This window comes from Vipera berus (assembly GCF_964194415.1).
Source record: "Vipera berus genome assembly, chromosome: 7".
Classification (NCBI taxonomy): Eukaryota; Metazoa; Chordata; class Lepidosauria; order Squamata; family Viperidae; genus Vipera; species Vipera berus.
The window spans coordinates 2421396-2493484 of NC_138209.1; the positions used below are offsets into that span (position 1 = coordinate 2421396).

The 72089-nt window shown below is 46.3% G+C and overlaps 1 protein-coding gene across 1 annotated transcript; it reads right to left on the reverse strand.

Annotated features, from left to right (window-relative positions):
- Positions 1–6258: 6258 nt before the first annotated feature.
- On the reverse strand, positions 6259–55482 carry FBXO41 (F-box protein 41; the record flags this gene model as incomplete). The annotated part of the gene is made up of 12 exons (XM_081332417.1): positions 6259–6321; positions 8343–8458; positions 12393–12551; positions 13563–13681; positions 14461–14556; positions 25906–26058; positions 28640–28755; positions 35783–36018; positions 39289–39644; positions 42993–43072; positions 47085–47328; positions 54734–55482. 12 exons carry the CDS (start codon positions 55480–55482, stop codon positions 6259–6261), a joined length of 2487 nt encoding a protein of 828 aa, XP_081188543.1.
- Positions 55483–72089: the final 16607 nt, after the last annotated feature.

Here is a 72089-nt window from a genome sequence, read left to right on the forward strand (position 1 = left end):
TTAGACACATGCTTGAATACATCAGCTTTCAAAACCTCTCCTGGGTTTGGTCTGCTGCTTTGAAATGCCTTCGGGGTGGGGTGGGGTGGGGTGGGGTGGGGTGGGTGGGGTGAAAGAAGGAACTAGTTTTCACGTGCGGAAGGAAAGTTTCTGCTTTGGGGAGTTTCGGACGGTCCGGCTGCGTCGAAACGTTCGGCACGCGGTGATTGGGTCCTCGTGATCCGAAACGAGGCGGTTTGCAAATATCAAAACGTGAAACTCAGGAAGATGGCTTTCCCCGTCTCCCTGGGCCTGGTTAATATATATATATATATATATATATATTATATATATTTTTGCACTCTGAATTAACTTTTTTTTTTTTTGCTGGTTTTGAGGCATCCTTGACTCTTCAGCCGTGCAGCCTGCGTGTCGGCTGAGGTCGCCACTCTTTCTGCAGGAAACGAGAGTCTGATCCAAACGAGAGTCTGATCCTTTTGTGCAAAGCGGAAGGTGGCTTGTTTTGGGAGAGTTCTCATTCCTCACCCCGTCCGCATCTCGGTCCACGGTGAATTCTGGAGCCTTCTTCTTAATCCGTCTCTCTCTCTCTCTCTCCCCACCTCTGCCGGAAGCTTCGGAGAACGTCGCCGTTGTGCTCCCCGCCAACAGAACAAGGTCGAAGCGTGTGCAAGTTTGCAAAAAGAAGGTACAAAAATATTTCTTTCCCGCAACTAATTTTTTAAAGAGTTTGACGCCGGCGAGGGCTCCGGTTTGATGAAGAGGGAGGGGGAAAAAAAAAGGATTTTGGCAGCTCTGCAGCAAATTTTCACATCGCCTTTGGGGCTAATTCTGCTGGTTCTGCAAAGGAAGCTTGCTTACACCCACTGACTCCCATCTGGACTTCAACTCCCAGAATCCACCAGGCAGCACAGCCAAAGGAGAGCCAGGGGATTATGGGAGATGAATCCCAACTGGTTTGAGGAAGGCTGAATAATGCACCGAAAAACAATATTATTCATATTACTGTATTTGGCACCAAGAGTGGGCTTGCTGTCAAGTACAGGTAGTCCTCGACTTAGGACCGCAACCGAGGCTGTCGTTAAGCGAGTATTGCTCCACTTTACGACCTTTCTTGCCACAGTTGTTGTTAAGTTCATCGCTGCAGTCGTCAAGTTAGCGAATCTGGCTTCCCCATTGACTTTGCTTGTCAGAAAGTAAAAAAAAAAAGAAAAAAAAGGAATCACGTGACTCCGGGATGCTGCGACCGTCGTAAATTTGAGTCAGCTGCCAAGCTTCCCAATTTTGATCACATGACCAATGATTGTTAAGGCTGAAAAACAGTCACTTTCCCCAGTCCCGTTGTAACTTTGAATTGAACTATTGTAAATCGAGGACTACCTGCATGGACTCGAGAGGACATGTCAGCCAGATAAATATGCCCCAATCTCTGCTTGTACAATCCAGGGACTCCAAAATTGTGCCTGGAGTATGGACCTCTATATCCTGGCTTAGCGTGAGCAAAGAAGCTCACGGGATGCTCGACTTTACTCAAACCTCTCATTCCAGAGTTAAAAACCCTGGCCTCTTTTAAAAGCTGGTTGTTAGGATTGTGAAAGCAACTGGTGAAGGTTGCAGAACAGTATTTCTTTCAACTTTGGTCACTTTAAGATGGGTGGGCTTCAACTCCCAGCTGGCTGGGGAATTCTGGGACTTGAAGCCCACGCATCTTAAAGTGACTAAAGTTGGGGGGGAAAAATTACCGTTCCAGAGTTAATGCTAAGGATCAATCTATAAATCTGCAAAGCGACAAATCAATACATTTTGATACGGGATTTGTAACAAGTTTTTTGGGGGGTGGGCTAGGCTTTCTCACTAAAAACCTCCATTCCCCTCTATTGAGCCAGTCCTAAAATTAAAAACCAACCTCCAAAGCTTCCCAGTCTTATCTCCAACTATCTTTCCAAAGGAAAACCTGCCACGGGCCGAATCAATGACGCACTTGGGAATAGCGTTAGAAAGCGGGCCATTTTGAAGATGCATGGACTTCAATTCCCAGAATTCCTGGCTGGCTGGGGAATTCTGGGAGTTGAAGTCCACAGATCTTAAAATGGCCAAGCTTGGGAAATAGTCAGCTAACCCACTCTTGGCTCCTACACTTAAATTTTTGTTGGAGGGGGGAAGGAAATCCTTCTAAAATAGGAGATCTCGAGGGAGACTGATCCAAGTGCAAAGCGGGTTTTTTTTTTCTCTTCCCGTGCAGATGTAGTATGAATTTTCAAATTGCCCCTTTAAAAAAATAATAATAATCAAAAGAACTTCCTCCTTGCAGTCTGAAGTGGCCAATTTCCCCTCCCCCCCCAGCTATTTGTACAAACTAAGTTCTTTCAATCTCATTTCCAGGGGTGTAGTCAAGACTCTGCCTCTCCTAGGAGACTGTACTCTCTTAAAAAAAACAAAACACCAAAGCCAAAAAAACCCAGTCCAGTTGTGGCCAGCTGCAGGGCCCACCCACCCTTAATGTGGAGCAGGGGGTCTTCAAACCTGGCCCTTGTATGACTTGTGGACTTCAACTCCCAGAATTCCTCAGATAGGCACGCCGGCTGAGGGATTCTGGGAGTTGAAGCCCACAAGTCATCAAAGGGCCAAGTTTGAAGACAACCCCCCCCAATTGGTAAAGGAACCTCAGAAGCTGTGCGGATCCAGGCTGCGAGAGGCAGACAGTCCTAGGCACATGCTAACTCGAGTTGCCACTAGAGGGCAGCAAAAGGGTGCAGAATGATTGCATCCTTTGCTGACCTCCCCCTTGTGGGCACTTGAAGACTTGCAGCTCAGATTTGGCAGCTGTGGTGAGACTGATTGGTCCCGCTCCGTCTTCAGGAAAATATTCCGAGGTGCCTTTTCCGCTTCAATCTTCTGAGGGTGGCTCATGCATGCCAGCCTGGCCTGCTCCGAGCAACACGTTTAAACTGCTGACCAATTGGGCAGCCCTCCCTGTCCTGGGGTCCAGAAGAGGTGACCTGCAGCTGGACTCTCGCAGCTGGGTGGGGTGGGGTGGGGTGGGGGGTCTCAAGGAAAAATACCTCTCTTGCGTGTCCGAGGCTCCTCTGAAACCCTACAAGGGGAGGGCCGTCTCCCCTCCAAACGGACCTTAAGTTTCATGCCAGCCATCACATCCTCGCAAAGACTCCTGAGAATTTTTGTTTGGCCAGGATGCTGAGCTTCTGGTCCAAACCAACCCTGTATCCCGCGGTCCTTTGAGAAGGGGGAATGACCGCCAACCAACTTGAGGTTTGTGCTCCAAAGAAGCCTGAACTTTGGCGTCGATCATGTCGCCTACGATGCCTTTTATCCCTTTGGATGCTAACCGGTCTCGCCTATTTAATGGAACAAGAAAAAACCACTTTCTCTCTTTCTTTCTCTCTCTCTGAAAGGGGAGATTATTGATAGGATAACCAGTAAAAATGAGATTTCTACGCCAATTTAGTGCTGGCTCTGGGAAGTGGGCCTCAGGAGAGGTCAAAAAAGTCAAGATGGCAGCTGCACCAGCAAAGCCATGTCTTTTTGTGTGGGGGGGGGCTGGGGAGAAGGCTTTGATGGGGGCAACTAGAGTCACCATCTTGACTTTTTCAGGCCCTTACTGGATGCCCTTGGCATGGGGCATCTCTCCTTCCATTCTCTGACCTCGGCCTGGGCAACAATCCAGATTCAACGGGTCCCAAATGTGGCTCGGAGCATTTGTGGGCACAGCTGTGTCTTTTTTTTTGGCATCTTTTTTTCGTGTTGCTCCCGAAAGACAAGATGCAACGAAGGCTACGGCTGCTCCTCTCAGCTCCCGGTAATGAGAATCCAATTTACTTTGCCTCGTTTATTCTCGTCGCAGACGGATTAGAGACCGCACCAACTCCGGGTTTGAAAAAGAGAGGGTTTGGCATCACTGGCACCAGTTGTTTCTTGGAAGTTGTGTGTCACACAAGGAGCGCTTCAAAAAGGCAGCCAACTCTCCTTTTGGCAAGGCCTTGGGTGTAATGAGTAGACATCCCACAGATCAGACGCTCTCCTTTGTCTCCAGATCCTGAGGCATCTGGACACAGCTTGACTTCCAGAGTTTAGTTGGGAAAGAGTTCCTCTAGGTTCTTTGGAGACCAGACTGGATGCCCTCAACTCTCTCCCCGAAAATGGTTCTTAATAAAAGGATGGATTTAGAGCGAAAGCTTCCGTTTGAAACTTCTAAACCGGGCAAGGTCTGCTACTCCTGAGTAGTAGCTATCACCTTCCAGAAGTTAGCTTTGCCATCCCTGATAACCGGCTGGGTTTTTTTGGAAGCTTCTCCCGGTGAGACCGAACCAGCGTCTGAGTTTCAAACTCACGTTCCTCAAGAAATGACGACAAAGTTGTAAAAACAAACGGGAAAGGAGCTGTTCCACCCTCCTGATCACTGATATCTCCAAAGGTTTGGACTAGAAGACCTCTAAGGGACCCTTCCAACTCAGTTATTCCGTTGGCAGAAACCAGCAGATCCAGCAACCTGCTAAGCTTTGTCCAGAGGACATTTGCAGAGCTAAGGGAAGGAAGGAAGGAAGGAAGGAAGGAAGGAAGAGGGAAGGAAGGAAGGAAGGAAGGAAGGAAGGAAGGAAGGAAGGAAGGAAGGAAGGAAGGAAGAAAGAGGGAAGGAAGGAAGGAAGGAAGGAAGGAAGGAAGGAAGGAAGAAAGAAAGAAAGAAAGAAAGAAAGAAAGAAAGAAAGAAAGAAAGAAAGAGGGAAGGAAGGAAGGAAGGAAGAAAGAAAGAAGAAAGAAAGAAAGAAAGAAAGAAAGAAAGAAAGAGAGAGAGAGAGAGAGAGAGAGAGAGAGAGAGAGAGAGAGAGAGAGGGAGGGAGGGAGGGAGGAAGGAAGGAAAAAAGAAACCAAGAAAAGAAAGAAAGGAAATAAAGAAAAAAGGAAAGGAAGGAAGGAAGGAAAGAAAGAAAGAGGAAGGGAGGAAGGAAGGAACAAAGAAAAAGAAAGAAAGAAAGAAAGAAAGAAAGAAAGAAAGAAAGAAAGGGAGGAAGGAACAAAGAAAAAGAAAGAAAGAAAGTAAAGGAAGGAGGGAAGGAAGGAAGGAAGGAAGAAGGAGGGAGGGAGGGAGGAAGGAACAAAGAGAAAGAAAGAAAGAAAGGAAAGAAAGGATGGAAGAAAGTAAGAAAGAAAGAAAGAAAGAAAGTTGGTGGATCTTGTGTCTCTTTACAAAGCCAGCCTTACTCAAGAGAGATGTCTACATCCAAGTAGACCATTTTTCTAAACCCCCCCCCCCAGCTCTTGTCTCAAATTTCAGGGGTTCCATGCTGGAGCTGCCATCCAGGAGCGGAACCAATTTATTACAGTCTATCAGAAAAGATGAGAGGCTGATAGCAAAGACAGCCGAAGGCTGACAAAATGCTTTTTTTTTTTTAAAACACCCTGGACAGGATGAGGGTTAAGCATCCTGGCTCAAAAGAGGAGAAGAGCATGTGTGAATGCTCACTTTGGAGTTGGAAAAATATGGATTCCGTTAAGCCATAGTCTGTTACATTTCCAGGCTGCGGAGAACAATATTCTACCTGTCCGGGTGTTTGAGTGGACAAATTCTGCTTAATGCTGCTTTTAGCCTTTCCAAAAAAAAAAAAAAATATTAGTGACAGTGTTAGATCTGGGTTCCTTTACACGGTAGAAACTCACCCATCCTTAATTTTTTTTTAAAAAAAAATAATAATCCAAAATAAACGCCGGTTTGAAAAAAAAAAAAAGCAAGCAAGCAGACAGAGGCCTGCAGTGGCTGAGTTTTGCATTCTTGGGCAGCAGGAAACCACGGCCCCGTCCAACGCAGGAGGGCCCAGCGAGGGACTACAAAACCTCTTTTTTCGGCACGAATCCTTGCCTCTGCTGAGCTGCTGGCCTTCCTGCAGAAAATGGCCCCAGGTTTAGGCGCGCGAGAGGACGACGAAAACGACGCAGCCCTCGAAAGCGGAGGTTGGCACAGCTGCCTCTGCCAGAAAAGCGAGCGAGAAAAAGAAGGGAGACGGTTGACGATGTTTCTCCTGCACAGTCTTGGTGTAGCACCATCGTCTCTGATGTTCCTCAGGTCCTCCGCCCGTCTCTTCCAGAACTCGAGACCTGCTCCAAAATGAGGAGGCCTCAGCTGGGCCTGGCGGCCTCCCCAACTGAAGAGGGTGAGGCTGTCGGTGGGAATCCCGGACAGTCTTTGAAAACTGAAGATGTCGGAAGATGTCAGAAGCGACGGCTGGTCGGGCTTGTCCCTCGCCAAGGTTAGCAACCGGATTCCACCTTAATGTGTAAAATCTTTGCGAAGCCCGGCCTCTTCTTCAACGCCTGGAGGAGGAAGAGGAAGGAGGAAGAAGTAAGGGAATTGTCTACGGAGCTTCTCAGCCAATCCAGGTTGTCCCAAAGCTGCTTTTTTCCAAGAGGCAACTGGAAATCTTCCTTGGTTTTCCCTTGAAGACGTTTCGCTTCTCATCCGAGAAGCTTCTTCCATTCTGGCTGAAGGATTCCCCAACCGGCTGTCAGAGCGCCAATGAGCAGAGGACTGCAAAGAATATAAATCCTTCCATTCCCCACCATTCAGTCAGAACGGAAGAAGCTTCTGGGATGAGAAGCGAAACGTCTTCAAGGAAAAAAACAAGACTTCCAGTTGCCTCTTGAAAAAAATGCACCTTTGGGTTAAGGGAAGAATTGTCCATCCACAATCAAGGAGGACTTTAGGAAGACCTCAAGGCCAGAACATCTGCGACCTTCAAATTATTCTCCAAAGCAACAGAGGGCAGGATGAGAAGCAACGGATGGAAACTAATCGAGGAGAGAAGCAACCTGGAATTAAGGAGAAACTTCCTGACAGTGAGGACGATTAACCAGTGGAACTGCTTGCCACCAGAAATCGTGGGTGCTCCATCACTGGAGGGTTTTAAGAAGAGGCTAGACAGTCACTTGTCTGAGATGGTACAGGTTCTCCTGCTTGAGCAGGGGGCTGGACTAGAAGACCTTCAAAGTCCCTTCCTATACTCCACTCCACTCCACTCCACTCCACTCCACTCCATTTTCTATTCTATTCTATTCTATTCTATTCTATTCTATTCTATTCTATTCTATTCTATTCTATTCTATTCTATTCTATTCTATTCTATTCTATTCTATTCTATTCTATTCCAATCTAATCTAATCTAATCTAATCATTCTATTCTATTCTATTCTATTCTATTCTATTCTATTCTATTCTATTCTATTCTATTCTATTCTATTCTATTCTATTATTCTATTCTATTCTATTCTATTCTATTCTATTCTATTCTATTCTATTCTATTCTATTCTATTCTATTCTATTCTATTCTATTCTATTCTAATCTAATCTTTCTATTCTATTCTATTCTATTCTATTCTATTCTATTCTATTCTATTCTATTCTATTCTATTCTATTCTATTCTATTCTATTCTATTCTATTCTATTCTATTCTATGCTATTCTATTCCAATCTAATCTAATCTTTCTATTCTATTCTATTCTATTCTATTCTATTCTATTCTATTCTATTCTATTCTATTCTATTCTATTCTATTCTATTCTATTCTATTCTATTCTATTCTATTCTATGCTATGCTATGCTATGCTATGCTATTCTATTTCATATATTCTATTCTATTCTATTCTATTATTATCATTCCATTCCATTCCATTATCTGGACCAAAACCATCTCACCTCTAAGCTGACTTGAGTAGTTGGGGGCATCCATGGTGGGGTCAAGGAGGTGAAGATGGTCTCCATGCCCCAGAGAGACACTTGTGTAGGATGAGTGGAAATGTGGGGTGTGAACTATGGGGTCCTTGATGCTCTCTGAGCTTGGTGGTTTTCTTGCAGACTTTTCATCACCCAATTAGGCAACATTATCAGTGCTGCAAAGGGTTGGGGTTTGCGGAGAGGAGGAGGAGGAGGAGGAGGAGGAGGAGGAGGAGGAGGAGGATGACAACGACGACGACTGTGGGGTCCTTGATGCTCTGTGAGCTTGGTGGTTTTCTTGCAGATATTTCATTACTAAACTAGGTAACATCACCAATGCACAGAGCACTGATGCTATTACCTAGGTGGGTAATGAAACGTTTGCAAGAAAACTGCCAAGCTCAGTGATCTGGTGAACCCTCCTTTGGAATGCAGCAGCTGGAAGTACAACATCTGTCTTCAGTCTCTGCACTCAAGTGTTTCTCTTCTCAGCCTCTTCTGACCTCTTTCCCAATCCATTGCACTACCCAAGTTTCTAGTCCCTGCCCCTCAAGGGCTGCAGGCCTGCTAAGAATACACCCGCCATTCCCATCAATCATCCACAAATGGAGGAATCCTTTTACCTGGAGCTTGTTGATCATTTCATCAAACATTTTCTTGGCCTCCGAACTATTTGGTTCCTTAAAGTAATCGGCAATCCCAACTTGGACCACAATGGATTTCAGGTTCCGGCAGACACCTGGAAAGAGAGAGGGAACTTGGTTTGATATTGGGGACACCCAGGACAAAAAAGTCAAGATGGCGTCCGTCAAGACAAGGCACATAAAAGCCTGTGGGTCTTTGATTACATGATTGTGTGGGAGCCATCTTGACTTTTTTGACATACACACATCTTGCAACAGAGTGCCTCGGGGTGTAGGTGGAGTAGGAAGCAAGAGTTTCTCCAAACAATTTATATCTATCTATCTATCTATCTATCTATCTATCTATCTATCTATCTATCTATCTATCTATCTATCTTAGACAATTGTTAAGTAAGTTGTGCCCAATTGTACGACCTTTTTGCCACCATTGTTAAAGAAGCGCGGTCGTTAAATGAATCATGAGGTTGTTAAGTGAACCTGGCTTCCCCTATTGCCTTTGCTTGTTGGGAGCTGGCTGGGAAGGTTATAGATGATGATCACATGATCCCAGGACAGCGCAACTGTCATAAATATGGGCCAGTTGCCAAGCACAGGAATTTTGATTATGAGACCATTGGGATGCTGCAATGGTCGTAAGTCTGAAAACTAGTCATAAATCTTTTTTTCAGTACTGTTGTAACTTCGAATGGCCACTAAACAAATGATTATAAGAAGAGGACTACCTATATGTCTATGTCTGTCTGTCTGTCTGTCTGTCTGTCTGTCTATCTATCATTTATCCATCTCTATCTATCTATCTATCTATCTATCTATCTATCTATCTATCTATCTATCTATCTATCTATCTATCATCTATCTATCTATCATTTATCCATCTCTCTCTCTCTCTCTCTCTCTCTCTCTCTAATTTATCTCTATCTATCTATCTATCTATCTATCTATCTATCTATCTATCTATCTATCTATCTATCATCTATCTATCTATCATTTATCCATCTCTCTCTCTCTCTCTCTCTCTCTCTATCTATCTATCTATCTATCTATCTATCTATCTATCTATCTATCATTTATCCATATCTATCTATCTATCTATCTATCTATCTATCTATCTATCTATCTATCTATCTATCTATCTATCTATCTATCATCTATCTATCTATCTATCATTTATCCATCTCTCTCTCTCTCTCTCTCTCTAATTTATCTCTATCTATCTATCTATCTATCTATCTATCTATCTATCTATCTATCTATCTATCTATCTATCTATCATTTATCCATCTCTCTCTCTCTCTCTCTCTATCATTTATCCATCTCTATCTATCTATCATCTATCTATCTATCTATCATTTATCCATCTCTCTCTCTCTCTCTAATTTATTTATATCTATCTATCATCTATCTATCTATCTATCTATCTATCTATCTATCTATCTATCATTTATCCATCTCTCTCTCTCTCTCTCTCTCTCTCTCTCTCTCTCTCTCTCTCTATCTATATCTATCTATCATTTATCCATCTCTATCTATCTATCTATCTATCTATCTATCTATCTATCTATCTATCTATCTATCTATCTATCTATCTATCTAATGTCTATCTCTTCTATCTCACATCTTTCTCATCTATGTATCTATCTATGTCATCTCTCTCTTCTATCTATCTATCATCTCTCTCTTCTATCTTTCTCCTATCTCTCATCTCTCATCTATGTATCTCATCTCTCTTCTGTCTCATCTATCTATCTATTTATCTATCTATCATCTCTATTTCTTCTATCTCTCTTTTCTATGTCATCTATGTAGCTATGTAGCTATCTCATCTCTCTCTTTTCTCTCATCTATCTATCTCTCATCTCTATCTCTTCTGTCATCTATCTATCTATCTATCTATCTATCTATCTATCTATCTATCTATCTATCTATCTATCTATCTATCTATCTATCTCATAGTGAGCCGCTTAAGGACCACAGGCAAAAGATTGTAAAATTGGGCACGACTCACTTAACGACTGCATTGCTTAAGGACAGAACTTTCAGTGCCAATTATGGTCGTAACGCCAACCATTCATTCTTTGTGCCGACAAGAACTGCTATTTCTGGTTTTGGCTGCTTCATTCCCAGCAGGTCAGTTTCTCTGGGGTCTCTCAAAATGGAAAATAAAGGATGTTCTTTTATTTAATTAATAGGGCTGCCGTTTTTTTAATTACTCCATTAATCAACACTGTGTATCCATCTGTAGACAGAAGATTTCATTGCAGATTTTATCAGCACCCAGCATCTTTGGATTGAAGGGCAGATTCCTCTGGTTTTAAGGAGGATGGGCTGCTGGGCACTTTTACACGAGTAATTTAATTTAATTAGCTTTGTTATCCTTTCAACAGGAGTTTAGCCGCCTTACAAAAATCCCCCAAACCATGAAACAATTAAAAAAAAAACCCATATAAACCGCCAGCCCAGATAAAAACAGCAAGAACAATAAAAGGCAACACAGCAGAAGATAAAATAAAATGCTGAAAGCACCAACTTCTTATATAAACGTTTCTTGACTTACAACAGTTCATTTAATGACTGCTCAAAGTTGCAAGGGCATTGAAAAAAGTGACTTACAACTGATTTTTCACACTTAACAGCCGTTGCAGCATCCCCATGATCAAAATTCAGACGCTTGGCAACTGGCTCCTATTTATTTATTTATTTATTTATTTATTTATTTATTTATTTATTTATTTATTTATTTATTTATTTATTTATTTATTTTATTTTATTTTTATTTTAATTCCATTTATATCCCGCCCTTCTCCGAAGACTCAGGGCGGCTTACAAGCTTAGCAGTAGCCTTCATTCTATGTATATGCCTGCTTGTTAGGGCTTTCACACACACCCCAAGCGGCATTATTACAAAGTCAGCTTAATTGCCCCCAACAATCTGGGTCCTCATTTTACCTACCTGGGAAGGATGGAAGGCTGAGTCAACCTTGAGCCTGGTGGGACTCGAACCTGCACTAATTTGCAGGCAGCTGGAGTTACTTAAGGAGGCATTAGCCCACTGCTCCACCAAGGCTGCCGTGTCCCGGGGTCATGTAATCCCCCTTTTGTGACCTTCTGACAAGCGAAGTCAGTGGGGGGGAAGCCAGATAAACAACCGTGGCAAGAAAGGTCGTAAAACGGGGCGGGGGGGGGAAACCTCACTTAGCAACCTCTTGCTGAGCAAGATAAATTTTGGACTCAGTTGTGGGTATAAGTTGAGATTTGCCTCTAGTCCTTGACGTACGTCTGTAACGGAGCCTGCTTGTTACAGACGTACGTCGTGAGGGTCATAAAATGAGTCAGTCACATGACCGACTCTTTTTTTTTTTTTGCATCAGTCATTAAGCAAATGCAGGGGTCATAAATGGGAACCGGTCACTCGCTAGAGACGTAATTTTTGCCCCCAAATGGAAGCAAGTGCTGCTTTTCTGCAAAAAAAAAAAACCAGTCCCACGACTGTGGGCTGCCGCCAACAATTGTTAATGTGGCCATGTTGTGAAGCATCACATGAGCAGTGTGTGTGTGTGCGTGTGTGTGTGTGTGTGTGCGTGTGTGTGTAATGGAGGGCTGACCATCCTCATTTTGGATCTGGCTGATAAATGCGGTTTTTCAGATAGGTTGTAATTTTGAATGGTCACTAAACGGCCAGTCGTAAATCAAGGACTGCCTGTATCTGGGCTTCCCTATCCAGGTGACCTCTACAGTAGATGTCAGTGAAAGGACACACAAAACTCTAACCCGGGGTCCACCCTTGACCACTTTAAGACCTGCGGACTTCGACAGCATGGCTGGCTGGGGAATTCTGGGAGTTGAAGTCCGCAGGTCTTAAAGTCGCCCAAGTTGGACATCCCTGGGCTGGCTGTTTGCTGCCACCTAGTGGCCTGGCCCAGATTTACGTACTCCACTTTTCGCAGCCAATACCGTTTCCGTCCCCTCAGGCAGAAATGAAAGATGCCCCCCCACTTCCAGCCCCCCCCTCCTTCCTGAGCTGCCACTCACTGTTGAAATGCAGTAAGGCTTTTGGGGTGACCGGGGTGGACGTGAGAACCAGCATCTCCAGGCCTTTCAAGCCTTCCCGACACACCTCGGCCGCCACCTCCTGGTTGACCTCCGTCACGTGGTCCAGCTCCAGCACCTGAAGACGCATGCAGTTCCGGGCTGATGGGAGAGAAAAACCATTGGAGAGTCAGGCCGGCCGTGGTCCTTGCACACCAGGGGGGTCCAGAGGGGGACGGCCCTTGCGCACTAGGGCATCAAGAGGGGGATGGTCCTTGCACACCAGGGGGGTCCAGAGGAGACGGTCATTGCACACCAGGGGGGTCCAGAGGGGGACGGTCGTTGCACACCAGGGGGGTCCAGAGGCCACGGTCCTTGCACACTAGGGGGTCAAGAGGACACAGTCCTTGCACACCAGGGGGATCAAGAGGACACGGTCCTTGCACACCAGGGGGATCAAGAGGACACAGTCCTTGCACACTAGGGGGGTCAAGAGGACACAGTCCTTGCACACTAGGGGGGTCCACAGGCCACGGTCCTTGCACACTAGGGGGGTCAAGAGGACACAGTCCTTGCACACCAGGGGGATCAAGAGGACACGGTCCTTGCACACTAGGGGGGTCAAGAGGACACAGTCCTTGCACACTAGGGGGATCAAGAGGCCACGGTCCTTGCACACTAGGGGGGTCCACAGGCCACGGTCCTTGCACACTACGGATCAAGAGGCCACGGTCCTTGCACACTAGGGGGTCCACAGGCCACGGTCCTTGCACACTACGGATCAAGAGGCCACGGTCCTTGCACACTAGGGGGTCCACAGGCCACGGTCCTTGCACACTACGGATCAAGAGGCCACGGTCCTTGCACACTAGGGGGGTCCAGAGGCCACGGTCCTTGCACACTAGGGGGGTCCAGAGGCCACGGTCCTTGCACACCAGGGGGATCAAGAGGACACGGTCCTTGCACACCAGGGGGGTCCAGAGGACACGGTCTTGCACACCAGGGGGGTCAAGAGGAGACGGTCCTTGCACACCAGGGTAGTCACAGGTCTTAAAATGGCCAAGTTTGGACATCCCTGCCTTCAACCACGTTCAGTCTGAAGACATGAGAAAAGCTCCTGTCTCTTTTCCTTCCTTCTTCCTGGGCCAGAAACGGCCCCAAATCTGGACTCACCTAAGGAAGCCAGTCCTTGCAGGCCGCAGCCAGCTCCTCCGACACCCAGCGCTCTCAAGTGTGGCCAGCAACGCCCAATCATCTGCAGACAACGGTTGCTAAACCTGGTGGGTTGTTGGCTGGAAAGCATTTTTGAAAGAAGAGAGACAAGAAGCTAATCGTGAATATCACGTCATGGAGATACCCATTAGGACAGGGTAGGCAACCATGGCTCTTTTATGACTCGTGGACTTCAACTCCCAGAGTTCCCGAGCCAGCATGGCTCAGCTTGGAAACCTCTCCCTTTCCCTTCAGCATGGCTGGCTCAGGAATTCTGGGAGTTGAAGTCCACCAGTCATAAAGCAGCCTAGGCCTAGGCCAGGGGTAGGCAACCTTGGCTCTTTGATGATTCGTGGACTTCAACTCCCAGAATTCCTGAGCCAGCATGGGGGAAACTATGGCCCCTTCACGACTTGTGGACTTCAACTCCCAGAATTCCTGAGCCAGCATGGCTCAGCTTGGAAACCTCTCCCTTTTCCCTTAGGATGTTTGGCTCAGGAATTCTGGGAGTTGAAGTCCACAAGTCATAAAGCAGCCTAGGCCTAGGCCAGGGATAGGCCACCTTGGCTCTTTTATGACTGGTGGGCTTCAACTCCCAGAATTCCTGAGCCAGCCATGGCTCAGCTTGGAAACTTCTCTCTTTTCCCTCACCGTGGCTGGCTGAGGAATTCTGGGAGTTGAAGTCCACCAGTCATAAAAGAGCCAAGGTCGCTTATCCCTGCATTAGGAAGAGAACTTGTCAACGGAGCTGTTTGGAGCATCTTTATAGCTTGAGCTCCAGCGAGCAGGGGGTGGGGTGGGGTGGGGGGGTGTCGAAAAAGAGAAAGCAGACATGTGAATGTCCGGGGGTGCCTCTTACCACGGATGAAGGGGTGCCACCTGAAGCGAGATGATGTCTCGGCAACCTGCTCCCAAGGCCCAGATGACTTCGTGGCCCACAGGATCGGTGGAGCTCCTGGACCGGGAAAATAGAAGGAAGCAAAAGATGAATTTTTCTGGGAAAATTGGCACAGATTAGGGAAAGAGATCCACAGATGGGTCTGGTAGAGGAGCTGCGTGTGGAAACAAATGCTCATATTTGTCTATTTTTCCCCCAAAATATATATATATATATATATATATATCACAAAACGAGAGCAGAGTTGGAGAGAATTGATTTGCAACTTAATTTTGTGGGTCAGCAGTTGCCTGATCTGTATATTCCCAGAGGTCGGCTGTGCTTGTTTCTCAATAAGCCAGACTTACTAGAAGTTGGAAGACAGGATGGAAACTCCTTAATTGCCACAAAATATGGACAGACTTCACCACAGTGTCAGCTGAGAAACGAGGAGTATCCTGGACCAAGCTAAATCCCACCCCCGAAAAAAATGCTAGAGAATTCCTGGATGCCTGATACTCAGACAAATCAGCCATCAACTGGCATGTAGAGATAAATAACATTTGCACGCTATTCGAAAGTGAACAGGGAAAACCTACAAAGGAAACAAAAAGATGACACCACCTTCTTGACAGCAATCAACACCCAGACTAGACCAACAACCAAGCCATTAACAAACACCCCCCCCCCAAAAAAAATCAAGGAACTTCCAATTCAGACCAACAACCCAGCAGTAAACAACAGCCTAATTGAAGAATCACCAAGATTTCTCCCACCAATATTGACAAGGCAAGCCACGCAAGCACACCCCAGCATTTCTAGCACTGATGACGTTACCTAGTTGGGTAATGAAACGTCTGCAAGGAAACAACCAAGCTTAGAAAGTATCATGAACCTCACAGTCCTCCTCCTCCTCCTCCTCCTCCTCCTCCTCCTCCTCTTTGCAAACCCCACTCCTTTTTAGCATTGATAATGTTACTTAGTCGGGTAATGAAACATCTGCAACAAAACTACCAATCTCAGAGAGCACCAAGGACCGCACAGTCCTCCTCCTCCTCCTCCTCCTCCTCCTCCTCCTGCTCCTCTTCCTCCTCCTCCTCCTCCTCTTCCTCCTCCTCCTCCCTCCCCTCCCCTCTGCAAAACCCCCTTCCTTCTAGCACTGATGATGTTACCTAGCTGGGTAATGCAACATCTGCAAGAAAATAATCAAGCTCAGAGAGTACCTAGGACCCCATTTCCAGTTGACCGCCATCCCATGATAGGGCAAAACAAAGGGGTGCTCTCCGTGATAGATTTGGGGGTATCCAAATCAGTACACCCCCGTCCGATAGGAAGTGCCTTGCATCTTCCTGCATGATGAAAGGGGCCACACAGATGACAACCAGCTTAAATGAAAACTGAATTAAAACTTTCTGGGAAGTTGCCGGCTCCTGTTATGAGATTGGGAACGCCTCATGCATCTCCGGCCCCTTTCTCTCCCTAAAACGGTAAGCGTTATAAATTCCCACCCATCCCCATGAGTCTTAGAGGTGGCAAATCAATCAATTAATAAAAATAACCTTTATAAAACGAGCTTGGCTTTTTGCATGACCCAGTTCCAGGCTAGAGAAGAGCCTAAAAATAAACAGGCGTGAATTATCTAGAAAAATGCCTCTCCCGGAGATGCCTGCCAAGGCTCCTGGATTGTTTGGTGTGGCCTTAATTAAAGGGATGAGTCATCCGGGCAGATTAGAAGGCTGCCAAGCTGTGTAGGTACACCTGTCTGTCCAGAGTGAAAAAAAGAGGGAGGAAAGGGAGGAAGTGGAGGATGGGAGGTTTGCACCCAGAAGGACCACTGATCTAATGCAAGGCCTTGCTCCAAGCCAGATCGTTCAGCCTGACACCATTCAGCAGTGGTCTTCAAATATGGCCCTTTGATGATTTGTGGACTTCAACTCCCAGAATTCCTCAGCCAGCGTGCCTGGCTGAGGAATTCTGGGAGTCGAACTCCACAAGTCCTCAAAGGGCCAAGTTTGAAGGCCCCTCATGTAAACTTTAAGAGGAGTGGACTTCAACTCCCAGAATTCCTCAGCCAGCGTGCCTGGCTGAGGGATTCTGGGAGTCGAACTCCACAAGTCCTCAAAGGGCCAAGTTTGAAGGCCCCTCATGTAAACTTTAAGAGGAGTGGACTTCAACTCCCAGAATTCCTCAGCCAGCGTGCCTGGCTGAGGAATTCTGGGAGTCGAAGTCCACAAGTCCTCAAAGGGCCAAGTTTGAAGACCCCTGATGTAAACTTTAAGAGGAGTGGACTTCAACTCCCAGAATTCCTCAGCCAGCGTGCCTGGCTGAGGAATTCTGGGAGTCGAACTCCACAAGTCCTCAAAGGGCCAAGTTTGAAGACCCCCTGATGTAGACTTTAAGAGGAGTGGACTTCAACTCCCAGAATTCCTCAGCCAGCGTGCCTGGCTGAGGAATTCTGGGAGTCGAAGTCCACAAGTCCTAAAAGGGCCAAGTTTGAAGACCCCCTGATGTAGACTTTAAGAGGAGTGGACTTCAACTCCCAGAATTCCTCAGCCAGCGTGCCTGGCTGAGGAATTCTGGGAGTCGAAGTCCACAAGTCCTAAAAGGGCCAAGTTTGAAGACCCCTGACATAGACCTTTAAGAGGAGTGGACTTCAACTCCCAGAATTCCTCAGCCAGCGTGCCTGGCTGAGGAATTCTGGGAGTCGAAGTCCACAAGTCCTAAAAGGGCCAAGTTTGAAGACCCCTGATGTAGACTTTAAGAGGAGTGGACTTCAACTCCCAGAATTCCTCAGCCAGCATGCCTGGCTGAGGAATTCTGGGAGTTGAAGTCCACAAGTCATAAAAGGGCCACGTTTGACCATTGAGTCTAGCATTTAGCAACAGTTGTTAAATGAGTTTTGTCCCATTTTATGACCGTCCTTCCCGCCTTGGCTTTGTGAAACACTGCAGTTCTTAAGTTAGCCTCACGGTCGTTAAGTGAATCTGGCTTCCCCCGTTGACTTTGCTTGCCAGACGGTCGCCAAAGCGGATCACTTGACACTAAATAGGAGTCAGTTGCCAAGCGTCCGAATTTTGATCACGTGGTTGTAAGTGTGAAAAATGGTTATAGGTCCCTTTTTTTCCAGTGCCTTTGTAACTTCAAATGGTCACTAAATGAATTGTTGTAAGTTGAGGACCATCTGTGTAATCCAGTACTAGCATCTATCCAGAGTGGCTGTGATATTCCGGCGTTCCAGGTACATTCCCATGCTCTGATCTCTGATCTGGGATCATCTCCAGAACTTCTAAGCTGCAGCTCTCTTGATTCACCAACGTTACCTTGGTCTTGCATAATTGGGGGGGGGGGACCACATCCTGTACAGCAAAAAAGGTTGTAGAAGTCAAGTGATCTAGCATATACTTTTTGTCCTGCACATGGTCCTACCTTTAACATCTCCAGACAAGGCTGGAGATGTACCTCACTAGAGCACTAAGAAGAATAGAATAGAATAGAATAGAATAGAATAGAATAGAATAGAATAGAATAGAATAGAATAGAATAGAATAGAATAGAATAGAATAGAATAGAATAGAATAGAATAGAATAGAATAGAATAGAATAGAATAGAATAGAATTAACAATAGGAAAGAATTAGAATAGAATAGAATAGAATAAAATAGATATTGGAATGGAATAGAATAGAATAGAATAGAATAGAATAGAATAGAATAGAATAGAATAGAATAGAATAGAATAGAATAGAATAGAATAGAATAGAATAGAATAGAATAGAATATGTGAAATGGAATGGAATGGAATGGAATGGAATGGAATAGAATAGAATAGAATAGAATAGAATAGAATAGAATAGAATAGAATAGAATAGAATAGAATAGAATAGAATAGAATAGAATAGAATTAACAATAGGAAAGAATTAGAATAGAATAGAATAGAATAAAATAGATATTGGAATGGAATAGAATAGAATAGAATAGAATAGAATAGAATAGAATAGAATAGAATAGAATAGAATAGAATAGAATAGAATAGAATAGAATTAACAATAGGAAAGAATTAGAATAGAATAGAATAGAATAAAATAGATATTGGAATAGAATAGAATAGAATAGAATAGAATAGAATAGAATAGAATAGAATAGAATAGAATAGAATAGAATAGAATAGAATAGAATAGAATAGAATAGATATTGGAAAAGAATAGAATAGAATAGAATAGAATAGAATAGAATAGAATAGAATAGAATAGAATAGAATAGAATAGAATAGATATTGGAAAAGAATAGAATAGAATAGAATAGAATAGAATAGAATAGAATAGAATAGAATAGAATAGAATAGAATAGAATAGAATAGAATAGAATAAACAATAGGAAAGAATGAATAGAATAGAATAGAATAGAATAGAATAGAATAGAATAGAATAGAATAGAATAGAATAGAATAGAATAGAATAGAATAGAATAGATATTGGAAAAGAATAGAATAGAATAGAATAGAATAGAATAGAATAGAATAGAATAGAATAGAATAGAATAGAATAGAATAGAATAGAATAGAATAGAATAGAATAGAATTAACAATAGGAAAGAAATAGAATAGAATAGAATAGAATAGAATAGAATAGAATAGAATAGAATAGAATAGAAAAGAATAGAATAGAATAGAATAGAATAGAATAGAATAGAATAGAATAGAATAGAATAGAATAGATATTGGAAAAGAATAGAATAGAATAGAATAGAATAGAATAGAATAGAATAGAATAGAATAGAATAGAATAGAATAGAATAGAATAGAATAGACAATAGGAAAGAATGAATAGAATAGAATAGAATAGAATAGAATAGAATGGAATGGAATAGAATAGAATAGAATAGAATAGAATAGAATAGAATAGAATAGAATAGAATAGAATAGAATAGAATAGAATAGAATAGAATAGAATAGAATAGAATAGAATAGAATTAACAATAGGAAAGAATTAGAATAGAATAGAATAGAATAGAATAGAATAGAATAGAATAGAATAGAATAGAATAGAATAGAATTAACAATAGGAAAGAATTAGAATAGAATAGAATAAAATAGAATAGAATAGAATAGAATTAACAATAGGAAAGAATTAGAATAGAATAGAATAGAATAGAATAGAATAGAATAGAATAGAATAGAATAGAATAGAATAGAATTAACAATAGGAAAGAATTAGAATAGAATAGAATAGAATAGAATAGAATAGAATAGAATAGAATAGAATAGAATAGAATAGAATAGAATTAACAATAGGAAAGAATTAGAATAGAATAGAATAGAATAGAATAGAATAGAATAGAATAGAATAGAATAGAATTAACAATAGGAAAGAATTAGAATAGAATAGAATAGAATAGAATAGAATAGAATAGAATAGAATAGAATAGAATAGAATAGAATAGAATGGAATGGAATGGAATGGATAGAATCTTTTAAAAAACATCCAGTGTTGAAGCATTCACAACATCTGGAGGCAGGTTGTTCCACTGGTTAATTGTTCCACTGGTTAATTGTTCTAACTGTCAGGAAGTTTCTCCTTAGTTCTAGGTTGCTTCCATCTTTGGTTAGTTTATAGAAAGAGTGCAGAGAAGAGCAACAAAGATGATCAGGGGACTGGAGGCTAAAACATACGAGGAACGGTTGCTGGAATTGGGTATGTCTAGTAGTTTAATGAAGAGAAGGACGAGGGGTGACAGGATAGCAGTCTTCCAGTATCTCAGGGGCTTCCCCAAAGAAGAGGGACTCAAGCTATCCTCCAAAGCGCCCAAAGGCAGGACAAGAAGCAACGGATGGAAACGAACCAAAGAGAGGAGCAACCTAGAACTAAGGAGAAACTTCCTGAACAACCTGTTCTGTTCCAGCCTATGACCGGCCCTGTTTGAATGTCAGGGACAACCCCTTTTTATAATCAACAGGCTGGAAAAAACCCAACCAAATTTATTTACAAAGAGTTCAAACAAAAGTTAAACCAAAAGGTTAAACAAGAGTTAAACAAGAATAACAGACCAGGACTCTAGCAGAAGATCTTCTAACGGTTGCCTTCAGCAACCAGCACCTCCCCCACCTTCCCCTTTTATCAGCAGTCCCAAGGGGTGGGTTCTCATTGCCTTCTCCCGAGTTGCCTCATTGCTTTCCTCTGTTCTGCTCTGCTAGATTGCCTCCTGCTCCTAGCGTCCCTGAACGGAGCCAGCTGTGGATCGTCTTCTTCCAATCCCTCGTGCTCACACAGCTGGGTCTGAGGAGGAACAAGACGGGAGGGGCCAGGCTGAGAGTCCTGCAGTGCATCAGAACCTTCCTCTGACACCAAAGGCTCTCCAAACCCCTCCTCCTCCTCCTCCTCTTCAGAATCATCCGACTCAGCTGCCGGAACCACAGGCTGACTGCTGAATCACAACACAACCTGCCTCTAGAAGCTGTGAATGCTCCAACAGTGGAGGTTTTAAAGAAGAGACTGGACAGCCCTTTGTCTGAAATGGTATAAGCTTCCCTGCCTGAGCAGGGGGTTGGACTAGATGACCTCCAAGGTCCCTTCCAACTGGATTACTATTATTATCTGTGTCTTCATTGAATAATGGTTGTATAAGATCATTTTTTACGAGATGAGATGAGATGATAGAAACCAACTTTCTGTAGCACCCTCGTGACTCTCCATCTTGGTTGTCCAGGACGACCAAAACATCAAGAACACGGACATATCCACCTGGGTAAGACTACAAAAACAGGAGACCTAAAGTCCTTCAGACGTTGGGAGATCTTTGCTTCTTCAGATGTTGCTCAAGTAGAATGGATGGAGTGGCCTAATTCAGCAACATCTGCGTCTTCGGCAGATGTTCTAGAGTCCCAGAGGTGACCTTTGAAAAAAGCTAGGTTTCTTCATGTCCCAAGCTTAAAGAATGTTTTCACAGTTCTTCAACCTCATCTCTGGATTCTTCTCACCTGTGGAGATGCTTCCCGACTTGCAAGCGGGGAACACGGCTCTTCCTACTCAGAGGTCACCTACACGAAGTCACCTCCTCCACCTTTAACTGGAGAGCAACTTCCGAGGACCTGACCATGTTCTGGTCCAGGTTCTACCTCACCAAAAGCTCGAGGTGGGCAAAAAAGGACCAGGAAAGGGCTAGATTGAAGGTCTCTAGAGCAGGTTGCCCACACATGATGCCCTCATAGATGCCAACCATGAATTAATCTCCAGGCTGGCTGAGTAAGGATGGCAGGAACTGAGATGCCAACCCAGCAGATGTCTCGTATGTATGTGTGTGTGTGTGTGTGTGTGTGTGTTGTGTGCTGTCTGTTTGCTTTTGCACAATCTGCTCTGGAAGATTCGGCAGTGGAGAAATTGTTCCAGCCTCTCCTCCCTTCTGCCAGCTCTGTGTCCCCGGCACTCTCTATTCTTAGAAGCAGTGTCATGTCTGAATGCCACCTCAAGCCCTTGACAAGCGCCTTGTTGTCTCTGCCACAAATTTCCTCCGGCAGAAACACAACGGCACAGCAAATGACTCAGAGGCTTCGCAAACAGGCAACGATGCAATTAATATAATCTCCCACGCCTGAATCACGGAGGGAAAAGGAAGTCCTGAATCGGATCGAACCTCGGTATTGAGAACGACTACCGTACAGGTAGTCCTCAGTTTACGACCGTAATTCAGCCCAAAGTTTCTGTTGCTAAGAGAGACAGCTTAGTGAATTTTGGCCCGTTTTACAACCAGTTGTTAACTGAAGCACTGCGGTTGTTAAGTTAGTAACACAGTCGTTAAGAGAATCTGGATTTCCCTCTTGACTTTGCTTGCAGAAGGGGATCATGTGACCACAGGACACTGCGACCGTCATAAATATGAGTCCCTTGCCGAGTGCCTGAATTTTGACAGTGTGATTGTGGAGACGGTCGTAAGTGTGAGGACCTCTCCTAAAAACGGGCGGAAACTACGGCAACACTGTTGTGGCTGCCATCTTAATTTTTTTTCACTGTGTCCTATAGATGCTCCTGCCTAACAACAACAACAACAACAACAACAACAATCATAAAGTTGGAAGGGACCTTGGAGGTCATCCAGTCCAACCCCCTGCTCAGGCCGGAAACCCTGTACCATTTCAGACAAATGGCATACTCTGACATACTCTGGATCTTCGCACGCCAGCCATTAAAACCAAGTACAGGTAAGTCCTTGACTTACGACAACAATTGAACCCAAAATTTCTGTCAAGTGAGACATTTGTCAAGTGAGTTTTGCCCCATTGCACCACCTTTCTTGCCACGGTCGTTAAGTGAATCACTGCAGTTGATAAGTTAGGAACAGTGTGCCCAGCCTCCCCCTTTGACTTTGTTTGTCCGAAGGTCGCAAAAGGGGATCACGTGACCCTGGGAGACACTGCGACCGTCATAAATGTGAACCGGTTGCCAAGCATCCAAATTCTGATCACGTGACCACGGGAATGCTGCAACGGTCGTTAAGTGTGAGAACCGGTCCTAAGTCACTCTTTTCACTGCCGCTGTAACTTTGAACGGTCACGAAATGAACTGTCGTAAAGTTGAGGACTGCCTTTATAAATGATTAAATATACAATGTATAAATATCACTTTTCTGCCCAAAGCTCAAACACCCCAAAGCAAAAAAACTGGAGCAGTTTTTTTTTCCAAACGTGGTCACTTGAAGAGGGGCGTAACTTCAATTCCCAGAATTCCTCAGCCAGCTTTGCTTGGCTGGCTGAGGAATTCTGGGAGTTGAAGTCCACCCATTTTAAAGGGACCACGTTTGAAAAACACTGCTCTAAAAGTTTCTCTCTCAAGAAAGGCCCCGAGTTCTCATATCATAGGAGATAAATAAAACCTTTTCTCATTTTCCCCTCCTTCCTATACTTGCTCCTTTACCCACAAGGCATTGCCATGCACGCTTTAAAAAGACCCCTCTTTTCCTCCCCAGCCTCCTAGCCCCTTATCCTGCCCCACCCAGCCGTTCATTTCAAAGTCATTGGGAGCCCTTTTCTTTTTTCCAAAAATGCAAAACTGTCCAGGATGGGTGTGTGTGTGTGTGTGTGTGTGTGTGTAATGGTCCAGAGCAGATTCCAAAACGCTGACGTGATTTATTTATTTATTTTTTGCAAAGTTCAGCCTCCAGCCCCATAAAGGACCCCCAAAACAGACAAATCTCAAAAATCTGAAAAAAAAAAAATTACAGGCCAGTCCTTGACTTATAACGATTCCTTTAGTGCCGTTACAACAGCAATGAAGAAGGAAAAAAAAAAAAGACTTAGGACCATTTTTCACACTTATGACCGTTGCGGCATCCCCAAGGTCACGTGATGAAAATTCAGATGTCTGACGACTGATTCCTATTTGCGACGGTTGCCGTGCCCCAGGATCACGTGATCCCCTTTTGCGACCTTCTGAACCACAGCCGCGCGGAAGCCAGACTCAACTCAACCACCGTGTTAACTAATTTAACCGCTGCGGCAATAAAGGCCGTTAAGATGGGGGCAAAATTCACTTCACACATGTCTTGCTTAGCAACAGAAATGTTGGTCTCTTTGGGGTCGTAGGTTCGAGGACTTTACCTGCAGACATAACGTTGCAGGGCAACGTTTTCAAGAAGAGGTTGGATAGCCGTTTGCCTGAAAATGGCATAGGGTTTCCTGCCTGAGCAGCGGGTTGGACTAGATGACCTCCACGCTCCCTTCCCACTCTGTTATTCTTTGATTCTATATTTTAAGAAAGGGACGTGGTGGCTCAGTGGGTTAGGACGCTGAGCTTGTCGATCAGAAGGTCGGCAGTTTGGCGGGTCGAATCCCGAGTGCCGCGTAACAGAGTTGAGCGCCTGTTACTCGTCCCAGCTTCTGCCAACCTAGCAGTTCGAAAGCACGTAAAAATGCAAGTAGAAAAATAGGGACCTCTACGGTGGGAAGGCAACAGCGTTCCGTGTGCCTTTGGCGTCTAGTCATGCCGGCCACATGACCACGGAGACGTCCTCGGACAAGCGCTGGCTCTTCGGCTTTGAAACGGAGACGAGCACCGGCCCCTAGAGTCGGAAACGACTAGCACGCGTGTGTGGGGGAACCTTTACTTTTTAATATATATTTTAAGAGCTGCTTCCCCTCCCCCTTTTTCCCCCCTCCCTTCCTAAACCATCTGAGGGATTGAATCCAGCTGGGCTAATTACAAGGTGTCTCCCTCCAAACATGACAGCACAACAGCCCATCGCAACCCACAGGAGCGCTCGGCTCCTCGGCAATGCCAAGTGTGCCAGGAATGAAGTCCTGATGAGGGAGCCCGGGGGGGGGGGTGCCGCCACCCCAATCTTTTGTTCTCTTGCTTTTTCTCCAGCCCCGGCGGAGAGAGTAAAGGCTGTGTGATTATTTCACACAGCCTCTCTCTTCTCCGCATTGTGCCCGGGACTGTCTGGGTGGCATCGCTGCCAACTCCGCCATTGTCCTCCCTGGGATTCAGATTCTGTCTCTTGGGAGTGTTGCTTCAAATCTGCGGCACAACACACCGGGAACACAACTGGTGGGGTGGGTGCTCCTCCTGTTCCCAAATAAGAGGATGTAATATAGGTAGTCCTCGGCTTACAACTGCCACGGAGCCCGACCTTTCTGTTGCTAAGCCAGGCAGTTTTGCCTCGATTTTACGATCTCCCATTTGTTAAGTGAATCGCTGCGGTGTTAAGTTATGAACACGGTCGTTAAGTGAATCTGGCTTCCCCCTTGATTTTGCTCGTCAAAAAGGGATCACTTGACCCCAGGACACGGCAGCCGACATAAGTATGAGTCGGTTGCCAAGCGTCTGAATATGGATCACGTGACCCCAGGGGGGATGCTCTAATGGTCGTAAGTGTGAAAAATGGTCACAAGTCATTTCTTCTTTTTTTTCAGGGCTGTTGTAACTGCGAAGGGTCACTGAACGTGTGGTTTAGTCGTTAAGCGAATCCCTGCAGTTGTTTAGTGAGTAATACGGTTGTTAAGTGCATCTGCCTTTCCCGCTGACTTTGCTAGTCACGAAAGATGGTCATATGACCGCAGGACACTGCAACCGTCATAAATACAGGCCAGTTGCCGAGCCTCCAAATTTTGATTGACCACGGGGATGCTGCAACGGTTGTAAGCACGGAAAAGGGTCGTAAATCCCTTTTTTCAGCGCCGCTGTAACTTGGAACGGTCGCTAAACGAATGGTTGTAAGTCGAGGACTGCTTGTAACTTGCGGGAACAACGTAAGGATTCCAGGCTTATTCCTCTCTTGACTCTGCCCCTGGTTTTGCCTTCAGCAGCTCAATTTTGCTAGAAAGACATTTTTGACTTATGACCGTTTGGCCAATCTTGAACTGAGGTTGGCCAGCCAAACATGGTCAGTCGGAATGAGAAACTCTGGTTTGGTTGGACGCCCCCAACGGCACCCGCTTACCGATAGGTGACAGCTTGAAGAGCTCGGCAGTAGCAGCTGGCCAGCCAGAGGGAGCGATCCGTCAAAATGTTGGGGCAGTGGGAAACCCGTAGGATCAAGAGGTTACTCCCAGAAGCTTTGAGTAAGGACTCCAGTCCTGCTTCGAGGCACCCCCTACAAGACAAATCCCCCCAAAAAGGGAGAGAAAATCATAAATTCTTTACATCCGCTTGTCGCTCTGGTGCTTTTCTTTCAAAGATGGCTCTTGTTTATGCCCATCGTCAGCCTTTCTGCCAAGTTAAACTCTTCAGATAAACAGGGATTAAACCAATATGAAACTACGTTGATCGGCTGCAGGGCTAATTTTTACTGTGATTTGTTCACATGTTGTCTTTGAGAAATCCTGTGTTTCATTTTCAACATTCTCAACTTACAACAGTGTCATTTGCTGAGAAACTGGGAAAAAAATTAAAACGCAATTTATTTGGAAAAGGGATGATTTAAATTCGTGTTTTCCAAACTTGGCTATTTTAAGATATGTGGACTTCAATTCCCAGAATTCCCCAGCCAGCAGATGTGGACTTCAACACCCAGAATTCCCCACCAAGTACATGTGGACCTCAGTTACCAAATTCCCCAGCCAGCACGTGTGGACTTCAACTCCCAGAATTCCTTATCCAGCACTTGTGGACTTCAACTCCCAAAATTCCCATGTAGGAATTTTGAAGCACATGTAGACTTCAACTCCCAGAATTCCTTAGCAGCATGCTGGCTGGGGAATTCTGGGAGTTGAAGTCCACCTAGCTTATAAAGTTGCTGGAGTTGAGAAATAGTGTTCCGGAGGAAACAAGGTTTATAAATGTTTTTGAAATTGGTCCAGCTGGCCACGAACATTGGAGAAGAATTTCCTACAGTGAATTCAAACGTTTAGCCCCAAGTCACTGACCGCCTCCAGCCTTCCCTGTGCAACCTGAAAGCCCTGCTGGCTGGGGATGATGGGAATCCTTCCACTAGATGTTATTAAGTTTTGGTTTATTAACAGCTGCTCATCTATCCACCTAGAAACTCTCAGTGGCGAAGAAATTTAGAACAGAGAATCATATTAAAATGAAAACCCAATGGAAACTCCAATGAAAAAATTCAATCTCTAGACCCATGCGTCCTTGCCAGAACCCCCAAACTAGCGTCCTGCCTTGGTGCCAATAGCAGTGGCTGATGGTCTTTGGACAGCCACCTGGAACATGTCAATGGCTCCGCTCCTGAACCAGCAAAAGTGGGGGCCACTGGGCCTACAGCAAGTCTCCCCACGTTCCACAGGTCTTATCAGAATTAGAGTTGGAAGGGACCTCGGAGGTCTTCTAGTCCAACCCCCAAACCCTGTACCATTTCGGACAAATGACTGTCCAGTCTCTTCTTAAAAGCCTCCAGTCATGGAGCATTCACCACTTCTGGAGGCAGGTTGTTCCACTGGTTAATTGTTCTCACTGTCAGGAAGTTTCTCCTTAGTTCTAGCTTGCTTCTCGCCTTGAGTTTCCATCCGTGGCTTCTTGTCCTGCCTTTGGGTGCTTTGGAGAATAGGTAGACCTCCCTCCCTCCCTCCCTCCCTCCCTCCCTCCTTCCTTCCTTCCTTCCTTCCTTCCTTCCTTCCTTCCTTCCTTCCTTCCTCCCTCCCTCCCTCCCTCTCCCTCCCATCCATCCATCCATCCTAAATTCCAGACCTTCCCTCCTTTCATCTATTCATCCATCCAAACTTCCAGGCCACCCATCCATCCTAAATTCCAGGTCTTTCTTTCCTTCTTTTTTTCTTTTTTTCTTTTTTTCTTTCTTTCTTTCTTTCTTTCTTTCTTTCTTTCTTTCTTTCTTTCTTTCTTTCTTTCTTTCTTTCTTTCTTTCTATCTTTCTTTCTTTCTTTCTTTCTTTCTTCCCTCCCTCTTTCTTTCTTTCTTTCTTTCTTCCTTCCTTCCTTTCTTCCTTCCTTCCTTCTTTCCTCTTTCTTTCTTCTCCTTCCTTCCTTCCTTTTTCTTTCTTTTTCTCTTTTTCTTTCTTTCTTTCTTTCTTTCTTTCTTTCTTTCTTTCTTTCTTTCTTTCTTTCTCTTTCTTTCTTTCTTTCCCTCCCTCCCTCCCTCCCTCCCTCCCTCCCTCCTTCCTTCCTTCCTTCCTTCCTTCCTTCCTTCCTTCCTTCCTTCCTTCCTTCCTTCCTTCCTTCCTTCCTTCCTTGATTTATCCATCCATCTAAACTTCCAGGCCATCCAAGCATCCTAAATTCCAGGTCTTCCTTCCTTCCTTCCTTCCTTCCTTCCTTCCTTCCTTCCTTCCTTCCTTCCTTCCTTCCTTCCTTCCTTCCTTCCTTCCTTCCTTCCTTCCTTCCTTCCTTCCTTCCTTCCCTCCCTTCCTTGTATCCACCCATCCCTCTGTCTCTTTCCCCTGCCTTCCTGTGTTATAGGAACCCAGGGCTGGAAGTGACCTTGCAGGTCTTCTCTGCTGAAACAGGAGACCATCTATCATTTCCGACAAATGGCTGTCTACTCTCTTAAGAGCCTCCAGTGATGGAGCGCCCACAGCTTCTGGTGGCCAGCCGTTCCACTGGTTAATTGTCCTCACTGTCAGGAAATTCCTCCTGAGTTCCAGGTTGCTTCTCTCCTTGATTAGTTTCCATCCGTTGCTTCTCGTCCTGCCTTCGGGCGCTTTGGAGAATAGGTGGACCCCCCTCCCTCTTCTTTGGGGCAGCCCCTCAGACATCGGAAGACTGCCTCACCGTGTGCTTTTCATGTAATCCTCCTTCGTCTCCTTCTTCCCCCTTTGCCTGGGTTTCAGATTTTGGAGGGTGAGCGAGTGGGTCTGGGTGCACCATTGTGACAGCATGACCAGGAACTGAGCAAGAACACACAAAAAAAAAACAACCAGAGAAAAGTCAGGGAATTACACAACTGGTGTCCCAACAGAGTCAGGGACACTGACACGATCTTGTAGTTTTATCTCAATAAAAATATATTTCACATTTACAGGTAGTCCTCAACGTACGACCATAACTGAGCCCAACATTTCTGTTGCTAAGCGAGGCATTTGTTCAGGGAGCTTTGCCCCATTTTAGGACTTTTCCGGCCACAGGTGTGAAGTGAATCGCTGCAGTTATTAAGTTTGTACGACGGTTGTTAAGTGAATCTGGCTTCCCCAATGACTTTGCATCTCAGAAGGTTGCAGAAATGGGGGGGGGGGAAATCACATGACCTCGGGACGGTGCGACCGTCATAAATAGGGGTCAGTTGCCATGCGTCTGAATTTTGATCACGTGACCGTGGGGAAGCTGTAATGGTTGTAAGTGTGAAAAAACGGTCATAAGTCCCTTTTTTTCCAGTGCTGTTGTAACTTCAAAGGGTCACTTAACGAAGTGTTGTAAGTCGAGGACTATCTGTATATTTACAGCAAGCAAGGTAGTCCTGCCCATCGCTACATCCTGAGGTAAATTGTCAGGTAAATCGCAGAACAGCCTGCAGAGCACGCAGAGTTTAAAAAAAGGCGGGAAAAAAGGGAAACTCCCCCTTCTCACCCAGCAACCAATCATAATGCAGATTGCCTCACGCAGGAGCCCGCCCTCTCCAATCCATCAACCCCAACTCTGTCTTCTGGCTCATTATAAAGTACACTTCATCTTCCAGCTATTAAATTAAATATCTTAAGTGTTTTTCACACTTATGACCGTTGCAACACCCTCCCCCCCCATGGTCACATGATCAAAATTCAGACGCTTTGGCAACTGATTCACATTTATGATGGTTGCAGTGTCCTGGGGTCACGTGATCCTTTTTTTTTTGACCTTCTGATAAGCAAAGCCAACGGGAATCAAGATTCACTTAACGACCGTGTTACTAACTTCACAATTGCCTTGATTCACTTAACAGCTGTGGCAAGAAAGGTCGTAAAACAGGGCAAAACTCACTTGACAACTGCCTCACAGAAATTTCGGGGCTCTGTTGTGAGCGTAGGCTGAGAAATACCTGTACTTTATGGAATGGAGTAGGACCCACAGTCAGATTAACATTCCAGCTTGACTACTGCAGGAGTTGAACAAGGAGCTACCCTTGAAAACTATCCAGAAGCATCCGTTGGCGCGCCTGCGCGTGCACACACACGCACACACACAGACACACACACACAAAGCAGCTATGTTACATCCTGAGCCACCGTATTGCAGCACATCACCTCCATGTTGTGCAGGTTGTGTGCTAGACACAATTCAAGGCCATGGTTTTGGTCTCTAAATGGGACCCAAAGGGCCGGGTTTAAGAAATGAGCTACCTTGAAACAGAATTTCATTTTTAAGGTTGTGGGAATGGGGCTGCAAAGGAAGTAGAGAAGAAGGCCTTGTTATCAGAATTCAAGTTAATGGTTAATTTTAACTGTTTTTTTTTAATTGGGTGCTAAGTTTTATTCTTTATGGTGAGCTGGCCTGCGTTCAACAAGCAGGAAATTGGGAGAGAGCGAGTAAATAAATTGGCAATCCACAAAGGGCAAATATTGAATGGGGGGTGGGTGGGAAATAGCGTCAGCAAGTATTAAATCCAGACTCCACCAGGAAAATAAATCTTCCCAGCAAGTCCACTCAACTCAGTCAAGAGTTTTCAGAACGATGCGCACAAATCTTCTGCTTCCAGACTTGGAAGCTGGAATGACAGCCCGGGACAAGGAGAAAAGAGAACATCAATTCACACAACATTCAGGAAACCCCCCCGGAGACTCCGAGAAGATTGTGACATCAGAATTGATACAGGTGTTGTCCGTTACAACTATTCGTTTAACTGACCGTTCAAAGCTACAACGGCACCGGAAAAGGGACTTATGACCATTTGAACACTTGACAATCTTTGCAGGATTCCCATGGTCGCAGGGCCACGGGCGCTTGGCAACCGACTCATATTTACGACGTGTCGTGGGGTCATGTGAACCCCCTTTTGCAACTTTCTGAGAGTGTCATGCGATCCCCTTTTTGTGAGCTTCTGACAAGCAAAGTCAATGGGGGAAAAAAACAACCAGAGGCACTTAACAATTGCATTACACCTGCAGCGATTCATTTAATGGCAAGCAAGGTCATAAAATGAGGTCAAAACTCACTTAACGTCTATCTAGCTTTGTAACTCAAGGACTAGCTGTAATGTACATTTACATGCTAGCTCCCAAAACAGACTTTCTAAAGCAGGGGTCTTCAAACTTGGCCCTTTTATGACTTGTGGACTTTAACTCCCAGAATTCCTCAGCCAGGCACGCGTGCCTGGCTGAGGAATTCTGGGAGCTGAAGTCCAGAAGTCATAAAAGGGCCAAATTTGAAGACCCCTGTTCTAAATGTAGCATATCACCCAATAACCTTACTCACCATAATTAAAATCCGTTTCTATTTTACCGCACCAAAGGATGCTATTTACTTTTGTATAATCATTGTCTTCTATACTATAAACTAATAAAACTTACAGATTATAACCATAATTAAAATCTGCATCACAAAAAATCAGCCAAATGGAATTATCAATCAACTCTATTAAAGGCAAGATCACAGCTGCAAAGGAAGCCTGGGCATCCACCAAGTTGTTTTTAAATAGGCAGCCATATAAGTAGTCCTTGACTTACCAATTCCCACGACGGGGAATGGCAGCAGGCGGATAGACAGGGGGCCATATCGTTACCGGGAGCGCCGTCTCCGCTATTTGCAAGCGGTGGGGCGCTCCGACCCTCGGCTTCTTTCCCGAGGTTCCGGGAGCGAGGATGTGCAGCCTCCTGAGCTCCGGCTGGTGTACCTGAATGCCAGGTCCGTGGTTAACAAAGCTCCCCTTGTTAGGGATTTAGTTGAGGGTGAGCATGCGGACCTGGCTTGCATCACGGAGACTTGGTTGGGCCCAGAAGGTGGGGTCCCTTTGGTTGACCTTTGCCCACCAGGCTTCCGGGTGCTACACCAGCCTCAAGCTCAGGGTAGGGGTGGGGGTGTGGCGGTGATCGCTAGGGAGACCTTATGTCCGCGGGAGACCACCGTTCCTCAGATAGTCGGGTGTGAGTCTCTCTTTATGAGATTTGGCTCTGGGGCGCAGTTGGGCTTGCTGCTCGTGTACATTTCGCCTAGTCGCGTAGCGGCAGCCCTGCCCGAGCTGCTCGATATCCTCTCGGGGTTGGTGGTTGAGTTCCCCAAACTTATAGTTTTGGGAGACGTCAACCTACCATCCCTGGGAGGTTCATCTGAGCTTGCTCGGGAGTTCATGGCTTCCATGACGGCCATGGACCTGACGCAGGTAATTTCTGAACCAACTCATGAGGGAGGCCACACCCTTGACCTGATTTTCTTATCTGGACGGTGGTTGGATGATCTTGGTGGGGGCTCTCCATTTATTATGCCCCTGTCATGGACCGATCATCACCTCCTGCGGCTGGTCTTCCATTTTGCCACCCCCCGCCGTGGGGGTACGGAACCAACTAGATGGTACCGCCCCAGACGCCTAATGGATCCTGATAGGTTCCAAGCGGCGCTGGGGTCCCCACCTGCCTCCATTGCTCACAGCTCGGCGGATGCCTTAGTGGAAGCCTGGGAAAGGGCAGCCACTGAGGCACTCGACCGGGTTGTACCCTTGCGGCCCCTGACCCGGCGCAGATCCCAGCGAGCTCCATGGTTCTCCGCGGAGCTCCGGGAGATGAAGCGTCGGAAACGGGGCCTAGAGAGCTGCTGGAGGTCCAGCCGATCTGAACCCAACCGATTGCGGTTAAGAACCTACATTAGGTCTTATCTCGCTGCGATGAGGGAGGCGAGGTGTAATTACTTCTCCACCCTCATCGCGTCCGCAGATAATCGCCCGGCCGCCTTGTTTAGGGTGACTCGCTCCCTTCTTAATCAGGAGGTGAGGGAGGATCCCTTGCAGGGTCGTGCCGAGGAGTTTAGTCAACATCTGTCAGATAAAATCGCTCGGATTCGGACCGGTTTGGACTCCAGCTGGGCAGAGTCTGGCGATCAGGACGCGGGCGGTCTTGTCAATGTTATCTGGGAGGAGTTTGATTCTGTGACCCCTGATGAAGTGGACAGGATTATGGGGAAGCTGAGTTCCACCACATGTTTATTGGATCCGTGCCCTTCTTGGCTGGTTTATGCAGCTAGGGAGAGGACACGAGGCTGGCTCCAGGCGGTTATATCTGCTTCTTTCAGCGAGGGTTATTTCCCCACCATCTTGAAGGAGGCGGTGGTGAGACCTCTCCTCAAGAAGCCTGCCTTGGACCCAGCTGTATTGAACAACTTTCGTCCAGTCTCCAACCTTCGCTTTCTTGCGAAGGTTGTTGAGAGTGTGGTGGCGCATCAGCTCCCTCTGGTCCTGGATGAAGCGGATTATCTGGACCCTTACCAATCGGGTTTCAGGCCCGGGCACAGCACGGAGACGGCATTGGTCGCTCTGGTGAATGATCTCTGGAGGGCTCGGGATAGGGGGTATTCCTCTGTCCTAGTCCTATTAGACCTCTCGGCGGCTTTCGATACCATCGACCATGGTATCCTGCTGCAGCGTCTCAGGAGATTGGGAGTGGGAGGCACGGTTTTTCAGTGGTTCTCCTCCTATCTCCTGGGACGCTCGCAGTCGGTGTTGGCAGGGGGGCAGAGGTCGACCCCTAGGACTCTCGCTTGTGGAGTTCCTCAGGGGTCGGTCCTCTCGCCTCTCCTGTTCAACATCTATATGAAACCGCTGGGTGAGATCATTCGTGGTTTTGGAGTTGGGTATCATCAATATGCTGATGATACCCAACTTTTTATTTCGACCCCAAACCACCCCAGTGATGCCCTCGCTGTGATGTCCCGTTGCCTGGAGGCGGTTCGGGTCTGGATGGGGAGGAACAGACTTCAACTCAACCCTGACAAGACTGAGTGGCTGTACATTCCGGCTTCCCGGGACACCTGGGATGTTCCATCTCTTTCTATGGGGGGTGAGCTTTTACCCCCTGTGGATAGGGCTCGCAACTTGGGAGTCCTCCTAGATTCACGACTCACTTTGGAGGATCACATAGTGGCCGTGACTAGGGGGGCTTTTGCCCAGGTTCGCCTGGTGCGCCAGTTGCGGCCCTATCTGGACCGGGAGGCCTTATGTACGGTCACTCATGCGCTCGTGACCTCTCGCCTAGACTACTGTAATGCTCTCTACATGGGACTTCCCTTGAAGACTACTCGGAGGCTCCAACTGGTACAGAATGCGGCCGCGAGAGTTGTCTTGGGAGTTTCCCGGTACTCCCATGTTACACCTTTGCTCCGTGAGCTGCATTGGTTACCAGTTGTCTTCCGGGTAAGGTTCAAGGTTTTGGTTATGATCTTTAAGTCCCTACATGGCATGGGTCCGAGATACCTCGAGGACCACCTGCTGCCGGCGTCGACTCCCCTCCGCCCTGTGCGCGCCCACAGAGAGGGCCTCCTCAGGGTGCCTCCTGTCAAGGAATGTCGACTGGTGGCCCCCAGGGGGAGGGCCTTCTCTGTGGGTGCTCCGGCGTTATGAAACCAACTGCCGGTTGAGCTCCGGATGGCATCAGACCTCCGATCCTTCCGTCGCGGGTTGAAGACCCATTTATTTGAACTAGCGGGTCTGGCCTGATGGGGGTACATGGGTTTTTTATAGGCTTGTTTTATTATTTTTGTTTTAACTTGGGCACTGATTTAATTGTCTTTTAATGTTTGTATTGTTATTTATATTTATGCCCTGTGAACCGCCCTGAGTCCCTTTGGGAGAAGGGCGGTATACAAATCTCAATAAATTAAATTAAATTAAATTACAACTTTTCCTTTAGTGACCGTTCGAAGTTACGACAGCAATGGGGAAAAAAATGATTTGCAACAACGGTTGCAGCATCCCCGTGATCAAAATTCAGGTGTTTGGCTACTGGCATATAAAAGGAGCCGCGTGAGACTTACAAATTACAAGCCCAAAACTTCTCTTGGCAAGCAAGACGGTTGTTAAGTGAGTTTTGCCTCCTTTTATGACCTTTTATGCCCCGGTCGTTACATGAATCACTGCAGTTGCTGAGTTGGTAACACACTTTTTTTAAAAATGGACCTGGCTTCCCCATTGATTTTGCTCATCGGGAGGTTGCAAAAAGGGATCAGATGACCCCAATTCATTGCAACCGTCATAGGTATATGCCGGTTGCCAAGGTGTTGTGATTCCTTGCCAGCCCGTGTATCCGACAGCTGAGTCTGAGGACTCAGAGGAGGAGGAAGAGGGGCCTGGAGTGACAACAGAGTCAGAGGAAGGCTCTGAGGAGCTCCAAGACTTACAGTCGGACGAGGAGCTTGGCCCCTCTACTCGCGCTCAGGCTGAGACACAGCTGTGCTGGGAGTCTGAGTTGGACAGTGACGAAGCACAGCTGGGAAATATCCAGGATGCACAGAAATGCCGGCAAGAGAAGCGAGTAGGACAGAGGAATGCAATGGGGCGGCTCCAAAGGCAAAGGAGAAGGCATTAGGAAACCACGCCTGGGCTGAATGATAAAAGGGAAGGTGTGGGAGGTGCAGGTTGCCGAAGGCAGCGGTTCGTGTTGAGGATGGAGTTTCTGCGAAGTGTGTTTGTTTGCCTTGGACGTTGACTCAGGTCTGTGAGAATAAAAAGGGGTTGGTTTTTATTTGTGGTTCCTGCCTGTTTCTTGGAAGAGGGGTTTCTCCTGGTGAGCATGACAAGGATTCACGCAGGCTGGGACAGAACACGAGCGTCTGAATTTTGATCACACAACCACCGGGATGCGGTAACGGCCCTAAGAGCGCAAAACAAGTCACTTTTTCTGTGTCATTGTTACCTCGGTCACTAGACGAAGAGTTGTAAGCCAAGGAGGAACTCTAGTAAAAGAGAAGACCCCCCACCCCACCCCCACCTCACAAGCCCAGCGGCAGAAAGCTCCATGTTACCTTTGAAGAGACCCTGGCGTTTTCCAGCAACACCCTGGTCCATACGGCGGGATGTCGGGCCACAAATTTCCAGTCCTTGCAGACTTCCGCAGCCCTGAGCAGGGTCTTGGTGTCGAGGTATGTGAAAATGCAGAAAAGAGCAGCCCGCATTTTCAGGATCTCCGGGCTGATGACCTCGTTGGAACGGGAGCTGTTTCCCCTCTCGGACCGTCCCCCTTTTCCAGCATCGGACCTGGCTGGGGCGTAAAAAAACGATTCATTATAGCTATATGATGCTCATCTCGCCGTGGGTGGTTTACCAGCATCATCAAAACAGAGGTGCACTCCTTGAAGGGGTTAAATACAGGCAGTCCTCAAATTACGACCCTTCCTTTCGTGACGGTTCGAAGTTACAAGAGCACTGTAAAAAAAGGATCTTATGACCATTTTCCAGACTTACGACCGTTGTGGCATCCCCATGGTCACGGGATTTGCATTCGGATGTTTGACAACTGACTCCCATTTACGATGGTCGCAGTGTCACGGGGTCACGTGATCCCCTTTTACGAACTTCTGACAGGCAAGCGTCCACGGGGAAGACAGATTCGCTTAACGGCCGTGTTACGAATTGAACACGTGCAGGGATTCACTAAACAAAGGTGGCAGGAAACATTGTAAAATGGGGCAAAACTCATTTAAGAAATGTCACACTTAACGATGTCAATTGTGGTCGTAAGTCAGGGACTGCCTGCATTAAAAATAGAAATAGAGGCGAATTGACGGCAGAAAAAGACTTCGTGGTCCATCGAGTCGGACCTTTGGCTTTCTTTGTAGTTGGCTTTTCTTGTTGACTTATTTATCCTTTTTTGATTATTAAGGTAGTCTTCCACTTAGGACCACAATGGAGTCCAAAATTTCCATCGCTAAGCGAGACATTTATTAAGTGAATTTTGCCTCATTTTACGACCTTTCTTGCCACAATTGTTAAGTGACTTTGCTTCTTAGAAAGTCGCAAAAGGGGGGGGGGGTCACATGACCAGGGACACTGCGACCGTCACAAATACATGACGGTTGCCAAGCTGTTTGGAATTTCGACCACGTGACCACGGCGTTGCTGCAACGGTCGTAAGTGCGGAAAGTGGTCATGAGTCATTTTTTTTTAGTGCCGTTGTCATTTTGAACGGTCACTACATGAACTGTGGTACGTTGAGCACTACCTGTGTTTTATTTATTTTTACTTTGATTTTTTTGTTGGATGATGGACATATGTTTATTCCCAAGATGTTTAAAGCCTAATCAAAGGCAGAAGCAATCTAGAACTACGGAGGAATTTCCAGACAATGAGGACAATCAGTGGAACAGAAGTTGCCTCCAGAAGCTGTGAATGCTCCAACACTGGAATTTTTAAAGAAGAGATTGGATAGCCCTTTGTCTGAAATGGTATAGCAGGGGTGTCAAACTCAATTTCACTGAGGGCCGCATCAGCATGGCGGTTGCCCTCAGGGGACCGGGTGGGTGTGGCCTGGGTGGGCGTGGCCTACTGGGTGGGCGTGGCTAGAGTGCGTATGGCCTACTGGGTGGGCGTGGCCAGCTCTACATCGTTCGCATCAAGGGTGCCTATGGGAGCCCGGGCAGGAGTGGGACAGATCTGGGGGTCTCTGGCAGAAGGAGGGTCTCAGGGCCGGGGCCAAGGCAGTGGGGGCCGTTCCCTCACTGTTTCCAGGATGGCTTCGCGGGCCGCATGAAACCACTTCGCGGGCCGGATCTGGCCCCTGGGCCTTGTGTTTGACATGTCTGTGGTATAGGTTCTCCTGCCTGAGCAGGGGGTTGGACTAGAAGACCTCCAAGGTCCCTTCCAACTCTGTTATTCTAATTCTAATTCTAATTCTAATTCTATTCTGCTATACTGCTATACTGCTAAGCTTGTAAGCCGCCCTGAGTCTTCGGAGAAGGGCAGGATATAAATGGAATTAAAATAAAATAAAATAAATAAATAAATAAATATTCTATTCTATTCTATTCTATTCTATTCTATTCTATTCTATTCTATTCTATTCTATTCTATTCCTTATTCTATTCTGTTTCCTATTCTATTCTATTCTATTCTATTCTATTCTATTCTATTCTATTCTATTCTATTCTATTCTATTCCTATTCTATTCTATTCTATTCTATTCTATTCTATTCTATTCTATTCTATTCTATTCTATTCTATTCTATTCTATTCCATTCCATTCTATTCTATTCTATTCCATTCCATTCCATTCTATTCTATTCATTCCTATTTCTTATTCTATTCTATTCTATTCTATTCTATTCTATTCTATTCTATTCTATTCTATTCTATTCTATTCTATTCTATTCTATTCTATTCTATTCCATTCCATTCCATTCCATTCTATTCTATTCATTCCTATTTCTTATTCTATTCTATTCTATTCTATTCTATTCTATTCTATTCTATTCTATTCTATTCTATTCTATTCTATTCTATTCCATTCCATTCCATTCTATTCATTCCTATTTCCTATTCTATTCTATTCTATTCTATTCTATTCTATTCTATTCCATTCCATTCCATTCCATTCTATTCATTCCTATTTCTTATTCTATTCTATTCTATTCTATTCTATTCTATTCTATTCTATTCTATTCTATTCTATTCTATTCTATTCTATTCTATTCCATTCCATTCCATTCCATTCCATTCCATTCATTCCTATTTCCTATTCTATTCTATTCTATTCTATTCTATTCTATTCTATTCTATTCTATTCTATTCTATTCTATTCTATTCTATTCTATTCCATTCCATTCCATTCTATTCATTCCTATTTCTTATTCTATTCTATTCTATTCTATTCTATTCTATTCTATTCTATTCTATTCTATTCTATTCTATTCTATTCTATTCTATTCTATTCTATTCTATTCTATTCTATTCCATTCCATTCCATTCCATTCTATTCATTCCTATTTTCTATTCTATTCTATTCTATTCTATTCTATTCTATTCTATTCTATTCTATTCTATTCTATTCTATTCTATTCTATTCTATTCTATTCTATTCTATTCTATTCTATTCTATTCTATTCCATTCCATTCCATTCCATTCCATTCCATTTTTAAAGAAGAGGTTGGACAGCCATTTGTCTGAAATGGTACAGGGTCTCCCTGCTTGAGCAGGGGGTTGGACTAGATGACCTCCAAGATCCCTTCCAAGACAAGAAACAATGGATGGAAACGATAAGGTGAGAAGCAATCTGGACCTAAGGAGAAAATTCCTAGCAGTGAGGACAATTAACCAGCGGAACAGCTTGCCACCAGAAGTTGTGGGTGCTTCATCACTGGAGGCTTTCAAGAAGAGATTGGACTGCCACCTGTCTGAAGTGGTATAGGGTCTCCTGCCTGAGCAGGGGGGGTTGGTCTAGAAGACCTCCAGGGTCCCTTCCAACTCTGTTATTCTGCTAACAGTAAACTGATGACTGACCTCTGGACGTTGGTCTGCTCAGTGGACAAAACCTACCTGCCATCCTGGAATTGTGTCCTGGCCTGGAGAAATTCACCTGCTGGACCTCAGCGGGCACCCTGGGTTCCACCTCCCACATTTCGGCCTCCGATTCGGTGGTCCGGGATCCAATGTCGGAGACGTCGCCTTCCTCACCCTCCGTGCTGTTGCGGTACGGCCGGCGGTGCCAATTCTGAATCGCCTGTCTGCGCAAAGCCGAGCTGCGCACTCCGGCGGGCCGGTCACAGCCGCTCTCCGAGCCCCGAGATTGGTAGGAGGGCCCGTTGCTGTTCTCACCCCCATGGTAGGCTTCGGGGCTGTCGCTGTCGTAGCACCCCGAACTCTGGGAGACAGCCTTGGCACAGCTGGAGGCCCTGAAATCAGACAGCCAAAACATCTGGAAGCTGATAAAGGGGAATATTTGTAGCTCCGGCTTGAAACGAGGGATCGTTGAGGCTCTCGGAGAATCTGGGTGGGTCAAAGGATCAACTCAACATCACCTGGACAAGATCTTGGGGGGGGGGTGTCTCTGGTCTCCGAGCTGTGCAGCTGCAGAGCTAGGATTTCTGGGGGGGGGGGCTAATGAGAAGACCCTAGCCACTTAACAACAGGGAACATCAGGATACAGGGCTGGCCAGTTGTAAACAGAATGGGACAATTGATTGTAGCCAACTCAACTCCACGCAAGACTCTCAAGCTTCCTCGTTCCGTTATGAATTCTAGATGGACGGTGACTAATATTTATATGTTACTTACATGTAAGGGTGCCGGCAGGACGTCTATACATATGTTGTATGTAGCATGTTTCAAATGTGTGTTATGTATGTGTACACTTGGAGTGGAAGCAACTCAATTTCATTTTTAATGTGTGCCATTGTGCCCGCAGGAAAAAATGACAAGAAAGGTTGTTGTTGTTGTTGTTAGTTGCGAAGTCATGTCCGACCCATCGCGACCCTATGGACAATGTTCCTCCAGGCCTTCCTGTCCTCTACCATCTTCTGGAGTCCATCTAAGCTCACGCCTCCTGCTTCAGTGACTCCATCCATCCACCTCCTTCTCTGTCGTCCCCTTCTTCTATTGCCCTCAATCTTTCCCAGCATTAGGCTCTTCTCCAGTGAGTCCTTCCTTCTCATTAGGTGGCCAAAGTATTTGAGTTTTAGCTTCAGGATCTGGCCTTCTAAAGAGCAGTCAGGGTTGATCTCCTCTAGGACCGACCGGTTTAATCGCCTTGCAGTCCAAGGGACTCGCAGGAGTCTTCTCCAGCACCAGAGTTCAAAGGCTTCAATTCTTTGGCGTTCGGCCTTTCTTATGGTCCAACTTTCACTGCCATACATTGCAACTGGGAAGACCATAGCCTTGACTATATGCACTTTTGTTGACAGGGTGATGTCTCTGCTTTTTAGTGTGCTGTCTAGATTTGCCATGGCCTTCCTCCCGAGGAGCAAGCGTCTCTTAATTTCTTGGCTACAGTCCCCATCTGCGGTGATCTTGGAGCCCAGGAAAATAAAATCTGTCACTACCTCCATTTCTTCCCCATCTATTTGCCAGGAATTGAGAGGGCCACATGCCATGATCTTGGTTTTCTTAATGTTTAGTTTCAACCCAAGTTTTGCACTCTCCTTCTTCACTCACAACAAGAGGCTCTTTAGTTCTTCTTCACTTTCTGCCATTAGAGTGGTATCATCTGCATATCTTAGGTTGTTGATGTTTCTTCCGGCAATCTTAATTCCAACTTTTGATTCATCTAGCCCTGCCTTTCTCATGATGTGCTCTGCATATAAGTTAAATAGGCAGGGCGACAGTATACAGCCTTGCCGGACTCCTTTCCCAATTTTGAACCAATCAGTGGTTCCGTGTCCAGTTCTCACTGTTGCTTCTTGGCCCGCATATAGATTTCTCAAGAGACAAATAAGATGGTCTGGTATGCCCATCTCTTTAAGGACTTGCCACAGTTTGTTATGATCCACACAATCAAAGGCTTTAGCATAGTCAATGAAGCAGAAGTAGATGTTTTTCTGGAACTCTCTAGCTTTCTCCATGATCCAGCGTATGTTGACAAGAAAGGTTACCTAAAACCAAACAACTAAAATATTATTATTAATAATAATATTAATAATATTTTAGTTGTTTAGATTTAGGTAACCTTTCTTGTCATTTTTTCCTGAGGGCACAACGGCACACATTAAAAATGAAATAATAATGTTACTAATAACGCAAAGAGAGGAAAGGGTAGAACACAGGTAATCCTGCGCCAAAAATCTATTTTTGAAATATATTTCTCAGTATTCAACTGGGGAGGGGGACAATTTATGTACATGTTTGCCTTTTTCTTGTCTTTTTATGCTCGTGTTTTTTCCCCTCTTTGTGATATTTTAATGCAGGAGCTCACAATCTGCGGGATAAGGCCCGGTACCGGGAAGTGACGCATTCAAAACCAGGCTGGGCAAAAACCGGGCTGTGCAAGTAGCAGGTGAGCTCATACTCACAGCTGCCCTGTGCGAGCAGCAAGCGTGTGTGCCCGCCACTTGTGCAAATGAAGCTGCGCAGGTGAGTGTGCTCTGCTGCCACTTGTGCAAAGTATATCCTCTGTCCCCTCCCAGCTGCCACCATTGGTCCACAAAGTCAGAAAGGTGTTTTAACGCTTTGAATATATATATATATATATATATATATATATATATATATATATATATATATATATATTCATTATATATTTATATATCTATATCTATCTATCTAAAAGGGACGCGGTGCCTCAGTGGGTTAGGACGCTGAGCTTGTCGATCAGAAGGTTGACAGTTTGGCGGGTCGAATCCCGAGTGCCACGTAGCAGAGTGAGCGCCTGTTACTCATCCCAGCTTCTGCCAACCTAGCAGTTCGAAAGCACGTAAAAATGCAAGTAGAAAAATAAGGGACCACTACGGTGGGAAGGTAACAGCATTCCGTGCGCCTTTGGCGTCTAGTCATGCCGGCCACATGACCACGGAGACGTCTTCGGACAAGCGCTGGCTCTTCGGCTTTGAAATGGAGATGAGCACCGGCCCCTAGAGTTGGAAACGACTAGCACGCATGTGCGGGGGAACCTTTACCTTTACCTTTATCTATCTATCTATCTATCTATCTATCTATATCTATATCTATCTATCTATCTATCTATCTATCTATCTATCTATCTATCTATCTATCTATCTATCTATATTCATTATATATTTATATATCTATATATATGTGTGTGTGTGTGTGTGTGTGTGTGTGTGTAAGATTTATAGTGTCTTGGCGACGTTTCGACAAGGTCCCACTCGTCATCTTCAGACTGGTGTCTTCGGCTTTGTGCGAAGCCGAAGACACCAGCCTGAAGATGACGAGTGGGACCTCGTCGAAAAGTTGCCAAGACACTATCAATCTTACACGGGAAAAGACCCGAATACGCCAAAACCTACATATATGTATGTATGTATGTATGTATGTATATGTATGTATATGTATATATGTATATATATGTATATATATATATGTGTGTATGTGTATATATATATGTATGTATATGTATGTGTATATATATGTATATGTATATGTATGTACAGTATATGTATATGTATATATGTGTGTATATATATATATATATATGTCTCTCTCTCTCTCTCTCTCTCTAAATTGAAATAGAAAAAAAACAATGGAAAGAACCAGACGTGCAAAACGCACGCTGAGCGTTGATTCCATACCCAGTGCTGGACGACGATCTCTGATTTGAAACGGTGTAGGAACTGTGTGGGGTTGTGTCAGCCATCGAATGCTTCTCTCTCTGAAAAGAGACACAAGAGGGGGGGGGGTCCCACGTCAATTAAACCACTAGTTCCTGCTGCCCTTATGGTGCCACCGCCCACCTCCGCAGACGTAGAGATGACGGAGGAGGCCCGGAATTCAAATTTGCATTACTTTAAAAGAGAAATCCTTGTTTGAGGAAGAAAAGATTGCAGCAGTTCCAGGATGTTCTTCCTAACACAGCTGTGCCTTTTTTTCAATCAATCAATCAATCAATCAATCAATCAATCAATCAATCAATCAGAATAGAGCTGGAAGGGACCTTGAAGGTCTTCTAGTCCAACCCCTTGCTCAAGCAGAGAGACCCTACCCTAGAATAGATCATTTCAGACAAGTGGCGGTCCAGTCTCTTCTTAAAAACCTCCAGTGATGAAACACCCACAACTTCTGGTGGCAGGCTGTTCCACTGGTTCATTGTTCTCACGGTCAGGAAATTCCTCCTTAATTCCAGGTTGCTTCTCTCCTTGACCACTTTCCATCCGTTGTTTCTTCTCCTGCCTTCTCCTGTGCTTTGGGAGGTTGACCCCTTCTTCGTTGGGGCAGCCTCTTTTTAAAGACCCTGTCGGTCCAGCCCTCCACAATAATTCTAATTTCTCATTTCCCTTTGGGAAATTCATAGCCCACCCCTGACATGATAGGAGTATTCCGATATTTGAGGGGCTGCCGCAAAGAGGAGGGGCTCCACCTATTCTCCAAAGCACCAGAAGGCAGGACCAGAAGCAACGGATGGAAACTAATCAAGGAGAGAAGCAACCTAGAAATAAGGAGAACAATTAACCAGTGGAACAGCTAGCCACCAGACGTTGTGAGTGCTTCCTCACTGGAGGCTTTTAAGAAGAGAATGGACAACCACTTGTCCGGAATGGTGTAGGGCAGGGGTCTTCAAACTTGGCCCTTTTATGACTTGTGGACTTCAACTCCCAGAATTCCTCAGCCAGGCACATGTGCCTGGCTGAGGAATTCTGGGAGTTGAAGTCCACCAGTCTTAAAGTGGCCAAGTTTGGAGACCCCTGATATAGACTTTAAGAGGATTGGACTTCAACTCCCAGAATTCCTCAGCCAGCGTGCCTGGCTGAGGAATTCTGGGAGTTGAAGTCCACAAGTCATAAAAGGGCCAAGTTTGAAGACCCCTAATATAGGGTCTCCTGCTGAAGCAGGGGGCTGGACTAGAAGACCTCCAAGGTCCCTTCCAATTCTGTTCTGAATGGGATTTTTTGAATCCATAAGATACCTGGAGAAAATCCTTCCAATTAGTTCTCTTGCCCAGCAAAGATCCTGGCTGATGATCATCTCATTTTAACTTGGATGAGATCTGACCACAGCAGAGGACTTAACAAAGGGCCCAACGTCCCAGATGCAGGCGGGCTGTCTTTCAGTAGGAACCATTTTGTTCTGAAAAGCCATCTCCTTCCAACATGGATGCTGAACTACAGACTCTAGACCTTGCGATGCATAACTCAGTAGCTTATGTGTAACTATGCAACTTGTTGTATAACAACCGTCTCCAAGGATACAGGTTAAAGTCTGCCAATCTACCTTATCACAGCCGAGGAGGCTGAGAAGAACAGCGTTCGGTTTAGTCTCACGCGATTGCTTAAGAAGAATCTTAGGATGTTTTCACAGATCGCAACATAGATTTTAAGAGCCAGTAGAGCAAAAACAGATGTTTACCACGATATGAATATAAGCCGAACATTCCCTTTGGTGCATCCTCTTAAGCACCCCTTGAATAAGTTGTATAAGCTTTATTCATCTTCTATAATGTTTTTTAGAAGAAAATATTTGTAGTTTGGGGATGAATTGTAGGGTCCTTGGTGCCCCCAGATTTAAGTGGTTTTCTTGCAGATGTTTTATGACCCAAGTAGGTAGCATCATCAATGCTAGGAGGAGGAGGAGGAGGAGGAGCAGGAGGAGGAGGAGGAGGAAGAGGAGGAGGAGGAAGAGAATTGCTCTTCAAGCTTGGTGGTTTTCTTGCAGACATTCATTACCCAACTAGGAAACATTATGATCATCACTGATGAGGTTACCTAGTTTGGTAATGAAACATCTGCAAGAACACCACCAAGCTCAGAGTACCCCAAGGACCCCACACTTTTCTTTTAATGTCCGCACCGATAGCCCAGCGGCTGTTTCAAAAGACAGACGAGCTCCGATGTGTGTGTCCACCGATGAAGAGTAGACTTTCAATGATCTTTGTGAAGACATGGACCCCACACATCGTACAGGGGCCAAGTTTGATAAACACTGCGTGTGGATAATCAATGCTTTACTGCCAATCAATTCTTGCTGGTCAAGGCCACCAGAAATAGTTTGGAAACTCGGTGGCTTCCGGAGAAGACCAGCACAAGGTCCTAAGCTTCTCCTGTAACAGACCCTCTATGATTCTTTCCATGCTCAACATCTTTTACACCCGGGCTCTCCAAACCTGGCCGCTTTAAGACTTGTGGACTTCAACTCCCAGAATTCCCTACTATCCTGGCTGGGGAATTCTGGGAGGTGAAATCCAAGAGTCTTAAAGTGGCCAGGTTTGGAGACCCAAACTTTACATCACATTTGCTCAGCTTCTTTTTCCTCCCCCACCATCAGTCATAAAGGAGACCACCTCTAACATCCAGCCTTCGTGGAGCAAGTTCCCGGAAATCTACACTCGCCGGTCTCATCTGTACCACATGACTAACCATCTCAAGAAGGTCAGGAGATAGCAAGCCATTGTAGCAAGCCAAAGACCCTTGAAGACCGAAACTGACCCATGTCCACCTCAATCCATCTGAAGGAACCCAAAATGCGAACACCCTTGCATATCCCCACTATCTCCTTGCTGGTAATCCTCCGGGAACAACCCCGATGACCATGTTCCTCTTATTCAGCGGGATCCTCACCTTTCACGCCCTGTTTCTTAACAGTGAGGGCGCATCTCTGCAAGTACTGTAGCTACCGTACTGCAATAGACCTACATCGCTGCATTGACTTAAACCAAAAACTGAAGTTTTTCAGACTTTCAGATGGCTGTACTTCAACTCCCCGAATTCCCCAGCCAGTATGAAGAAATCGAGCCAGAATAAAATAAAATCCGACATTAAAAAAAAAACAGCTCCACTATTGGTTTCAACCACACAAGCCTTGTTTGGGATCTTGTTTGGAATGTCTATGGAGATTCCCAGTCCTCCAGGTCAGAGTTATCTCAAGGATGCTTGTTTTCCACGAGGCAACTGGATTTCCCTGTTTTTCCCTGAAGACATTTCGCTTCTCATCCAAGAAGCTTCTTCAGCTCTTGACTGGATGGTGGGGAATGGAAAGATCCACATCCGTTGGCACCGCTCAGGTGACCCTGAGGACACAGAATTAACCTCCACGTGGCCTCAACGACTCGCTAGAAGGATGCAAATGGCCAGCTGTTCTGCAAGGAGCATAAATCTTTCCATTCCCCACCCTCCAGTCAGAGCTTGAAGAAGCTTCTTGGATGAGAAGCTTGGATGAGAACCAGAGAGACCACTTGCCTTGTGAAAAAAAAAGCATCTTTGGAAGATTGTTTTTTGTCTTGAAGACAAGACGGGACGAGAAGCAATGCATGGAAATTAATCAAGCATTGAAGCAACCTAGGACTAAGGAGAACTTTCCTAACGATGAGAACAATTAATCACTGGAGCGTTTTGCCTCTAGAAGTTCTGGCTGCTCCATCACTGGAGGCTTTCAAGAAGAGGCTGGACAGCCCCTTGTCTAGAATGGCATAGGGTCTCCTGCCTGAGCAGCAGTTTGGACTAGAAGACCTCCAAGGCCCCTTCCAACTCTGATATTGTGTTATTGACAAGCATAATGCCCTTGAACGTGTTTGTGTTGACCCAGGTCAACCCCACTTGCATTGACAGGCTCCGCGTAGACCTGGCTTATGGACTTGCACGCTTTTATGGCTGGAGGTTGCCCTGAGTGGAAGGAACCAAGAGGAGCCGAGATCCTGCCTTGACCACCATCTCCATCTCTTCGGGAAGACCCACCTCACCCTTTAGGAGATTGGCTTCATTAGCTACGTCTCGGCTGGTGTTTTTGGATCCCGGCATACTACATCTTCCCAAACTACAATTCGGGGTGGTTCCACAACTGCTGCTGATGATCTGAAGCTGCTTCTCGGCTCGATCCGCTCGGTCCAAGAGCTCCTCGATGAACTGCTGTAGGCGGACTTTGGCGTTGGCTTCGCGGACGGCCGTCTCCTTCAAGAACTGGTCAATCTGGATGACCTCCCTGCGGGCAAGAAGCGGAGAATCAGCGGCCAGTTTGCACACCTGGACTCGAAAGGTACATACCGGCACAGGCGGTTCCCGACTTACGAGCACCGTTGAGCCCAAAATTAATGTTGCTAAGCGAGACACTGGTGAAGTGAGTCTTGTCCGTTTTGCGACCTCTCTCGCCCCACTTGGGAAGGGAATCACTGCCGTTGTCTACGTTAGTAACACAGTTGTTAAGTGAATCTGGCTTCCCCAAAACAGTGACGGGTGATTGATTTTTCACACTTATGACCACTGCAGCGCCCCTCCACGGTCACGTGGTCCAAATTCAGACGCTTGGCAACCGACTCCTATTTATGACGGTCGCGGTGTCCTGGGGTCACGTGATCACCTTCTCCGGCCTCAAAGTCAATTGGGGATGCCGGATTTGCTTGACGACTGTGTTACTAACCGAACAGCTGCAGGGATTCTCTTAACAACTGGGGGAAAAAAGGTCGTAAAACGGGACAAAACTCAGTTAACATCTGTTTTTTGCTTAGCAACAGAAATTTGGGGCTCAGCTGTGGTCATAAGTTGAGGACTCTCTGTACAGGAATAACCCAGAGGCCCTGTGTCGGCTTGCTAGGCAACCATGCCTGAATACCTGAACATTACATTTATTTATTTATTTATTTTAAAAAAAATCAACCTTGATTTTGTTTTTTTAATGTAAAAATGTCTCCACAGATCTTCTCAATCCGAGCTCGGAAACTGCAAAGTGAAAAACCTACCAGACCAGAGGGATATCCCATAAAAATAAAGAAGACCGCAATGTTATAGAATCCAGAGGAAAGGCAAGGGAGAAGCATTAAACCGCTGGCAAACAGCAGGACGGTGCTACGGATGTTAATTAAAAGCTTAGGTGAATAAACGGGTGGCAGCGCCAGGCCTAATTGGTGACAATAAACACAGTCGAAGCTGCAACCCAGGGAGGTGGTTAGTGGCACTGAAACGGCTCAAGGGACTGCATCAGGGGAGGGGGGGGCAAGGCCCTCAGCTCCAGGAGAAGGAAGGAGGGGAGAAAGGAGGGAGGGAGGGAGGAAGGAAGGAGGGAGGGAGGAAGGAAGGAAAGAAGGAGGGAGGGAGGAAGGAAGGAAGGAAGGAAGGAAGGAAGGAAGGAAGGAAGGAAGGAAAGAAGGAGGGAGGGAGGGAGGAAGGAAGGAGGGAGGGAGGAAAAAGGGAGGGAGGGAGGGAGGGAGGGAGGAAGGAAGGAAGGAAGGAAGGAAGGAAGGAAGGAAGGAGGGAGGGAGGGAGGAAGGGAGGAGGGAGGGAGGAAAAAGGGAGGGAGGGAGGAAGGAGGGAGGGAGGGAGAAAAAAGGGAGGGAGGGAGGGAGGGAGGAAGGAATGAGGGAGGAAAGAAGGAAGGAAGGAAGGAAAAGGGGAGGAGGGAGGGAGGAAGGAAAAAGGGAAGGAGGGAGGGAGGAAGGAAAGAAGGAAGGAAGGAAAAAGGAAGGGAGGGAGGAAGGGAGGAAGGAAAAAGAGAGGGAGGGAGGGAGGAAAGAAGGAAGGAAGGAAAAAGGGAGGGAGGGAGGGAGGAAGGAAGGAAAAAGGGAGGGAGGAAGGGAGGAAAGAAGGAAGGAAAGAAAAAGGGAGGGAGGGAGGGAGGAAGGAAAAAGGGAGGGAGGAAGGAAAAGAGGGAGGAAGGAAGAGAGCGAAGGGAGGGAGAGAGGAAAAATTCACTTAACTGTCTTGATTAGCAAGAGAAATTTGGGGCTCCGTTGTGGTCTTAAGTCAAGGACTACCCCTGCGAGGAAGTCTACCTGGCTGTCCTGGTGCCGAAGTGCTCGGCCGCTGACCGCTGCCCATCTCCTGCTCTCTCAGGAGTCCCCTGCCTTGCGTTTAATCCTGGATGCGTTGTGCAAATCTACAGATGGCCTCCAACTTACAGCCCTTTGTTTGGAGACCATCCGAGGCTACGGTACATGGGCGCTGAAAAAAAAGTGACTTGTAACCGGTCCTCGCACTTAGCCCCCGGTCACAGCATCCCCACCGTCCTGTGTGCCCAATTTGCCTTGCCTGCTTTCCCAGGGGCCTTGTGGCAAGCCAGTAGGGGAAGCGGGATCTGGTTCGTGCGCTTAACAACTGCGGTCATTTGCTTAACAACCCTGGCAAAACATCACAAAATTGGACCTGAGTCACTTCACAGCTGCATAGCTTAGCAACAGAAACCCTGCTAATTGTAGTTGTCAAGGGCTTACAATGTACATCAAGAAAAGCAAGGTTTTACTCTTAGGTTAGAAAAAAAACAACACTGTGCAGGTGAAGAATAGGTGAAACCTCACTTAACGCCAGTAAACTGTGAGAGGGAAGATCCCTTAAATAGGATCCAGCTGTGTCCTGCAGCGGCCAAAAAAGCCAACCCAGTGCTAGGCTGCGTCAACAGAGGGACGGAATCGAGATCACGTGAAGTGTTAATACCACTTTACAAGGCCTTGGTAAGGCCACACTTGGAATATGGTGTCCAGTTTTGATCACCACGATGTGCAAAAGATGTTGAGACTCTGGAAAGAGGGCAGAGAAGAGCCACAAAGATGATCAGGGGACTGGAGGCTAAAACATGGAAGGAACGGTTGCAGGAATTGGGTATGTCCAGTTTAATGAAGAGAAGGACGAGGGGGGACAGGATAGCAGTCTTCCAGTATCTCAGGGGCTGCCCCAAAGAAGAGGCAGTCAAGCTCTTCTCCAAAGCCCCTGAAGGCAGGACGAGAAGCAACGGATGGAAACTCGTCAAGGAGAGAAGCAACCTAGAACTAAGGAAAAATTTCCAAACAGTGAGAACAATTAATCAGTGGAACTGCTCACCACCAGAAGTTGTGGGTACTTCATCACTGGAGGTTTTCAAGAAGAGACTGGACAGCCCTCTGTGCGAAATGGTATGGGGTCTCCTGCTTGAGTAGGGGGTTGGACTAGAAGACCTCTGAGGCCCCTTCCGACCCCGTTATTATATGTCCTGCGACTACCTGCAAGGCTGTCTAGGTGTGTTTGTGTGTGTGTGTACAGGTAAGAGAGTGGCCAATTTCCAGTGGGAAGTCAAAGCGGAGTCATTCTGAATTTTTCTAAGATGTCGCGGGGCAACAACATCACACTCAAGTCCCACAAAGAGCTTCAGCGTCCCGTTCTAGGTGGCGATTAGGTTCCTATTAGCTCAATCGTAGTTTATTGTGTAGGCCATAACCTCACATTCAGGCATCCAGAATGTGAGAATCCTGCCAGAATGGCGGGAATCCTGCCTGAGGCAAAGCCATAAAATCAAATCAGACATACAGGTTAAATCCACAACTCACAAGAGTTTGTTTAGTGGCCATTCCAAGCTACGACAGCTCTGGAAAAAGTGACGTAGGGCAGTTTTCCACACTTACGACCGCTGCAGCATCCTCGTGGTCAGGTGATCAAAATCCAGGCGCTTGGCAACGGATTTGTATTTACGACGGTCGCAGCGTCCCTTTTGTGACCTTCTGACTAGCAAAGTTACCGGGAAAGCCTGATTCGCTTAACGACCATGTGACTAGCTTAACAGCGGCAGTGATTCACTTCACCACTGTTACAAGAAATGTCGTAAAACGGGGCAAGGCCCACTTAACCAATGTCTCACTTAGCGAAATAAATTTTGGGCTAAATAGTGGTCGTAAGCCGAGGACAACCTCTAACTGGAACCTTGCGCCATTCAAAACCACAAACCAAATTAGACACATTATGTACGGCAGCCCACTTTGCACTTCGGGGAAGAATGCATTTTGCACAGAATGGACTTCCTGCGAGCCAGCAAAGATTATTCCTGGTTAAAATTTAATTCCGCTTGAAGTGCAGAACGCAAAAACGTTCTCTCCCATCAACGGTTTATTCCTTCTCTGTCGGCACGTTCAAACTCAGGTCGACACGTTCAAGACAGGTTGATCAAAGCTTCCGTTGGTTAAAAAAACAACAAAAATAACCCACCCCCCGAATTCTTTGCTGTACTTTCAGATATGCATCAGTTTAACTGGTGTAGGAGTTAGGAAAGAGTAGGAAATAGCAAAGCAGCTGATGAAATTCCAGGAAACAGAATATTTAATGCGGCTGGAGTTTATATGTCACAGGGATGGATCGGCTCGAGGAGCTGGGGATATTGGTGAAACCTTTAAATCAATCCTCCTGTGGCGCTGATTTATTTGGGGGTAGGGAAGAACCCAGAAGCAGAGTAACAGAGTTGGGAGGGATCACGGGGGGTCATCTAGTCCCACCCCCTGCTCAAGCAGGAGACCCTCTTTACCATTTCAGACAAATAGCTGTCCAATCTCTTCTTGAAAATCTCCAGTTTTGGAACACCCACAACTTCTGGAGGCAGGTAGTTCCCCTGGTTAATTGTTTCGAACTGTCAGGACGTTTCTCCTTCGTTCTAAGTTGCTTCTCTCCTTGATGAGTTGCCACCCGTTGGTTCTTGTCCTGCCTTCAGGGGCTTTGGAGAATAGGTGGACCCCCTCTTTTTTGGGGCACCCTGTCAAATATTGGAAGACTGCTATCCTGTCCCCCCTCCCCCCTGCGTGCGAATCCTCCTTTTTACTGGACCGGACATAACCAATACCTGCAACCATTCTTCATGGAAGAATTTAGATATTTAGGATATGTTCCATTCAGGCTTGTAACCCATACAGTAGATTATGGCTGAATGAGAAGTTATAGTCTATTCAATAAACTGAAATTAAGCAATCAGATTCTGACATCATTCAGAACTGATCTCATATTTCGTGTCCAATTCTTTTGAGGTTGTCTGGACAAATCCCTGCAGTTCTCTTGACAAGGTTTTTCCCCCCCCCACCAAGGAATAATGGGTTACCAATGCGTCCTTTCTAGGGCTGAGAGAAAGTGACTGGCCCAGGATCACCCAGCTGGCTTCGTGCTTAAAGCAGGACTAGAACTCACCGTCTCCTGGTGATTGGCCGAAGCTCACCCGGCTGTCTTTCATGACTAAGTGGGACTAGAACTCACCGTCTCCTGGCGGTTGGCCCAAAGTGATCTAGTCAGCTTTGATGGCTAAGACAGGACTAGAACTCACAGTGTCCTAATGATTGGCTCAAAGTCACTCAACCGACTTTCATCTCTAAGACTAGAACTCACAACCTTGTGATGATTGGACCAAAGTCTCCCACATGTTTTCATACCTAAGGTGGAACTAGAACTCATAACCTCCTGGTGATTGGCCCAAAGTTACCTAACTGGCTTTCATGCCTAAGGCGTGACTAGAACTCACCATCTCCTGGTGATCAGCCCAAAGTCACCCAGCTGGCTTTCATGGTGAAGGCGGGACTAGAACTCACTGTCTCCTGGTGATTGGCTCAAAGTCACCCAGCCGGTTTTCGTGCCTAAGGCAGAACTAGAACTCACAGTCTCCTGGTGATTGGTCCAAAGCCACCCAGCCGGCTTTTATGGTGAAGGCGGGACTAGAACTCACAGTCTCCTGGTCATTGGCTCAAAGTCACCCAGCCAGCTTTCATGGTGAAGGCAGGACTAGAACTCACTGTCTCCTGGTGATTGGCTCAAAGTCACCCAGCCAGCTTTTATGTCTAAGGCAGGACTCGAACTCAGGCTATTCCACCGCTAATACTGACTGGAAATTGTTATGTGAACAGCTTGCCTCTTGGAGCTGTGAGCGCTCCATCTCTAGAGGGTTTTAAGAAAAGATTGGACAAGCATTTGTCCGGGATGCTATAAGGTCTCCTGCTTTGGGCAAGGGGTTGGACTAGAAGACCTCCAAGGTCCCTCCAAGCCCTGAGATTCTATGATTTTCAAAGATGAACACGGCACAACCTCACTCACATATTCCACTGCACTTTAAAAAAACAAAAAAGCTGGCTATTCTGCTGCAGGGACTTAATTGGAAACGAAGCCAAGATTTCCATCTCTATGCAAATGCCGGTGTTAAATAAAGATCAGGGGAGGAAGAGTTACTACAGGGAGCAGCTTCCAAAAAGTAGTCTGCTCTCGAGAATAGCTTTCCTCCTGAAGGCTTATTCCGACCGTGGAGCCAGCCATCAAGGCAGCCATGAGGAAAAGGAACAGTCAGCTCTCACAAGCAAGCAAAATCCAACCATTTTGCTTTGCAACACTAGCCGATTCCAAACCTAGGCATTTCAAATTTTCTGTCCGTTGCTCTGGAAAGGGGCTCAAGCCCCCTGAAGGAGCTCCCCTCTGCCGCTTTCCTGCTCAAAACACAGGCAGTCCTCGACTTACAAGAGTTCGTTTAGTGACTGTTACGACGGCGCCGAAAAAAGGGACCTATGACCCTTTTTCACACTTAGACGGTGTGACCAAATGAAGTCAGAGACCCTTGACATGTAGTTTTATGTCAATAAATATGTTTTTACATCTACATTTAGAGCAAGCAAAATAGTCAGGCACACAGGAGCCTCATGAGGTAAAATCAACACAGGAATATCACCATGAGGTAAATCGCAGAGCGCCCAGGAAGAAAAAGGCGGGAAACGAGGAAACGCCCCCTTTTACCCACAGCAGCCAATCACAGAACAGATTGCCTCATGCAGGAGCCCCCCCCCCTCTCTCCAACCAATCAGCTACAACTCTGCGTTCTGACTCATTGTACAAGTTGTCCTCGACTTACGACCACGAATTGAGCCCCAAATTTATGTTGTTAAGTGAGACAGGTGTGAATTTTGCCCTTTTACGATCTCTCTTGCCTCGGTTGTTAAGTGAATCACCGCAAGTGATATGTTAATAACCTCTTTGTTGAGGGAATCTGGCTTCCCCACTGACGTGGCTTGTCAGAAGGTCGCCAAAGTCAATCACGTGACCCTGGGACACGGCAACGCCGTCATTAATATAAAGCAGTTGTCAAGCCTCTGAATTTTGACCACATGGAAAGATGGTGATTTATGGAAAACGCTGTTATAACTTTCAACGGTCACTAAACGAGCTGCGGTTAAGTCGAGGACTACCTGTACAGCTCCACTGTTCCAGCTACTACATTTAAATATCTTAACACTTTTTGATAGCAATTACCTTAGAGCAGGGGTCTTCAAACTTGGCTATTTTATGACCTGTGGATTTCAACTCCCAGAATTCATCAGCCAGGCATGTTGGCTGAGGAACTCTGGGAGTTGAAGTCCACAAGTCATCAAAGGGCCTAGTTTGAAGACCCCTGATATAGACTTTAAGAAGAGTGGACTTCAACTCCCAGAATTCCTCAGCCAGCGTGCATGGCTGAGGAACTCTGGGAGTTGAAGTCCACAAGTTATCAAAGGGCCGAGTTTGAAGACCCCTGCCTTAGAGGTTCAACCTTTTCAAACAATGCAACGGAGGGTAAAATAATTGGACCTGACGGTTACCAACACAGCCCCCGTTTGGAGAATCAACTAATGGGGTCCAAGAACTCAAAAATTAGGACTTACTGTTGCTTGCGGGTCAACTCCTGCTCCTTCAGGACAAGGTCTTGCTTGAGGGACGCCAACATCTCCACGCTGACATCCACCTGGCGGGAGAGCTCTACCGCCCGGTCCTCAAGTTCTTGTTTCTCGCGGCTGAGTTTGAGGCTCTCTTGCTTGGCTTTCTCCAGCTCTGTGGTCTTGTGGTCCAATTCCACCTGCAACCGGCCCACTTGGGAGGCGATCTTCTGCTCCACTTCTTCCGTGAACTTCTCCAAACGTTTGTCTACTTCCAGCTTCTCAAAAGCCCGGATCTTCAAACGGGTTAAACCTTCTTCGTAGGCCGCGTCCACGGCGGCTACCGTTGCGGCGGTGGTGGCGGCGGTCGCCGGAGGCGCGGCCGATGAACTCATGGCTTTGCGGGTGAAGAGGTCGGTCAGAGGGATCTCGATCTGGTGGAAGTAGCGGGACGACACGGGAGAAGAAGAGGAGGACTCCAATTCTTCGGCCGTTAGGAGGTCGCAAGTGATGTGTTGCTCTTTGCCCTGGAAGGAGGTGCTCTCGAAAATGTCCCGGCGGGTGGCTGGGCTCAAGAGGGCGGCGTCGCTCGCCAGGGGGAAGATGGTGGCATCGCAGATGCTGTTCGTCTTCGACAAGATGTAGAGTGTTTCATAGGTGTGGTTGTACTCCAGGTGAGCCCGCAGAGAAGACAGGCTCCGGAAACGCTTGTGTTCCCCACAACGCGGACAGCGGTAAGGCAGGTCCAGAGAGGCCATCCTTCAACCCAAGCCACACAACCTCTCGTGCAGCCCTCCTCCGCCAGGAACCCACTGCCCGGATCCTGTCATGGTGCAGATCTCTTGGCCAACTGAGAAACGGGAGTCGGGTAGCAAGGTGGACAGAAGTGTGGTAGGACAGAAGACCAGTCCCACAAAGTCATTGCTGGCTGCGGAGAGGAAGGCCTGGAGGTGGCAGAGCCTGGCAGCCAAGGCAAAGAGACAGCTGGGTTGGCATCAGGCACAGCTGATAACCCTGCAAAGAAAAAAAAGAAGGGTGTGTGTGTGTGTCAGCATGGTCTCTTTTCTCCTTTCCTGCTACGTCCCCCAAGATACATCTTCCCCATCAAGGGTCTCCCGCGCGTTTCGCAAAGATGCTAAGAAGCGGTCCCAAACAGCAGATTGATAAAGTTGAAAGGGACCTCAGAGGTCTTCCAGTCCCACCCCCTGCTCAGGTAGGTAGCCGTTTCAGACAACTAGCTGTCCAATCTCTCTCTCTCTCTCTCTCTCTCTTTTTTTTGTGTGGAAAATCTCCAGTTTTGGAGCACCCACAACATCTGGTGGCAAGCCGTTCCCCTGGTTCATTGTCCTCGCTGTCAGGAAATTTCTCCTTAGTTCTAAGCTGCTTCTCTCCTTGGTGAGTTGCCACCTGTTGCTTCTGGTCCTGCCTTCAGGCACTTTGGAGAATAGGTGGACCCCCTCCTCTTCTTTGGGGCAACCCCTTAGCTATTGGAATACGGCTACTAGTCCTTCTCTTCACTAGACTAGACATGCCCAATTCCTGCAACCGTTCTTCGTATGTTTTAGCCTCCAGTCCCCTGATCCTCTTTGTTGCTCTTCTCTGCACTCTTTCCAGAGTCTCAACGTCTTTTTTACATCGTGGTGACCAAAACTGGATGGCATATTCCAAGCGTGGCCTTACCAAGGCCTTGTAAAGTGGTATTAACACTTCACCTGATCTTGATTCTATCCCTCCGTTAACGCAGCCTAGGATTGTGTTGGGTTTTTTTGGCCGCTGCAGCACACGGCTGGCTCCTATTGAAGTGATTAAGTGAAAGGATCCGAAGAGTTACTCCTTCCTTTTTTTTAAGGTAGATTGTCTTCCCCCACCCAGCCCCATCGCTCACTTTATTCAGCCCTATTTTTTGTTCCTTGTTTTTTTTTATTGCCTTGCCTTTCGTCTTTTAAAACAGTTTAAAAACCACCCTGAGCTGCAGAAATAAATCTAAAGAAGAACAATCGTAATAATAGCTCGATCTATCGATGTTTGCTTACTCTGCTGTCTGGCATTAAAAACTCTATCTGTCTTTTTTTTTTGCATAAAAGGGATTGGTGAGTTGAATTTCCGACGTATCATTCGAGGGTGTTCAAACAGGCAGCTTTGATCGTCAGAGCAGGGGTGGGGTGGGGAAACCAATAACTCAGATTAATGGATTAAATAAGAATAATTCAATGGTAGAATCAACCATCCGCTGAGATCCTGACCTTCACTTCATTGTTAAGTGTTCAGATGGAAGCTAAACCAGCATTTGCTGCTGATGTTTTCACCTGGGTTTTGCTAGGGAATTCTGGGAATTTTTATTTTTTATTTATTTTAATTCCATTTATATCCCGCCCTTCTCCGAAGACTCAGGGCGGCTTACAAGCTTAGCAGTAGCCTTCATTCTATGTATATGCCTGCTTATTAGGGCTTTCACACACACACACAAGCGGCATTATTACAAAGTCAGCTTAATTGCCCCCAACAATCTGGGTCCTCATTGACGTTCCCTATATCTTTAACTTGGCAAGATTGACCAACAATGCTGTACATTCGTTTCCTTTTTATAGGCTGTCCTTGACTTACGACCACAGTTGTGCCCAAAACTTCTGTTGCTAAGCGAGACAATTGTGAATTTTGCCCCCTTTTACCACGTTAAGGGAATGCCTGCAATTGTTAAGTTACTAATATGTTTAAGTGGATCTAGTTTTGTCATTTTGCCGATAAGAAGGTCACAAAGAGCAATTACGTGACCCCGGGATGGTGGAACAGTCATAAGAATGAGTCAGTTGCCAAGCGTCTGAATTTTGATCACTCAACACTGGGAATGCTGCGATGGTCGTAAGTCGCTTTGTTGACTTGAAAAATGATAAATGATCGTAAGTCACTTTTTTCAGCGCCGTTGTAACTTTGAATGGTCCCAAAATGAACCGTTTTAAGTCAAGGACTACCTGTGCTTCAAAATTCTTCCCTCTTCGTTCCCTCTTTGTAGGGTGCTGGAGAAGATCCGAAGGGAAAGTCCGATAGTCCTTGACTTACAATCATTTCTTTAGTGACCATTCAAAGTTGCGACGACACTGGGAAAAAGTGACCTAAGACCGTTTTTCACACTTACGACCGTTGCAGCATCCCCCACAGTCCTGTGATCAAAAATCAGATGCTTGCAAACCGACACTTATTTATGATGGCCGCAGTGACCACAAGTCCCAGTATCACCTTCTCTGATCTTCTGACAAAGTCAATGGGGAAGCCAGATTCATTTAACAACCGTGATGCTAACCTAACAATTGCAATGATTCACTTAACGACTGGTGCAAGAAGGGTCGTGAAATGAGACAAAGCTCACTTAAGAATTGTTTTTCGGTTAGCAATAGAAATTTCGGGCTCAAGCACGGTCGTAAGTCAAGGACTACCTGTGATAGAGAGCAGAGGGTGTGGATTATGAGAACAAGACAGGGAAATTTCAGTACCTTGGACAGCAGACAAGAGGGATAGAATCAAGATCAAGTGAAGTGTTAATACCACTTTACAATGCTTTGGTAAGGCCACACCTGGAATACTGCATCCAGTTTTGGTCACCATGATGTAAAAAAGATGTTGAGACTCTAGAAAGGGTACAGAGAAGAGCAACGAAGATAATTGGGGGACTGGAGGCTAAAACATAGAGGGAACGGTTGCCGGAATTGGGTATGTGTAGTTTAACGAAGAGAAGGGTGAGGGGTGACATGATAGCAGTGTTCCAGTATCTCAGGGGCTGCCCCAAAGAAGAGGGAGTCAAGCTCTTCTCCAAAGCACCTGAAAGCAGGACAAGAAGCAACGGATGGAAACTAGTCAAGGAGAGAAGCAACCTAGAACTAAGCAGAAACTTCCTGACAGTTAGAACAACTAACCAGTGGAACAACCTGCCTCCAGAAACTGTGAATGCTCCAACACTGGAAGTTTTTAAGAAGAGACTGGACAGCCATTTGTCTGAAATGGTATAGGGTTTCCTGCCTGAGCAGGGGGTTGGACTAGATGACCTCCAAGGTCCCTCCCATCATCATCATCATCATCATTATTATTATTATTATTATTATTATTATTATTATTATTATTATTATTATTATTATTATTATTAGCAGAAACCTGATGCCTCTATTCTATGGGATCTCACATCTACATACCCATCATGCTCTTCCATTTTGGGAGCTGTGGTACCATGAAAAGCACAGAAAAGGGGTAAGAAATAGCAAGAGAAAAGAAACGCAAGCCAGGGGCCTCATCAACTTTATCCAAAAATAAGTTGTTGTGTGTGATTCTACGTACCACCCAAGAGGGACTATAAAAAAATAAAACCTCAAAAGGAAATAAGAGCAAGATAGCTCCTCGTCGGAAACTAACACCCAGATGAGCAGAGATTAACACTAGACCAAGAGTCAAGAAGGAAGGAAGGAAGGAAGGAAGGAAGGAAGGAAGGAAGGAAGGAAGGAAGGAAGGAAGGAAGGAGTAGAATTTAGAATGAATGGATGGATGGTGAAAGGGGTGGATGGATGGAGGTACAGAGGGAGGGAGGGAGGGAGGAAGGAAGGAAGGAAGGAAGGAAGGAAGGAAGGAAGGAAGGAAGGAAGGAAGGCCTAGAATTTGGAATGGATGGATGGATCAATGGAGGGAGGGAGGCCTAGAATTTAGAATGGATGGATGGTGGAAGGGATGGAGGGAGGAAGGAAAAGACAGAGAAAGAAAGATGTTACAGTTTAGTATATTACTCCCCCACCCCCACCCCGAAGCTCTCTATCGTAACATTTCAATGCTGCCTATTCAAGTATGCAAACCTTCTCGGCATATGGGTGAAGTGATGGGTTTTAATCCCCACATTTTTAGATTTCATTACAGTCGTTCACGTTTCACAAGCTTGGTCCAGAAAACCATCACTGAACGCACACACACACACACACACACACACACACACACACTCTGTGCTCTCCACCCTGAACCATTTCGCAAAGTCCCTCATCCATTCGCTCTATAGCTTCTTATCGCACTGATGCATCTTTATATTCATTAGGGGAACAGTCCTTTTGCGTCCCACTTTCCCTCTCCTGTTGTTAAATCACTTGTAAATTGGAATCAAGATGCTCCTTTGATTTCATGGCTGTTGCGTTGTTTCAGAGGCCTCTCCGGATAAAATTTAGCCCTGTCCAGAAAATTCCGTCCAAAAACAGTGAAAGACATCTGGGAGAAAAGACTTACTTTGGCATAATGACACAAAAATACCATCTAAACTAAGGCATCTCCAACCTTGGCCACTTTAAGACTTGTGGACTTCAACTCCCAGAATTCCCCAGCCAGCATGGCTGGCTGGGGAATTCTGGGAGTTGAAGTCCACAAGTCTTAAAGTGGCTTGATTTGTAAACGGCGCTTAGTACTTTCCAAAGGAGAAACCCTTTCAATCTGCAACAGCCTCCTTGGAGAAATAATTGTGGTTTTTCCTACGGGGACTAAGAAGAGAATTTTCACAGATGCTTGTATTTAGTTCTTGAATTTACTATTAGCTTCCTTCCAGAAAGAGGGACGCGGTGGCTCAGTGGGTTAGGACGCTGAGCTTGTCGATCAGAAGGTTGGCAGTTTGGCGGGTTGAATCCCGCGTGCCGCGTAACTCGTCCCAGCTTCTGTTACTCGTCCCAGCTTCTGCCAACCTAGCAGTTCGAAAGCACGTAAAAATGCAAGTAGAAAAATAGGGACCACTAGGGTGGGAAGGTAACAGCGTTCCGTGCGCCTTTGGCGTCTAGTCATGCCGGCCACATGACCACGGAGACGTCCTCGGACAAGCGCTGGCTCTTCGGCTTTGAAACGGAGATGAACACCGGCCCCTAGACTCGGAAACGACTAGCACGCGTGTGCGGGGGAACCTTTACCTTTACCTTGGCTTTATCCTTCCAGAAAAGCCACAAAAAAGGAACTCCGGTATCTTTTAACGGTTCGTTTAAAGAACCGTTCAAAGTTACGACGGCACTGAAAATGTGACTTAGGACTGTTTTTCAAACTTACGACCGTTGCAACATCCCCTGTGGTCCAAATTCAGATGCTTGGCAACTGGCTGATTTTTATGACGGTTGCAGCATCCCAGGGTCATACGATCCTCTGACAATGGGTAAGCCAGATTCACTTAACAACCTTGTTTGCTAACTGAGCAACTGTGTCGATTCACTTAACAACGGTGGCAAGAGAGGTGGTAAAATGGGGCAAATTCACTTAACAACTGCCTCGCTTAGGAGCAGAAATTTTGAGCTCCGTTGTGGTGGTTAGTCCAGGACTAGCTGTGGGTTTTCTCTGGTTATCTCCTACCCGTGGAAATTTAATTTTCATTTCCGTTTTCAGAAAATGTTCCTTTTTGCAGAGGCCGAGGAAGAATGGCGTGGCCAGCTGCCATATTTTGCTAGACAAATGTCAATTCCACCCCAAGCTCCAAGGACATTCCCCTTTCTGCTCCCCAGACTGAAATCAATCATTTGCATCGAATTCTCCAAAAGCTGCAGGCAAACGGTCAATCTAAGGTTGCGCGGCTGAGTTACTCCTCTGACACGCAACTACTCAACCCTCTCCCCGCTGTGAAGTCGCCAACAGCCCCTGAACCCTCAGCTCTTGTGTACGAAGCCACAACACTGGGGCTAGGGGCCGCTGACGTAGTATCCCCACTCCCCATCGTCCCCAATTCGGGACGATCAAATCAGCCAACATGGGCTCTTGGCCTTGAGCTCACCAATGTTTGAGTGCTAAACCTGATATAGGCAAGTCCTCGACTTACGACCACAACTGAGCCCAAAATTTATGTTGCTAAGTGAAACATCTGTTCAGTGAATTTTGCCTCGTTTTATGACCTTTCTTGCCAGAGTTGTCAAATGAGTCATTGCAAGCTGTTAAGTGAGTAACCCAGTTGTTAAGTGAATTTGGCTTCCCCATTGCTTTTGCTTCTCGGAAGGTTGCAAAAGGGGGCGTGGTCACATGACCGCAGGACACTGCAAACCGTCATAAATACGAGTCGGTCGCCAAGCCTCTGAATTCTGATCACGTGATCACGGGGAGGCTACAACCATCATTAAGTGTGAAAAACTCTTAAGACATTTAATTGAATAGCTGGAAGATGAAGTGTACTTTATAATGAGCCAGAACACACAGTTGTGGTTGATTGATTGGAGAGGGTGGGCTCCTGCGTGAGGCAATCTGCGTTATGATTGGTTGCTGGGTGAGAAGGGGGAGTTTCCCTTTTTTCCCGCCTTTTTTTTAATTCTGTGTGCTCTGCAGGCTGTTCTGCGATTTACCTGACAATTTACCTCAGGATGTTGTGATGGGCAGGACTACCTTGCTTATTGTATATTTAGATGTAAAATATATTTATTTACATAAAACTACGGGGAGTCCTCGACCTACGACCCCAATTGAGCCCCAAATGTATGTCGCCAAGGGAGACATTTCTTAAGCAAATTTTGACCCGTTTTATGAACTTTCTTGCAGAGTTGTTAAGAGAATCATTGCATGTTGTTGAGTTACATGATTGTTAAGTGAATCTGGCTCCCCCACTGATTTTGCTCGTCAGAAGTTCGCAAAAGGGGGTCCCATGACCCCAGGACACTGCGACCGCCATAACTATGAGTTATTTGCCAAGTGTCTGAATTTTGATCACGTGACCAGGGGGATGCTTCAAAAGATCACACGTGGGAAAAATGGTCATAAGTCACTTCCTTCAGTGCCGTTGTAACTTTGAACGGTCACTAAATGAGCTGTTGTAAGTTGAGGACTGGTCGTATTGAGATTCCTTTGACCTTATTATATATACAGGTAGTCCTCAACTTACAACAGTTCGTTTAGTGACCATTACATGTTACAACGGACTGAAAAAAGTAATTTAGACCAGTTTTCAACACTTATGACCGTTGCAGATTCCCCAGGGTCACATGATCAAAATTTGGGTGATTGGCAACTGGCATGTACTTATGACGGTTGCAACACCCTGGGGTTGTGTGATCCCCTTTTGTGGCTGACAAGCAAGATCAACGGGGAAGGCAGATTCACTTAATGACTGCTTAACAACTATCGCCAAAAAAGTGATAAAATGCCACAAAACTCAACAACTGCCTTGGTTGTTAAGTGAATCCCTGCAGTTGATAAATTAGTAACCTGGTTGTTAAGTGAATCCGGCTTCCCCCTTAGACTTTGCTTGTCAGAAGGTCGCAAAAGGGGATCACGTGACCCCCCCCCAGGACACTGCAACCATCATAAATACGAGTCAGTTGCCAAAGCGTCTGAATTTTGATCATGTGACCGTGGGGGATGCTGCAACGGTCGTAACTGTGAAGAACAGTCATAAGTCACTTTTTGCTGTTGTAACTTTGAGCGGTCATTAACCAAACTGTTGTAAGTTGAGGACTAACTATATTGAGATTCCTTTGACCTTGTTATATATACATTTAGTATAAATATTATTATATATATTATTATACATACATTATATATATATATATATATATATATATATGTGTGTGTGTGTGTGTGTGTGTGTGTGTAAATTACTAACAAAGAATTAAGGGAGAGTGAAATGCATTTCTAACTCATTAGTTTTCATCAGTCAGCCATACCCTTCTGAGATTCGAACCTGGGCTGATTGCACATTAGGCAGTGTATTTACCTCTTGAGCCACAGGATCTCTCTCGCTCTGTTAGCTTTCTGCAAGGGGAGATATGTGTCAAATGTTAACTATTTAGATTACCTTGCTAGGCCCCAAACATGGGGCAAATCTTTATTTCCTGTTTTCAGCCTATCTTGAAGGCCATCGAACAGGCTGTAGTCACACCGGACAGTTCATATATTTGTGTAAATTACTAACAAAGAATTAAGGGAGACTGAAATGCATTTCTAACTCATTAGTTTTCATCAGTCAGCCATACCCTTCTGAGATTCGAACCTGGGCTGATTGCACATTAGTCTCCCTTAATTCTTTGTTAGTAATTTACACAAATATATGAACTGTCCGGTGTGACTACAGCCTGTTCGATGGCCTTCAAGATAGGCTGAAAACAGGAAATAAAGATTTGCCCCATGTTTGGGGCCTAGCAAGGTAATCTAAATAGTTAACATTTGACACACACACACACACACATACACACACACACACACACACACACACACATATATATATATATATATATATATATATATATATATATATATATATATAGAGAGAGAGAGAGAGAGAGAGAGAGAGAGAGAGAGAGAGAGAGAGGGAGAGATACATATATATACATAGATACAGATAGATAGATAGATAGATAGATAGATAGATAGATAGATAGATAGATAGATAGATAGATATGAACCAGTTGCCAAGTGCCTGAATTCTGATCCCGTGATTGTGGAAATGCTGAAAGGGTCATAACTATGCAAAATGTTCATAAGTCACTTTTTTTCAATGCCATTGTAACTTTGAATGGTCACGAAGCAAACTGTTGTAAGTCAAGGGCGATCTGTACAGAGGCACCGAGATTAGCCCTAGCTAACCAGGGCTAAACAAACCAGGCTAAGACTTAGGGGTGGAATCTGGGCTGGTCTGCGTGCAAAGCAGGTCCCACCATGGCTTCCTTCCCCTGCCGGGATGAACTAGCCAGGTAAAAAGTGGTTGTCATGGCAATGGAGATTGAGATAACAGAGGCTGGTGAATAAACCAGCCTTCTCCAACTGGACGGCCTCCAACAGGCTGTAACGCTGATCATCCCTGGCTTGCTGGGAAGATTCGAATTCGAAGCTCACCCGGTGGACATTCGGGGTTCAGAGGCCGCCCCTGTCACGAGGTTGAAGGACTCACGCTGTGGACCCAATTGCCCACAGAGGGATGCGCCGACCTTGGAGTGGCGCCTATAAACTTCCTCTGCACAGGTACTCCTACTCCCATCATCCCCAACAGGGTGTCAAATCAGCAAATACAGGCTCTTGGCACCCACAACGTCACTCATACTTGAGTCAACTCAACTCAATATTGGAATTCCTTCAATCTTATTGCAGCTAGTCCTCAACTTACAACCACAAAGGAGGCCCAACATTTCTGTTGCTAAGCGAGACGTGGGCTAAAGGAGCTTTGCCCCGTTTACCATCTTTCTCGCCGCAGGTGTTAAGTGAATCACTGCCGCTGTTAAGCTAGTCACACAGTCTTTAAGCGAATCTGGCTTCCCCGGTAACTTTGCTAGTCAGAAGGTCACAAAAGGGACGCTGCGACCGTCGTAAATACAAATCCGTTGCCAAGCGCCTGGATTTTGATCACCTGACCACGAGGATGCTGCAGCGGTCGTAAGTGTGGAAAACTGCCCTACGTCACTTTTTCCAGAGCTGTCGTAGCTTGGAATGGCCACTAAACAAACTCTTGTGAGTTGTGGATTTAACCTGTATGTCTGATTTGATTTTATGGCTTTGCCTCGGGCAGGATTCCCGCCATTCTGGCAGGATTCTCACATTCTGGATGCCTGAATGTGAGGTTATGGCCTACACAATAAACTACGATTGAGCTAATACGAACCTAATCGCCACCTAGAAGGGGACGCTGAAGCTCTTTGTGGGACTTGAGTGTGATGTTGTTGCCCTGCGACATCTTAGAAAAATTCAGAATGACTCCGCTTTGACTTCCCACTGGAAATTGGCCACTCTCTCACCTGTACACACACACAAACACACACACCTAGACAGCCTTGCAGGTAGTCGCAGGACATATAATAACGGGGTGGGAAGGGAATTCTGGGAGTTTACCTTGCTGAAAAAGATAAATAAAGGGATTTGCGGATCTGCTTTCTCACCTGCCCGTTTCAGATCAGCCAAAGGTGCAGCATTCGGACTGATTCTCAAGGCCAACAAGAGGCGCAGGGCAGAAATCCCAGTGCCCCAAAAGTGGGAGAAGGAAGCAACACCCCCAAATTAAGCCACGGATGTGATGGAGGGACAGGCTGGGCCCTGGCACAACACCTTCTGAGTCGAGGTGTAAAGTCTATGTAAAGAGCGAGAAGAATTCATCAGAGGCTAAATATACACCGCTTAACGCAGTTGAGCTAGCAAAAGGAGCAGGGCTGGGCGAAGAGGCATGAGTCCTCAACTTACGACCACATTTGACCCTAAAATTGTCACTGCCGAGCAAGACTGTTAAGTGTGTTGCTCCCCATTTTGCCACCTTTTTGCCACGGTTGTTAAGTGAATCCCTGCAGTTGTTAAGTGAATCGTGCGGCCGTTAAACGAATCTGGATTCCCCCTCTTCCCCCCCCTCCCTTGACTTTGCTTGTGGGAAGTTTACCCATGGTGATCGCACAACCGTCGTAAATATGAGTCACCTGTCCAAATTTTAATCACATGACTGTGGGGATGCTGCAACGGTCGTAAGTGTGAAAAATGGTCGTAGGACCGTGCTGCTGTAACTTCCAGTGGTCGCTAAACAGATCGTGGTAAGGCGAGGACTGCCTGCGATGCCTATTCAGAATGGGCCAAAAATAATCCGAACAACCGGACAGCTCCAGAGATGGAACTGGCTTGCAAGAACTGGCTTCACTCTAAAATCTCGTTTTTCTACGTCAGCATCAGGAAAGTTTACTCAGCAAAAACATCTCATTTCTTCTCCGGAAATTAAAGAGGTCAGAAGGGAGAAAGCACGAGGTATGTAGGAACAAGATGTGTTTGTAAGAAGCAGGAACAAAGAAAAGAGGTGGACACAGCTCTGGAAACTGTCTACTTCCCTGTTTGTCAGCCTTGAAAAGGTTAAGAGGGGTGGACTTCAACTCCCAGAATCCCCCAGCCAGCATGCTTTAAGATGGGTGGACTTCAGCTCCCGGAATCCCTCAGCCAGCATGCTTTAAGATGGGTGGACGTCAATTCCCACAATCCCCCAGCCAGCATGCTTTCAGAGGGGTGGACTTCAGCTCCCAGAATCCCTCAGCCAGCATGCTTTCAGAGGGGGGTGGACTTCAATTCCCAGAATCCCCCAGCCAGCATGCTTTCAGAGGGGTGGACTTCCACAATCCCCCAGCCAGCATGCTTTAAGAGGGGTGGACTTCAGCTCCCGGAATCCCTCAGCCAGCATGCTTTAAGATGGGTGGACGTCAATTCCCACAATCCCCCAGCCAGCATGCTTTCAGAGGGGTGGACTTCAGCTCCCAGAATCCCCCAGCCAGCATGCTTTCAGAGGGGTGGACTTCAGCTCCCAGAATCCCTCAGCCAGCATGCTTTCAGAGGGGGGTGGACTTCAATTCCCAGAATCCCCCAGCCAGCATGCTTTCAGAGGGGTGGACTTCCACAATCCCCCAGCCAGCATGCTTTAAGAGGGGTGGACTTCATCTCCCACAATCCCCCAGCCAGCATGCTTTAAGATAGCTGGACTTCATCTCCCACAATCCCCCAGCCAGCATGCTTTAAGGGGATGGACATCAACTCCCAGAGTTCCTCAACCAGCATGCTTTAAGAGGGGTGGACCTCAACTCCCAGAATCCCCCAGCCAACATGCTTTCAGAGGGGAGGGGTGGACTTCAATTCCCAGAATCCCCCAGCCAGCATGCTTTAAGAATTCTGAGAGTTTAAGTCCACACATATTAACTTTGCCAAGGTGAAAAAACATTGCTGTATCTTGTTTCTAGCCTCCATATTTTAAGAATTTGGGCTGGGGAATGGCATCTATTAAATGTTTATGACGTGCAGATTAAACCCACTTAGTCTTACAAGTAGTCCTCATTTTGTGACCACACCTGAGCCCAAAATTTCCACTGCTTAAGCAAGGCAATTGCTAAGTGAGTTTTGCCCCATTTTACGACCGTTGATCACTGCAGTTGATGAGTTAATCCCACAGTTGTGAAGTGTGATTTTGCTTCTCGGAAGGTCGCAAAAGGGGATGATCACATGACCCCGGGATTCTGCAACCGTCATAAGTCCATGCCAGTTGCCAAGTGTCTGAATTTCAATCACGTGACCCTGGGGATGCTGCGACGGTGCGCACGTGTGAAAAAACGGCCATAGGTCACTTTTTCCCCCACTGCCGTTCGAACGCTCAGTAAATGAACAGTCGTAAATCGAGGACTACCTGTTTTTGCCAGCAGTCTGGTTAACCTCACCTGTCCTTCTCTCCACTTCAGCGTCCCTTCGCAACCGGGCACCCTAGCAGTAACTTCTCTTGTAAAAAGCGAAAATAATTCAAGCATCTTTTGTTAAGGAGCAGCCGGATCCTAATTTGGGCCCTCCTGCAAACTTGTGAAATTATTATTAAGTGCTAAACTATAATTGCACTCTAGTGTGACATTATTATTACTGCTATTATTGCCGCTCTTCTGATTGTCATTTTTATAGCAGCTGCGGCTTTTCGAACATCCCACGTATCAAGACATTCCAATTGGCAGGATAAGAGGGCGATTAAATAACCTGAGAATGGCGTTCTTCACGTTCTGCCTATCTGAGCATCTAGGAAACCAGGGTCAACTGCCTCCAAATGTTTTGAACCTTACAAACCAAACTATAATTCCTCCTCTCCCTGTCCCCAGGACCAAAGAAATCACCCATTTCTAAGAAGGATGGTTTGTGCACAAACAGGTCACCATCAAACTCGGGGTGACAGCAACAAACCAGCTACCCCACGGGTACCCGACCTTTTTCGGAAGGCAGAGTGGAGGGAAAGAGAGTGGGAAGCATTTTATGCACACACAGACACACACACACACACACACACACGGGGCGGCGAGCATGCCTGAGGCAAACACAGCGGTGCTAGTGCCCACATGACCCTCACTAGCACCTCCACTAGCGCCACATTTTTGCTGTGTGGTGCCCCGTTTTTGCCACGCGGTGCCCTGTTTCCGCCATGCTAGCACAAGTGGGGCTGAGTACGCGCATGCGTGTGCGCACTCCGGCTGGCCTGTCCCGCAACCCGGTGGCCAGCAATGCCACGGTGCGGTAGTGGGCCGCGCCCCACAGGTTGTGGACCCCTGAACGACGCAAAACATGCGCATTCCAATATCTTACAGACAAACCCAGATAGCCAGCAAGCTTTTTTTTTTATTTTGCGGAATAAGACTTAAGTCTCTTCCTTCAATGAAGATACAAAGGGGAGCCTGGAATTGGGGCCACCCACAAAGATTCAGAGCGGAAGTTAAGTCTTCCAGGGAATAATAGAATAAGAAAATAACAGAGGGGTAAGGGAGCTTGGAAAGGGACGTGGTGGCTCAGTGGGTTAGGATGCTGAGCTTGTCGATCGGAAGGTCGGCAGTTTGGCGGGTCGAATCCCGAGTGCCGCGTAGCAGAGTGAGCGCCTGTTACTCGTCCCAGCTTCTGCCAACCTAGCAGTTCGAAAGCACGTAAAAAGGCAAGTAGAAAAATAGGGACCACTGCGGTGGGAAGGAAACAGCGTTCCGTGCGCCTTTGGCGTCTAGTCATGCCGGCCACATGACCACGGAGACGTCCTCGGACAAGTGCCCGCTCTTCGGCTTTGAAACGGAGATGAGCACCGGCCCCTAGAGTCGGAAACGACTAGCACGCATGTGCGGGGGAACCTTTACCTTTATATATATATATATTTATGACTGAGTATATTAAGGGGTTATATTATATTATATTATATTATATTATATTATGTTATGTTATGTTATGTTATGTTATGTTATGTTATATTTATATTATATTATATTATATTATATTATATTATATTATATTATATTATATTATATTAGGGACGCGGTGGCTCAGTGAGCGCCTGTTACTCGTCCCAGCTTCTGCCAACCTAGAAGTTTGAAAGCACGTAAAAAATGCAAGTAGAAAAATAGGGACCGCTACGGTGGGAAGGTAACAGCGTTCTGTGCACCTTCGGCGTCTAGTCATGCCGGCCACATGACCACGGAGACGTCCTCGGACAAGCGCTGGCTCTTCGGCTTTGAAACGGAGATGAGCACCGGCCCCTAGAGTCGGAAACGACTAGCACGCATGTGCGGGGGAACCTTTACCTTTTCAAGGGACCTTGGAGGTCTTCTAGTCCAACCCCCTGCTCAGGCAGGAAATGGCTGTCCAGTCTCTTTTTGAAAGCCTCCTCCACAACTTCTGGAGGCAAGTCGTCCCATTGGTCGATTGCTCTCGCCGTTAGGAAGTTTCTCCTTAGTTCTAGGTTGCTTCTCTCCTTGCTTAGTTTCCATCCATTGCTTCTCATCCTGCCTTCAGGTGCTTTGGAAAATTGACCCCTGACCTTTTGTAGGAGCCCCTCAAATCCTGGAAGACTGCTATCACGTCTCCCCTAATCCTTCTTTTCATTAGACCTGCCCAATTCCTGTCTCTGTTCTTTGTCTCTTTTATCCTCCAGCCCTTTAATCGTCTCTCCGGCTCTTCTCTGCACTCTTTCCAGAGTCTCAATGTCTTTTTTTTTTCTTTTTCTTTTAACATCGCGGTGACCAAAAAAAACCTGGATGCAATGTTCTAAGATTTCCCCTTTTGCAAGGGGACAGGCGCACATGTTGCACCCGTTCAAATCGAAACCGCTCAGGCCTTGAATCCCAACCCGCTGGTCTCGCCCACTTGTAGAAACAAACCGTAGCACCGCCAGCCATTTATAAACAGCAATCAGACCCGTGAGATGCACCTAGGAGTATGTATGTATGTATGTATGTATGTATGTATGTATGTATCACCGCCCCCTTCCCATCGAAGCCACCAAGCCGACTCTTCCTCTCATGCGCGAATAATCTAGAACGCAAACATGCCAGACATGGGGTTTTTTTTTAATGAAATTTCACCCAGTTCAAGCGAGGGGGAGGGAGATCCATGGGGCGTTTCAGACGGCCCACAATATTTGCAAGGGTTAGCTCCTCCAGTTTGCTCACTGTACAATTTTAAAGCGCTTTCTGGCTTCGCAAACACACACACACAAACACACACACACACACACACAGCCTGTTCAAGACCCACGCTGGACCAATCAGGCCCAAACCTCCTCCTCCTCCTCCTCCTCCTTATTCATTCATTCATTCATTTATTTTGAAGCTTGGTCTTTAACTTGACTGAGCCTCTCCATTTTTCTCTTTATTAACTCCGTAGGTACTCGCTGTACCTATATATTCCAATGGGAAAGTTTTCCATTGAAAAAGTCAACGAGGGGCGGCAGCGGCGTGTGTGTGTGTGTGTGTGTGTGTGTGTGTGTGGAATCTGCAGTCCACTTTATTTTTTTATTTTTATTTTTATTTTTTAAAAAGAATTTAGAGGCGTTTATCGTTCTTCTTGCGGCTTAAGGTGTTTTACAAGCCAGGAAAAGGGGGCGGAAAAAATGGAAACAAGCAGATTGATTGGCGGGATGAAATGGCAGAAGTCAAACAGATAAGACACACATTCTCCCTCTCCCTCTTTCTCTCCCCCCCCATCTCTCTCTCTCTCTCTCTCTCTCTCTCTCTCTCTCTCTCTCTCTCTCTCTCTCTCTCCCTCCCTTTCTCCCTCTCCCTCTCCCTCTCTCTTTTGCAATAGCCCACATGCCTGCCTGGCTCTCCAGCATGGCTAGCGTGCTGCGAGGCTGTCATAGCACGGGGGGGGGGGGTGTCTTGGGGGGGGTCTGTTTTCTTCCCAGCTTTTTCAGCCTGGGGAAGAAATTGAGGCGGGGGTGGGGTCAGAGTCTCTCTCCCCCCCTCCCAATTCTGGGCAGGGTCCCAGGCCCTCTCTGGCCAAATCGAGAGGGGCGGGAGGAACGGAGGGGGTGGGGAGGCGTACAGCCCTGGCCAAGAAGCCAGAATTCATGGCTGGGAAGGAAGGAAGGAAGGAAGGAAGGAAGGAAGGAAGGAAGGAAGGAAGGAAGGAAGGAAGGAAAGGAAGGAGGGAGGGAGGGAAGGAAGGAAGGAAGGAAGGAAGGAAGGAAGGAAGGAAGGAAAGAAGGAAGGAAGGAGGGAGGGAGGGAGGGAGGGAGGAGGGAGGGGAGGGAAGGAAGGAAGGAAGGAAGGAAGGAAGGAAGGAAGGAGGAAAGAAGGAAAGAAGAAGGAAGGAGGGAGGGAGGGAAGGGAAGGAAGGAAGGAGGGAGGGAGGGAGGGAGGGAGGGAGGGAAGGAAGCAAGGAAGGAAGGAAGGAAGGAAAAAGGGGAGGGGGGTTTCGGGAAGGAGCCTCGGCCTTGCCATGAACGGCAAGACACCCCCCCTCCCTCCCTTCCCCAAATTTCTCCAGCCCTTTGGACTCAGCCGAGCCTTTCCCGCCCCCTCCCGGAGCCAAGGCGTAACTCTTCCCCGGCTGCAAGGGAGAAGGATGGGAAGACTCCGAGAAGGCGACCCCCCCACCACCACCCCCACGCCCCCCCACGCCGACCCTCCTGGGGCTCCCCCCCCTCCATCCCCCTGCCCGCACCTGCGGG